Consider the following 72,089-nt stretch of genomic DNA (forward strand, 5'->3'; position numbering starts at 1 on the left):
TTCATTTCCTTTTCAAATTTATTTTCATTAACCATGTGAATTCTCATAGTAGTACACTTAACCTCATTTCAGCTTTCAATAAAAGGTAACAATATTTTCTTTTTCCCATTCACCCAAAGAGTATATTGATTCAATCTTTTATCATGTGTAGCATATCTATCATATTGCCAAGGTATACCTAGAAAAATATGACAACTATCTAAAGGCATAATGTCACATAACACTTCATCAAAATAATGTCCAATCTTAAATTTCATAATACATTGTTCACTTACCAATATCTTATGCTCACCTTTGATCCATGAAACATGATAAGGTTTAGGATGCTCCAACCTCTACAAATGCAACTTTGCAACCAACTCTTCTGATGCAAATTTTTAGAACTTCCACTATGAATGATCACCTTGCAACATTTTCCATCCATCTTACATTTAGTTTCAAAAAGACTTCTCCTTAGGATTGGTTCCTCATCACTTCCCTTATTACATAAGGTTCTTCTCACAATTAGATTTTCTCCTACCTTAGGTCCACTAGGTGAATCCTTGGTATCTCCTTGAACCACAATATTTCTATTACCTTTCCCACTTTCAGAAGATCTACTTTCAAAAGATCTATGCCATTGTTTACTACATCTTAAATAATTACCACAAAAATCACCTCTAGAATAAGAATTACCTCTTCCTAGGTAAGAATTAGTACCTCCTCTATAAGAATCACCACCTTTCCACTCGATCTTGTCTTTATCATCATTATTTAATTCATATTTTCCCTTATCTTGCACATAACTATCAAATCTTCCACCTTCTCCATGAGATATACCTCTGCCTCTTTGGAATCTACCACCTCTATCTCTTTGTCTTTGTTCATGTTTCTTTGTCAAGATCTTCTCATCTTTCATGGCATATTGGTATGCTTCCTCCACATTTTTCCATTTCACAAAACCTATCTCATCTTTAATTCCAAATCTCAATCCAATTATGTATCTTACAATTTTCTCAACAACATCATCCACATGTCTAGATTTGATATCTAACCTATACAATTCCTCAATATACTCTTTCATAGTCATGTCTCTTTATCTCAAATTTTGCATCTTTCTCAAAAATTTGACTTCATAATCAGTAGGAAGGAACTTGTTCCTCACCTTGTTCCTCACCTTCTTCACCATCTTTTCCCAAGTCTTGATCTTCTCATTTCCTCTCCTTTGTCTATCAATTTTCAAATTCTTCCCCAATCATGAAGCATGTCCTTTCAACCTTGTAACTGCAATCTTCACCATCCTATTATTAGGAGTGTTTTCATACTCAAAGAACTTCTTCATTTCAAAGATCCAATCTAGTACAAAATTAGTATCTAATTTTCCATCATAAGGAACAACATCAATAGTAGACTTTGAATTTTTCCTAGACAATACTCTCAACAACCTTGCTTCATCCTAATCTTCTTTATTTTCTAGATTAGGGTTTGGTGCTGCTACTTCATCATCACTCACATTGTCTACATGCATTTCTCTTCTCTTGGCTATCTCTACAACATCTAATCTAGATGCAATCTATCTCAATGTATCCAATATGAAATTATCAACATTTCCTCTACCTCAAACCATCTTTACAATTAGGATCTTGGAAGATTGTAACCCTTTGCAAGTTATAGGTCAAATTTGCATATTTGCAACCCTACAACCAAATTCACTTAGGTTTCTATACAATCCAATCTCTATAAGGACAAACCTCATGCTCTAATACCACCTGATGCAAGGAGAGATGAGATAACTAGGGCCAAAGGTACATCTAGCTATTTAACCACCTAGGAGAGTAAACACAATGAAAAGATGCACCAAATAACAACAAACTTGGGAGAAAGGGGAACAAATGATTTCATATACTCATAAAATGACCAAATACATTTCTAGTTGTAAGGAATTTTGTGTTAAATCCACATTACAATCAATTTCAAATTTCAATGATCAAACTTTCTAACTTATCTTGCTCCTACACCTCCTATGCTTCTACCTCCTAAAATATGTCCTAAATCTCTACCAAAGGATTCTTCTTTAGATATATGCACAAACACAAGTCTGCCTGTTGCAAATAAAACCAAAATAAAATCTCATATTAAATGCTACGATAAGACATAAGTTGGCTCATAACATATATCTATCACTAAATTAAATACAAATCTCAGGCTCAAAAGGAAACTAAACATAGAAAAATTGGAAAAGAAATAATACAACAAATGATGTAACTCAAAGAACTCAACAATGCTCCACAACTAAAGGAGCTTGATAGTGCTTGGAAACAAAAGAAAGTCAGCAATGCTTGGAAACAAAAGGATGACTCAAAAACCAAAGAAAGCTTAGCAACCAAAGAATAACTTAGGAAGCAACTATGAACCCAATAACAACTAAGAAAATTGGAAATAGAAGACATTGCAACTTGATAGAAATAAGATAGAAGGAAGATGTGTAGGATAGAAATGCAACCCAAGATGCTCCTAAATCAAGTCCTTTCATTTTCTTCAAAGCAGTCTTCCACTCATCACCTTCTCTTATACGAATCTAATGGTACCAACTTTTTAGATCTATATTTGTGAAATACTCAGCCCCACTCAAATAGTCCATAATATCATCCATCCTTGGAAATGGAAACCTACATTTGATTTTGATCTTATTGATAGTGCGGGAGTCTATGAATATCCTTCATTCTCCATTCTTCTTTGGTTCTAATATGACTAGTACAACACATAGACTCAAACTATCTCAAATCAACCCCTTCTACAACAACTCATGAGCCTGTTTGTTCAACTATTCACTTTCCATTGGTGCTATTCTATGTTTTTTCTTGTTTGGAAAATTGCTCCTAGAATCAAATCCATTTGGTGAGAGGTCTTCCTCCCTAGGGGTAATCCATTAGGTACATTATCTGACACAATATTAGAAAATTCTCCCAACATATCTATAACTTCTATAGGTACCTTCTCTACTTCTTCTTTACTATCTTTTGGAATTATAGAAAAACACATATGCTTACACTTCATACCCTTGTGAAACTCACTTCCATCAAAAAAACATATTTTGGGAGCACTACATACCTTTTTTTTTTTCTCCTTCAATGTCTTCAACTTATGTTTCACTTCATCTTTGGTTAGAGTGTAGATATTTTCTTGCCCATCATGTACAACATGACTGTCAAACTACCATGGCTTACCCAACAAAATATGACATATTTCCATGGGTATGATATGACACAGTACCTCATCTTGGTAGCCTCTGATCTTGAACTTCATTGAGAATTACTCATTGACCATGACCTTATGACCATCTTGCACCCAAAAAATATGATATTAATGAGGGTGTTTTTGCCTCTTCAACTTCAACTTTGTGACCATATTTCCTAACACTAGATTGTCTGTGCTTCCACCATCAATTATCATATCAAAACACCTATCTTCACATTTGAACCTAGTCTAAAACAAACTCCTCCATTGATTAGGTTCCTTCTCACCACTCTGTAGGACTCTTTTGTTGACTAGGACTTCTCATCTTTTAGCATCTTTAGAATGTGATGATCTAGCATCTTTGTGAACATTTGAAACTATGGCCTAGCCTTTGATTCCTTGATTTATCCTTCCTTGGTGTTGGGAACATTCTAATTCCCTATGCCCTTCTTCTCTACCATGAAAACATTTCCCACATAAGCCTCCATTTCTAGATCCTTATCCTCTACCTCTTCCTCTCTAATCTCTATTATTTTGATCATGGAATTATTGTAATTATTTCCCCTTTGGTTCTGACTACTACTTCTAGCCTCATCCTTATTCTTTTGATCATCATTTTGGCTACCATAAGATCATCCACCAAATCTTCCACCATGACCTCTTCTACTATTCTTGTTGTCAAATTTTTTTCTCAATTTCTCCTCAACTCTTAAGAAAAACCTGTATGCCTCCTAATTACTAGTTATTCAAACTAGACTTAACTTGTCTTGAATACTTAGCCTTAACCCATTAACATAACAAGCTACATTCTCCTTATCAGCTTCTACATGGCTAGTTCTAATCAGAACTTAGTAGAACTCTTCAATATACTATTGAATAAAGTATCCTACTTGCTTCAACTCTTCTATTTTCTTTAATACATCAAGCTCGTAATCCACGAGATGAATTTTCATTTCAGTTTGGCTATCATCTGATCCCATTTGGTGATTTTTTCCTTTCCTTTTCTATTTTACTCCAACTAAATCTCCTACCCCTAGATCTTTGCATGTCCCTTCAGTTTTTCCTTTGTAAAGTTGACCCTATCAAGATCCTCAATATCTTCATACTCAAAGTACTCATCCAATTCATTGATCCAATTGATTAGCTCTTCCTGGGTTGAAATTTTTGAAATGTGGGGACCTCAAACTTAGGTCTTTTTACAATCTTGTAGATGGCCTTAAAAAGCCTCTCTTCCTTTGGTTTTAGAACTGCCTCTACTTCATCATTGTCTTCTTCTTTGTCCTCATCTTTGCTTTCATCTCTTATGGAAATATTTATTCCTCTGCATATTTATCCTTTCAATTTTGCATTTTTATTTGGAGGTCTCTAAAACCCTCAGGTGTAACACCTAAAACACTTCTACCATGCTATCTTTGTGGAGGCATTTTTGCGCATTTTGTAAAACCCTAGTGCAAACTACCTCATAATCAATGATCTGTCTACATGCTCAATCTAAACCATGGTCCTCATATAAACTATCTCAGAGTCAACAATCTATACACACACTCAATAACTGTAGCTCTAATACCACTTGATGAAGGGTTCTCCCCTTAATACCACAAACACATTAAAAAAAAAGAAACAATAATAATTCTAAGAACAAAATAGGGGCTTCTTATTATCACCACAAATGTGGAACAAAAGCATTCACAATTATAATATGATAACTCACATGGGTGGCTTCATTATAGTAATTGGCAAGACAAATTTGTTAACTATCACCTAGATTTGTCCTAGATAATGTTCAAGCCTTTCTTAAATAGACAACTTTCTTCCACCCAAGAAGGTTTGACACATTCAAACATAATGCCTAGGGCTGATAGTCCCTACCAATACATATAGAATCGGCCAAATAAACCTTTGACATTTATTTGTAGAGTTAGCTCCTAATCTATAGGCTCAGATCTATGCAAGCACCCATCCATTGAGTTTTTAGACCTCATTCAAGGCATCTAAGGTCTTCAAAACTAAGTTCAAAGATTTTTCTCAAAAAAATTCTAGCAAAAATTTGTGATAATTTGATGCAAGAGAATCCTAGGTGTGAGGGCAATCTTCCATCACCCAAAAATATTTTTATTTTCAGTCTTTACTATTTTCATTAGGACTAGTAGAAAAAGGGGTTACTACTTACTATTTTTAGTAATTTTTTCATACGAGGTCAAAATGTTCTAATTTTCTACATGAAGGTTCATTTTAGAATTATAAAACTACCATAAAAATCTCAATGCTCTAACTTAAGTATTAGAGAAGTTATTGCATTTTTTGGTGGAAAATTTTGGAGAAAAATCTCTGAACTTAGTTTTGAAGGCCTTAGAGGCCCTGGATGAGGTTTGAAAACTCAATGTAAGGGTACTTGTGTTGGTTTGATCCTATAGATCAAGAGCTAACATTTTTGAAAAGTGGTTATAATAGCCAATCAGAGCAATGATTTGAGAGTTATGGCCTTCCAAAGTTGGGCTACCCAAAATTTCTAAAAATAAATATCAAAGGTGTATTTGGCTAGCTCTATATGTATTGCTAGGGACTACTGGACCTAGGTACTAAGTTTGAATGTGTCGAGAACATTCTTGGGTGGCATAAAATTTCCTATTTAAGAAAGGCCTTAACATTGTCTAGGACAACTCTAGGTGATAGTTCATAGCTTTGTAATGAAGGTGCCCATCCGGGTTAGCATACTGTAACTGTGAATTATTTAATACTATATTTGTGGTGACAATAAGAAGTTTTTCTCACAATTGTTGTTAGTTCTTTGTTTATGTTATGTGTTTATGGTATTAAGCAAAGCACCCTTCATCAAGTGGTATCAAAGCTAGAGTTATTGAGTGTGTGGATAGATCATTGACTATGAGGTAGTTCACACTAGGACTATAGTTTGGGCTAACCTTGTAGATAGATCACTAATTATGAGGTAGTTTGCACTAGGGTTTCAGGGAAAGTGTGATAATTTCTCCATGAAAAGAGAGTGGCAGACAAGTTGTAATTGTTACACCTAAAGGTTTTAGAGCCCTAAAATAAAAATGAAAGAATTAGAAGAACAAATGCATAGAGGAATAAATCTTGTAGTAAGAGATGAAAGTGAGGATGATGATGAAGAAGAAAATGCTGAAGTAGAGGTAGTTCTAAACTTGGAGGAAGAGAGGATTTTTAAGGCCATCTCCAAGATTGGAAAAGGACATAAGTTTTACGTTTTGACATTTTTGAGAAATCTTAACTTAGAGGAGATGATCCATTAGATCAATAAATTGGAGGAGTATTTTTGAGTATGAAGATATTGAGTATCCTAATAGGATCAAGTTTGTGAAGGTAAAACTGATTTAACATGCAATGATCCAGTGGAAGGAGATTTAGTTGTAGTGAAATAGAAGAGGAAAGGAAAAAATTATGAGATGGGATTAGATGATTACGAAACTGAAGTGGCAATTCATTTCCATAGATTATGAGCTTTATCTATTGAAGAAAATACTTTAGGGTTGTAGCAAGTAGAAAAATTTGTTCAAGAGTATATTGAGATCTCATTAGACCTAGCCATGCAGAAGCTGATAAGGAGAAATTGCCTCATTACCTTAATGGGTTAAGGCCAAGTATTCAGGATGAGCTAAGTTTGGTTCGAATGAACAGTATTAAGGAGGCATACTAGTTTTCCCTAAGAGCTAATGAGAAACTGAGCAAAAATTTTGACAATAAGAATAGTGGAAGAAATTAGGGTGGAAGATCTAGCAGATGGTCTTATGGAAATCAAAATGATGATTGAAAGAACAAGGATGAGGTTGGAAGTAGCAGTCAAAATTAAAGGGGAAACAATTCTAATCATTTCCATGATTAGAAAAATAGAGATCAAAGAGGAAGAGATAGAGGAAAAGAATGTGGAAGATGAGGCTTCCATGGGAAATGTTTTCACTACAGAGAAGAAGGGCATATAGCATTTGAATGTTCCTAGCACCAAGGAAGGATAGATCAAAGAATTGAAGGCCAAGCTAAAGTTGCACATGTTGACAAAGATGCTAGATCATCACATTCTAAAGATGTTTAAAGAGGAGAAGTCCTCATCAATAGAAGAGTCCTACTGAGTGTTGAGAATGAACTTAACTAATGGAGGAGTTTGTCTACACTAGGTGCAAATGTGAAGATAAGTATTGTGATGAGATCATTGGTGGTGGAAGCACTAAAAATTTGGTGTCAAAAAAAAAAATGGTCACAAAATTGAAGCTAAAGAGGTAGAAACACCTTCGTTGATATTGTATTGTTTGGGTACAAGATGGCCATAAGTTCATGGTCAGTGAAAAATGCTTAATGAAGTTCAAAATTGGAAGATACCAAGATGAGGTATTGTGTGATATCATACATATTGACATATGTCATATGTTGTTAGGTAGGTCATGGTAGTTTGACAAGCATGTTGTACATGATGGGAGAGAAAATACCTACACTCTAACCAAGGATGGAGTGAAACATAAGTTGAAGCCATTGATGGAGAAAGAAGAAAAGGTATGTAGTGCTACTAGAATTTGTTTTTTTGATGGAAAAGGGTTTCTCAAGGATATGAAGCATAAGCATATGTGTTTTTCTATAATTCTAAAAGATAGTAAAGAAGAAGTAGAGAAGGTACCTATAGAAGTTGTAGATATGTTGTGAGAATTTTTTGATATTGTGTCAAATTATGTACTTGATGGATTACCCAAGGATGAAGATCAATCACTAGATGGATTTGATTTCAAGATTAGTTTTGCAAACAAGGTTGCACTTATAATAGCACCACTAGAAATTGAATAGTTGAATAGACAAGTTCATGAGTTGTTTTAGAAGGGGTTGATTTCAGAGAGTCTGAGTCCATGTGTTGTACCAGTCATATTAGAACCAAAGAAGAATGATGAGTGGAGGATGTGCTGAGATTCTCATGCTATCAACAAGATCACAATCAAGTATAGATTTCCATTGCCACGGATGGATGATATTATGGACTTTTTGAGTGGATTGAATATTTCACAAAGATAGATCTAAAGAGTAGCTACCATCAGATTCATATCAAAGAAGGTGATGAGTGGAAGATTACTTTGAAGACAAGGGAAGGACTACATGATTGGTCAGTCATGCCTTTTGGGCTAACCAATGCACCAAGCACTTTCATAAGGCTCATGAATGAGGTACTAAAAGAGTTTCTGGGTAAGTTTTTCATTGTTTACCTAGATGATATTTTGATCATTGGTAAGACATTGGAGGATCATTTGATTCATATTTAAAAGTTGTTTAATAAGTTGATGGAAGAAAAGTTGTTGATAAACCTAAAGAAGTGTAGTTTTGCAAATAAGTAGTTAGTGTACCTAGGGATTTTAGTCTAACTAGAAGGTCTAAAAATGGACCCAAAGAAAGTGAAGGATATCATTGAATGACCTACTCCAAGGATTGCAAAGAGGTAAGATCTTTTCATGGACTAGCTAGTTTTTTCAAAAAAATTATAAGAGGCTTTAGCAATATTTGTGGACCCTTGATTGAAATAGTGAGAGGGGATAGGAAAGAATTTAAGTGGACTATAGGAGTAGAGAAGTGTTTTAATATGTTGAAATAGAAAGTTACTGAGCAACTTGTTTTAGCACTTCCTAATTTTAAAATGATGTTTCAAGTAGATTGTGATGCTAGTGGTACTATAATAGGAGTTGTTTTGAGCCAAGAAGATAGACCTATTGCTCATTTGAGTGAGAAGTTCAATGATGTAAAAAGAAATATTATGTTTATGATTAGGAATTTTATGCTATAGTTCAAACATTGAAGCAATGGAGACACTATCTTATTCCAAGAATCTTGTTTTTTATATTGACCATCAAGCTTTGCAATATTTGAATAATCAAGTAACATTAAACCAAAGGCAATTGAAGTGGGTTTAGATTTTGTAAAGTTACACATTTTTTTTGAAACATGGGAGTGGGAAGTCTAACAAAGTTGTAGATGCTCTTAGTATAAGACAAATTTTTTGGATGGAAATGTAGATAGAGGTGATTGGGTTCAAGGTGATCAATACTTCATATCCAGATGATCTTGATTTTTCAAAAGCTTGGAAGGCTTGTACATAACCTATTAAACTTGATAGGACAAGGAGGTTGGGTTTCACGATCCAAGATAGTATGTTGTTCAATGGAAGCCAGTTGTACATTCCTAGACATTTAATGGGAGAGAATCTCATCAAGGAGAAGTATAGTGGAGGATTGGTTGGACATTTTGCTAGAGGTAAAACCATAGCTTTGGCTATTGAGAATTATTACTAGTCACAGTTGTAGCAAGATGTGAAGAAGTTTGTATAGATTTGTAGAGTATGTTAGATGGAAAAATGAGTGAAGCATAATACATAGTTGTATTAGTCATTACCTATACCAGAGAAGCCATGGGAGGATGTTAGCATGGATTTTGTTCTTGGATTATTAAGGACTCATCAATGGCATGATTTTATTTTTGTGGTGGTTGATAGGTTTTCAAAGATGAAAAAATTTATTACTTGCAGGAAGACTAGTGATGTTGTTCATGTGGTAGAGTTATTTTTCAAAGAAGTGGTGAGACTACATGGTTTGCCAAAGAGTATAGTTTTAAATTGAGATACTAAATTTGTATGGTATTTTTGGCACACATTATGCAAGAAGTTGAAGATAGATTTGAAGTTCAATTCATCACATCATCTACAGACTGATGGAGAAATAGAAATGGTGAATAGGAGTTTCGAAAATTTACTAAGATGTTTGTTTGGAGACAAGCCAAAGGACTAGGATTTGATTTTACCATAAGCAGAATTTGCATATAATAATTCTTTCAAATGGAGTACTAGTAAATCACCATTCTAGATTGTTTACAGGAGTAGTCTAAGAAATGCTTCTGAATTGTAGTAGTTGGATAAAGGAGAGATAAGTAGTCTTGAAGTAAAAGAATTTGTTGAACATTCATGAGGAGGTGAGGAAGCACATCATAAAGATGAGTACATAGTACATGGCTAAGGAAGATGTAAAAAGGAGGTATAAGGAATTTCAAATTGGAGATGAAGTCATGGTATATTTTGTTAGTATAGTTTTTTTAAATTTCCTAGTGGGTTATTTAATTTTCCCTATATTGCTAGGTTTTTCTTACACTTTTTAATAATCTCACTTAGGTTAATAAAGCATGTCTTATTAGGTGAGTGGTTGTGAAGTGTCACTTTCCTACATGTAAGCATCCATTTGCTATCTTGGAAAGATATTTTGCTATCTTTAGTTTTATAGATGGTTGCTCCTCATTGGTCGGTGTTACCACCTCCTCCCTCTTCCTATTCTATATAAGCATGGTACCTGGCTTGTATTTGTACTCAATTTCTTCTACATCATCTTAATGCTATTTTGATTCTAGCATTTGCATTACTCTTTTGGAGATTAACTCTATGTTGCTATTTTAATTTTGTATCATTTGCATTCATAGTTTAGATATCTATTCTTTACATTAGTTTTCTTGGTTATTAATCTTTTTAGATTCTAACATGGTATTAGAGCTTTTCTATGTACAAGAGTAGATTTTAGTTTTCTTATTTGAGAGATCTAGGGGAGCTAATAAATCTTATTATAGGTTTTTGAAAAACCTAGTATGCTCTTCTCTTGCATCTTTAGATGATCTTTAGAATCAAAAAAGGTTGAAAAAAATGCTTTTAATCTTTGGGGTTTTAGTCTCAAATATGACAACCAACTTGCATGTTTGGTGTTTTTAATCATTATTGCAAGTTCTAACATACCATTGATTGACTTAGGTAGCTAATTCAACATTTGCATATCATCTTTTGGTTGTTGGGGCTATTTTTTATTGTTAAAGGCATCTAATTTACACTACAACTACATCTTTTGTACATCAACAAGAAAAATGATTCCTAGGTTTTGTTTGCAACACCAAAAAAAATCTGGGTATCTTTTAGTTTTTGCATGCAATCTATATATTTTGCAGAATTGAGCAGGAAAGTTATAGCCATACCCCTCTCCATTGGAAGTCTCAAATTTGAATGCAATTTTCAAATGCCTCATTCTTGCTCATACGGACTCCAATTTTGACAATTCTTGTTATGATCTTGGTTATTTTATTGTGCTCTATCCACTAGTGAAGTGGTTTTTTGATTTCCATATGTAAATATTTTAGAAATTGTAGATTCTCAGTTATGACTTTAAAAAGTTCTCATTTTAGAAATTTGAAGGATCATAACTTTCTCATATGACCTCATATTGAGGCATTTTTTTTTGAAAGTGTATGATTTTTTAAGTAGAACACAATGGTGCTATTTGTTTCCTTGAGTATTGTGCCAAGTTTCACTTTCAACATATGCTCTTTGTGAGGATTTTGTAATGTATTGAAATCAAGATCACTTAGTATTTCCTACTAGTGGTAGTTGTAAACATACTAAAATAAAATGCCAAATCATATTTCTTTGGGTGGGGTTCTTTGATTAAGTAAAAGGGTGGGCATTGTCATGGTTGGGTTCTCTTCTTTTTTTGGCATATCTTTTCTACATTTCTTCATCATGGATCAAATAGATATGCCCATTCTAACTCCGTACAATTACTTTTAGTGGATATCACATAGGACAATTCACTTAAGGAAAGCTAAATTAAATAGGATAACTATAGGATTTGAAACTAAACCTGATGAAGATAAGCCTAAGTGGCTTAACAAAAGTGATGAGGCATATGAAACATTGTGTTTGTCTATTTCTCTTGACTTGTTATTTCACATTGAGTCTAAAAGAAAGATGAACAATTGATTCTTAGTATTCTCTCTAACCCAAGTTTAGAATATTACGTGTTTGTCTCTACCTTCTATGCTACTATGGGTGCACTTGGTACTTAATTCATTATGCCATCTTTAGATGATTTTTCTATCAATCTCACTCGAGAATAGGACAAGCTAATCCATATGGGAACTCTTAAGTCCTCTAAGTCACATGCCTTAGTTGCCAACCAAGAAAAGAAAGTATAAAAAGGAAAAAGTAGTAACAACAATAGTAAGGATAAGAAATAACAGATAAGCAAGGAAAAGAAGGATCAGATATTAGTTGCATCAAAATCAACTATTGATACCCCATCTTCCAAGGGCAATAAGCCTAAGAAAGAAAAGGTCCAATGTGCCTATTGTAAAAGACCTGATCACGATGAACATAAATGTTTGAAGAAATAAATTTATCACTTGATACACATTCTTGAGAAGAATAATATCAATGTTCTTGAGTCTATCAAACAAAGTTCTAATGAAGGTTCTAACAAGGTAAAAGAAAATAACAAGGGGAAAGGAAAGGGAAAGGCCCTTTTTGTATTTTTTGACTCACCACCCACTTAGGTTCTTGATTTAGGTGCCTCACACCACATGTCTTCATCTAAGGAAGAACTTGCATCCTTGGAGCAATGTACTACACCTTTTATTTTGATGGGTGATGACACACCTGTTGACTTGTATGTGAGTGGATTTTTTGATATGGTGGATGGCACATTCCATGATGTTTTTTATGTACCCTATTATGAACTAATCTCCTATCAGTATACCAGATGACTCACACAAGCTTAGGCTATAGGTGGAGATACGTGAGTTGCATAGTGATTCTATAGTTGCAATTGGGAGAGCAGATCATCAATCATGACTCTATCTATTTTCTCACTTTGTACCTGATCCTCCTTTGACTATTTTTCTAACTCACTCTAATGATATTAGTAAATTATGACATGAGGAGTTTAGCCATCTTAACTTTTGTAACTTGCATCAACTTAACTAGTAGAGAATGGTCATAGGGTTGCCTTCAATTTAGTTCTTAGGCATTTTTTTCCAAGGTTGCATTCTTGGTAAGCATCCTAAGGAAAAATTTGACAAAAGTAAGTTATGGAGAGCTTCACAGATACTAGAGTTAGTTCATAGTGATTTGGTTAGCCCATTTCAACATCCTTCTTTTAGCAGGGCTAGATATGTCCTCACATTCATTGATGAATTTTCTCAATATAGTTGGGTGTACTTTCTCAAATAGAAGTCAAAGGTATTTGATCATTTTTAGGACTTCAAAACTTTTATAGAGAAACAATCCGAAAAAGCCATCAACGTTTTGCACATAGACAATGGTGGTGAGTATGTCAACCATTGAATTGAAAGATTTTGCACTTTAGAGGGGACTGATTTAGAGCATTTAGTTCCATAAAATCCTTAGTAGAATGGTGTTTTTGAATGGAAGAATAGATCCTTGAAGGCAATAATGAACTATATGATTCACTCTAGATCTCTTCCACCATATTACTGGGCAGAGTCCATTAACTATGCTTGTTATATCTAGAACTATGTTCCTTAGCGAACCTTGAAGAGAGTTACTCCTTTTGAAGCTTGGAGTAGTTGAAAACCATTATTTAAGCACTTTCAAGTTTTTGGCTCTCCTACATGGGCCCACATTCTTGTAGAGAAATGAAAGGCATTGGATCTATAGAGAAAACCTTGCATATTTGTAGGTTATCTTGATGGTGTGAAGGGTTATCAGTTGCTCCAACCTACTAAACATGAGTTATTCATTGAGAGGAGTGTTCAACTTGAAGAGGGATCTTCAAGTTCACTTTCTATCACTTCTCCAACTCCTTCTACTTTGACATTGGAGTCACTTGGAATACATGATAGATCTTCTGATGAGTCAAATTCACCTAAGTAGTCTTCTACCTCCACTTCTATTGCTGAGAGTGATTTAGAGGACTCACCTCTTTCCTCTCCTAGTCATCATTCAAAGGTTTATGATTCCCCTTTAGATTTTCCCTCTTCTAGTCCACTTTGGGCTAGATAGACCTTGCATTCTATAGGTGATTAGGTTGGGGATCCATTAGACACTAGGAAGACTTGTTCATAGTTCTAGGATGCTCAACATGTGTTCACTGCTACTGCCTTAGATCCACATTCCTTTCATGAGGCTTTTGGTATTTGTAAGTGGGATACAACTATGCAGGAAGAATATAATTCCGCGATGAGGAGCCATACTTGGGATCTTGTCCCTCTTCCTAAGGGAAGAAAAAATGTTCAATTTAAGTGGATCTATTGGACAATTTTTTTAGTAAATGGGTTAGATGACAAGCACAAGGCTTGCTTGGTCATAAAGGATACTCCTAGGTTCTTGGGATTGACTAATCTGAGACTTTTGCACTAGTTGCCTAAATGAATTCCATTCGACCTATTTTTCTATTTCTATATCTAATTATTAGGAAGTAAATGAAGAGTGCTTTTCTTCATGGTGACCTTCTTGTGGAGATCTATATGGAGTAGCCACAGGGCTTCCTTAAGGATTATTCACTTGTGTACCATCCTCAGAAGTCTTTATATGGCCTCAAACAAGCTCCTTAGGCCTAGTATGCCAAGATGGACTCCTTCCATCTATCAATTGGGTTCACTTGGTGCCATTATGATCCTAATGTCTACATTCTACAATAGGATGATTCACTTTTATTTTTGGTTTTGTATGTTGATGACTTCTTGATCATAGGAAGTTCTTCACCCACCATTAAGGCTATCAAAGTTGCCCTTTAGTATAATTTTTTAATGACTTACTTAGGCTTGTTGCATTAATTTCTTAGGATTGAGATCTTTCAATCTTCTTCTAGGATCACCATCACATAGTCCAAATATGCTCTAGATTTACTCTCAAGGTTTCATATGGCTAACTATAAGACTACTCTGACTCCCTTCCCTTTTGGAGTCAAACTTGAGGCTCAGTGTACTTCTCCACTTATTGATGGCACTTTGTACCACCAACTTGTTGGGAGTCTCATTTATCTAAAACGAGACCCAAAATATCATATGCTATACGCATGGTCTCTTGATTCATGCAGGAGCCTCATGAGTTACACTAGAAAGTAGCCAAGTGGATCCTTCACTACATTTGGGGTTCTCACAATTGTGGGATTCACTATGCAACAAGTATTTAGCTTGATTTGGTGGGCTACATAGATTTAGATTGGGTAGGTGATTCTTAGGATTTTATGTATACTTTAGGTTACAACTGCTCACTTGGTATAGGTCATGTTTGTTGGTTGTGTAGAAATAAGTCTTCTATTGATCTATCTTCTATCAAGCTTGGGTATTGAGGTGCATTGAATGCCGCTACTAAGGCCATTTGGCTCCAACATCTTCTCACTAAGTTTGGTATCTAGATCTAATGACCATCAGTCATATTTTGTAACAACTAGAGTGTCATTTAGATCTTATAGAATTTGGTCCATCATTAGTGGATGACGTAGGAAAAGAGGTGAATAACTAGGGTCAAAGGCTCACCCAGCTATCCAAACCACCCTGCAAGAGTTAACATAATGGAAGCAAACATAAAGAACAACAACCAAAGGAGGAAGAAGGGTGAAATATTTTTATTGATTCATCAAAATATCTTCATATCTGCCCAACTGTAAGGCCTTTTGGGTTATGGTAAAATAAAAATAAATCCACATTCAAAGATCCAACAGAAAATTCACACTTTTAGTTCTACTCTATAATCTACTTCCCAAAAACTTCTTCTTCTTTCAACTCTAAGCCTAAAACACTCTACATACTTTCCAAAATGGCTTATAGATCATTCTAGAACATTACATAAGAGGAAGGCCGACCCAACAATGGTCTGGACACATCCCAAGAAAAGATCTTAACATAAATGTCATGATCAAAATAAATCCCACAAGTTAGCTTGCAAAAATTATATCCAAATATTGACACTTGGCACATGAAGGATCACTCGACACACACTAGGTAACTTGGTACATGAAGAGTCACTTGACATACATTGGGTAACTTGGCACATGAAGGAATTGCTATAATAACTTGGCACATGAAGGAATTGCTACACTAACTTGGCACATGAAGAAATTGCTATACTCTGCACCAACTAAGTGCTACAGTATCTTGGCACTAAGTGAGTGCTATAGTAACTTGGCTCTACTATGCAAAATGAAAAAAAGTGAGTAGGATAACAAGGAAACCCAAGATGCTCCTGCATCAAATAACTGGGATTGAAAGAAATGATTCTCCTGAATTATTGAGATGTCACAACTTGAGCTAAATGCAACTCAAATTGAGAAATCTATGAAGCATCTTTATTAGGTCTATTCTTCCACTTCACCAAATATTCATAGTAATTTTTTCCTCTTGTGCTCTTTCCAACTCTCTAATCTAATATCTATTTGACCTCTTCAATCTACTTCTTAGGATAATCATCTAATACAACAACTTCATCATCTGACTCAGGAAACTTATACAAATTAGCAATACTAAATATAGGAGATGTATCCATGTCATTGGGTAACTCAACTTCATAAGCATTACCACTGTCAAACTTTTTCAAGATCTTGCAACGTCCAAATTTCTTCATCTTTACTTTGTTGTATGTTCTAATTGGGAATCTTCCTTTTTTTAAATGAATCATCACCTCATCACCAACTTGAAAATCATGGTGTCTTCTAGACTAATCAACATTCTTCTTATACTTTTGATTACTTTGTTCTAACCTCAACTTCACTTCCTTATAAAAAGGCTCCATAAAATCAGAAAATTACTTTTTTGCAGAGCTTCTCTTTTCTTCACTAGCAACATCTCTCAAATTTGATATTCCTCTAATCTTCATTCTAGTAACAATCTCAAAAGGTGTCTTCCCTGTACTCCTCTTCAAAAAATTACTATATGCAAATTTAGCTTGTGCCAATACCATCTTCCAATTACTTGGCTTATTCCCAACTAAACATCTCAGCAAATTACCTAAGCTTCTATTCACAATCTCTATTTGTCCATCTATTTGTGGATGGAATATAGAACTAAACTTTAATTTAGTACCCACCTTCTTCTACAAAGGCTTCCAAAAATAACCAAAAAACTTACTATCTATGTCAGAAATAATGCTTCTTGGTAATCCATGCAATCTCACAATCTCTTTAAAGAAAAGTGTAGCAACATGTTTAGCATTTGATGTCTTCTTACGTGGTATAAAATGAGCCATCTTAGAAAATCTATCCACTACAACAAATATAGAATCATACCTCTTCACTATCTTAGGCAATCCAAGAACAAAATCCATATTGATATCACTCCAAGGTTTCTTAAGAATAGTAATAGGTGTATACAAACCATTATTTTGACTAGCTCCTTTTGCAATTTGAAAAACTCCACAACTCTTTACAAATTTCTAAACATCCTTGTACATTTATGGCCAATAATATTTCTCTTTCAATAAACTCAATGTCTTATCAATTCCAAAAATGTCCAACCAATCCACCATTATGCTTTTCCTTAATCAGATTCAACATCATAGAACTCCTAGGAATACACAAATTAATACCTTTGAACAACATACCTTTTTGAATGAGATACTCATCATACTTACTTATGTGATCTGTCAGATTTGGTGCTCTGCACTCTCTCCATGCTTTAGAAAAATTAGGATCAGCATCATACAAATCTTTTATTTCATCAAAACCAAGAACTTCAACCTTAATTTTAGTCAACAAAGAACATCTTCTACTCAATGCATTAACAACTCTATTAGTAACTCCACTCTTATGCTTGATCACAAACGTAAAACTCTGCAAATTATCAACCCACTTCATATGTCTTTGACTCAATTTATGTTGACTTCCCAAGTATTGTAAAGCTTTATGATAATTATACAGTACAAATGCTTTAGGATCAAATAATGTCTCCACTTCTTCAATTCTTGATCATACATAGAATACTTCCTTTTGGCACCATTCAACTATTCACTAAAGAAAGCAATGGGCTTACCTTCTTGACTTAATACAAATCCTATTGCATTACCACTTGCATCACATTCAACTTGAAATACTTTATTGAAATCAGGTAAAGCCAAAATAGGTAATTTAACAACCTTTTGTTTCAAAGTCTTAAAACTCTTATCAGCTCCATGTGTCCACTTGAATTTATTTTTATCTCCCCTCATTGTCTCAGTTATAGCATTACAAACATCACTAAAATTCCTTATAAACTTTCTATAAAAACTAGCCAAACCATGAAATGATCTTACCTCACCCACATTCTCAGGTGTAGGCCACTCCAAAATTACTTTAACCTTCTTAGGATTCATCTTCAAACCATCAACTAAAATCACAAATCCAAAATACACAATCTCCTCTTGCATAAGAGAGCACTTTTTCAGATTAATCAACAATTTTTCCTCTTTCAACCCCAACAATACTTGTCTAGTATGCTCAAGATGTTCACCCTTAGTCTTACTAAATATTATAATATCATCCAAATAAAAAATCACAAACCTACCTAAGAATATTTTTAGAACTTCATTCATCAACCTCATGAAAGTACTAGGTGCATTAGTCAAACCAAAAGGCATAACCAACCATTCATACAAACCATCTTCTATCTTGAAAGCAGTCTTCCATTCATCACCTTCCTTAATTTTGATTTGATGATAGCCACTCTTCAAATCAATCTTAGTAAACTACTTTACTCCACTCAAACAATCCTTCATGTCATCCATCCTTGTCATAGGAAACCTATATTTCACTATGATTTTTCTAATAGCTCAAGAATCAGTACATGTTCTTATTCTCCATTCCTTTTAGGTGCTAATATAGTAGGTATATCACATGGACTCAAGCTTTCTCTAATCAAACCTTTCTGCAACAACTCATGCACTTGTCTGTTAAGTTTTTTCATTCTCTATAGGTGTCAATCTATATGGTGCTTTGTTTGAAACACTAGCTCTAGGAATTAGATCCATTCAATAATTTATACTTCTTATTGGAGGTAAACCATTAGGAATATCATCAAATACAATATCCTTATACTCATTAGGAAATTCTACAATTTCTACTAGTACTTGATTATCACTATCTATTGTCACTCAGTCATTACAAGCTTTTGCTACTCAGTCATTACTACCAACACTTAGTCCTCTAGGAACTATGGAAAAATAGACTTGGTTCTTCTTCACTTCCTTTTCAAATTGCTTTCCATTAACCATGCAAACTTTTATTGCACTACAACTAACCTTATCTAGACTTTCAATCAAAGGCAATGATGTTTGTTTCTTCCCATTTACCCAAAGAGTATATTGATTCAATATTCCATCATGTACAACATATCTATCATATTTCCAAGGTCTACCCAACAAAACATGAAAACAATCAATGGGCATAATATCACACAAAACGTCATTAAAGTAATGTCCAATTTTGAATTTCACAAGGCATTGCTCATGTACCTATATCTTATGCTCACCTTTGATCCATGAAACATGATAAGGTTTGGGATGCTTCAACCTCTACAATTGCAACTTTGTAACTAGCTCTTCTAATGCCAAATTTGTAGAACTTCCACTATCAATGATCACTTTGCAACATTTTCCAACCATCTTAAATCTTTTCTTGAAAATACTTCTCCTTAAAATAGGTTCCTCATCACTTCCCTTATTACATAAGGTTCTTCTCACCATCAAATTTTCTCTAGCCTTAGGTCTACTTGGTGAACCCTCATCATCTCTTTGAATTACAAAATTTATATTACCCTACCCACTTTTAGAGGATCCACATTCAAAATATCTATGTCCCTCTTTACCACATCTAAAACAATTATCATGAAATCCACCTATAGAATAAGAATTACCTCTTCCTTGGTAAGAATTAGTGCCTCCTTGGTAAGAATTACTACTTTTCCATTCGTTCTTGCCTTTTTCATCATTCTTCAATCAGATTTTCTTTTATCTTGCACAAAATTGTCAAATATGCCACCTTCACCATAAGATATACCTCTACTTCTCTAAAATTTACGACTTCAAAATCTTTGTCTTTGTTCATGCTTCTTTGTCAACATCTCCTTAGCTTTTAATGCATATTGATATGCTTCTTCTTCACTTTCCAACTTCAAAAAACTTATTTCATCTTGTATTCTAGATCTCACTTCATCAATGTACCTTGCAATTTTCTCAACATCATCATCCACATGCCTAGATCTGATATCTAGTCTATAGAATTCCTAAGTATATCCTTTCATAGTCATGTCCTCTTGTTTCAAATTTTCCATCTTTCTCAACAAGCTAACTTGGTAATCAATAGGAAGGAATTTTTTATTTACCTTATTCACCATCTTTGGTCAAGTTTTGATCTTCTCCTTTCCTTTCCTTTGTCTATTAGTTTGCAAGTGCTCCCACCATAGTGATGCATTATCCTTCAAGCTAGTGACTGCAATCTTCAACTTTCTATTATCAGAAGTGTTTTCATACTCAAAGAACTTATCCATATGTAAGATCCAATCAAACACAACATTTGTATCCAATTTTCCATCATAATGAACAACTTCTATAGTAGACTTTGAATTTTCCCTAGACAACACTCACAATAATCTTTCCTCATCTTGATCTTCTTCAAATTTTGGATTATGGTTTAGTGCTACTACTTCATCATCAATTACATCATCAAGATGTGCTTCTCTCCTTTGGGTTGTGTCAACAACATCTAATCTGGCTACAATTTGTCTCAACTGATCCAATATAGTATCACTGACATTTCTTCTACCACAAACCATCTTTACAAATCAGGTTCCTACAAGATTGTAACTCTTTACAAGTTATAGGTCAAGTCTGCAGATCTAAAACCCTACAACCAAATCTAAATTAGTGTTATACACAATCTAATCTCCACAAAGATGAACCTCAAGCTCTGATACCACTTGACATAGGCAAGAGGGTGAAATACTTGGGCCAAAGGCTCACCTAGCTATCCAAACCACCTTGTAAGAGTTAACACAATGAATAACAACCAAAGGAGTAAAAAGAGTGAAATACTTTTATACTTTTATTGATTCATCAAAATATCTTCGTACATGCCTAGCTATAAGGCTTTCTAAGTTATGGCTAAATACAAATACATTCACATTCAAAGATCCAACAACAAATTTGCACTTTCAGTTCTACTCTACAATCTACTTCCCAAGAACATTACATAAGAGGAAGGCTGACCCAATAATGATCTAGACACATCCCAAGAAAAGATCTTAACATAAATGTCACGATTGAAATAAATCCTACATGTTGGCTCACAAAAATCACATTCAAATACTGACACTCAACACATGAAGGGTCTCTCAGCATACACTAGGTAACTCGGCACATGAAGAGTCACTTGGCATACACTAGGTAACTTGGCACATGAAGGAATTGCTACAGTAACTCAATTCCAAATAAGTGCTATAGTAACTCAGCACCAATTAAGTGCTACAATAACTCAGCTCCAATATGCAAAATGAACAATAATGAGCAAGATAACAAGGCAACCTAGGATGCTCCTGCATTAGTGGATCAAACATATAGAGATCTACATGCACTACATCTAGAAGCTCATCCATAGTCACATCATCAACCTTCTCTATTGCCCAACTTCTAAGTAGGTTGTTGATATCTTCACCAAACCCTTTATAGACAACAAGTTCCTTCATTTGAGAGCTTTTTTGGGGGTGCAGGATGCTCATCTTTTGGGGGGCCTCTCCCTTTCACTCAGAGTCCTAACTTTTTTTTTTTTTGGGGGGGGGGGGTCTCTCTTTTCTCTCTTTTGGGGGAATTTTATGTACATGGATACCTCATTAGGCTTGATTTTTCAAAACCCATTTCTACATTCACCTAAGTTTCACTTTTTTTTGGGGGGGGGGGGGGGGGGTGTTAGTGTAGTCCTTTTTATTTTCTAGTGGGTTATTTATTTTCTCCTATATTGCTAGGTTTTTCCTACACTTTTTAATAAGTTTACTTAGGTTAATAAAGCATGTCTTATTAGGTGAGTGGTTGCGAGGTGTCACCTTTCTACATGTGAGCATCCATTTGCTATCTTGGAAGATACTTTTCTATCTTTGGTCTGATAGATGGTTGCTCCTCATTAGTCAGATTTGCCACCTCCTCCCTCTTCATAGTCTATATAACCATGCTACCTGGTTTATATTTGTACTCAATTTCTTTTTCATCCTCTTAATGCTATTTTTATTCTAGTATTTGCATTACTCTCTTGGAGATTAACTCTATGCTGCTATTTTGATTTTGTATCATTTGCATTCATAGTTTAGATATCTATTCTCTACACTAGTTTTCTAGGTTATTAATCTTTTCATATTCTCACACATTTGAGAAAGGGGCATTTTCCAATGGATACATATAATAAGTTGAAGATGAAAAAGTTTGGACCATGCAAGATAATGAAAAGGCATGATTCTGGAAATGCCTATGAAGTGGAGTTTCCTACATAATTGAATAGTTCACCAATATTTAATATTTAGTATTCTAGTAGGTAGTTTGGTTATATAAAGGAGATTGAGTAGATACTAGATAGTCATATTGGAAAAAGTATAAGGAAAAAAACTTATGAAGAATACCCTATCAAATGGAAAAGAAGGCCAGTAGAGGATTCATCATGGCTAGCAAGGTAGGAGGTTAACAATCTTTGTTTCCCTCTAAACACCTAAGATGTGATGGAGTCACTTCTGAAATTACTCTAGATGTTTGATGCAGGAGCATCCTGAGTGTGGCAACAATCTTCCATCACCCAAAAATATTTTTATTTTGTCTTTTCTATTTTCATTAGCATTAGTAGATAGGGGGGTTAGTATTTCTAGGAGCTTACTAATTTTAGTAGGTTTTACATAAAAGCTTAGAATGTTCTCATTTTCTACACAAAGGTTCATTTCAGAATTATATGCCTCCTTAAAAAATTTCATTGCTCCAATTTAATTACTAGAGAAGTGATTGCAAATTTTTGGTGAAAAACTTTGGAAAAAAATCTTAGAACTCAGTTTTGAAGGACTTAGAGGCCTTAGATGAGGTTTGAAAAGTCAATGAAAGGGTGCTTGCACAATTTTGAGCTTGTAGATCAAGAGCTGGCATTTCTAAAAAGTGGTTATAATAGCCAATCAAAGAAATAGTTCGAGATTTATGGCCTTCCAAAGTTTGGCTACACAAAATTGCTAAAATATATGTCAAAGATATATTTAGCTAACTCAATATGTATTATTAGGGTATGTTAGCCCTAGGTATTAAGTTCAATTGTCTAGAACCTTCCTAGGTAGAATAAAATTGCCTATTTAGAAAAGGCCCAAACATTGTCTAGAATAGCTTCATGTGATAGTTCATAGGATTTTCTTGTAGATTATTTTAATGAAGGTGCCCATGTGGATTAGCATATTTTAATTCTGAATTTTGTAATTTTTCATATAAAATGATAATAAGAAGCCCCTATTTTGTTCTCGCAATTATTGTTGTTTCTTTGTTTATGTTCTGTGTTTATGGTATATAGAGGAGCACCCTTCATTATAACTTCTTTGATACTTAAGATGGAGCAATGTGATTTTTATGGTAGGCTTATAATAATGAAATGAGCCTTCATTTAGAAAATTAAAACATTCAAAGCTTGCATGACAAACTTACAAAAAATAGTAAGATCCCAAAAATAGTAACCCCCCTATCAACTAGTCTTGATTAAAATAGAAAAGACCAAAAATAAAAGAATTTTTGGGTGACACAAGATTTCCCTCACATTGAGGATACTCCTATATCATACATACATACATCTACATCCTTTGCATGGTTCAGAGGTGATGTCATTCTGGTAGAGACTTTTGCAAGGGAATGAGCCTCTCTTTATTATTGCATTTACACAAAACAAATGAGGAATTATTAATGTCATGTTTTCTTTTCTTTTTATTATATTTTATGTAGTCCTCCATATGGCCTATGGTAATATATGTAGTGTATCTACATTTTCTTTTCCATTGGAACAATATTAGTAGATACATGGGATCCTCACAGGAAGAGCATTCCAATACATGCATGCTTACATCCTTCGCTTCCTTTGTTTGGCTACCGTATAGAGCCTCTATATCTAATGTAGGATCATCTTGTGTTTCCTTGTAATCTTGATCTTTTTCTTTCATTCTACTAGTTTCTATTGAGTTCCAGTTACTATCGAGTGCTAGTTGTTGTCAAGTTCTAGTTACTATCAAATGGCAATTGTTGTCGAGTTCTAGTTACTATCAAGTGCTAGTGGATGTTTAGTTCTAGTTACTACAAAGTGCTAGTTGTTACTAAGTTCTAGTTATTGTTGAGTGCCAGTTTTTGTCGAGTTCCAATTACTATCAAGTGCCAGTTGCTTTTGAGTTCCAATTATTCTCGAGTTCCATCTTTTAATTGTTATTGGGTTACAGTTGCTATCTAGTTTTAATTGTTGTTGAGTTACCCAATGTATGCCTAGTGACTCTTCATGTGATGAGTTACCTAGTGTATGGTGAGTGACCCTTCATGTGCTGAATTTTACTATTTATGCCAAGTGTCAGCATTTGGATGTGATTTTTGTGAGCCGACTTGTGGGATTTATTTCGATTGTGATATTTATGTTAAGATATTTTCTTGGGATTTTTCTAGACCATTATTGAGTATAATTGTATGTTGTCTTTAATGTTACAAAAATGTCATATTAGTTTCTAGTATGTGCTTACCAAGTTCACTTGGTTAGCAAGACAATTTTTCTTGTCTACCAAGCATTCCTAGAGATTACTCTACGAAGGCAGTGTCCACCAAGCTCACTCAAGCATCAAAGAAAATTATGGCAGAAAGAAGTGTTAATTTAGTCCTCTTTGTTAACAAAGGAAAGTTGGTCAGAGTTAGAGTTAACCAAGTTCACTCAATTGCCAAAATATTTTGTAAGTTTGCAGTGTTAACCAAGCTTCTATTGTTCAACATAGGGAATCATGTTAGGACCAATGTTTACCAAGCTAGGTCAGCTATCAAAGAATTTTGTTGATTTGGATATGAAGTTTAATTATTTCAAGTATTATTTTCTAGCTAACTATAGTAATGATTATTGGTCATTGTAAATTGTAATTGAGCCGACTTGATAATTTGAATGATATAAATATAAGGTCAAGTTGAGATTCTAGTGTATGAGTATGCAAGTGTATTGATTGATTGAGAAGGAAAGTGTGTGAGAAAACTTGAAGGATGGTCAGATATACTTATGGAGTAGCAAAGTAATATTCAATCAAGAAGGATCTAGCATGAAGTAAAATAGAGATCTATAATCAAAAATTCAGTTGCATCTCAATCAGGTCATTTCATTGTTACTTTCTTACCATTGTAGCAGTGATCTAAAATCTCTCAACAAAGTTGGTTTAATAGCCAATTGTAAATCCTCTAACAAGGTGATAGTTCCATTGAATTGTTTTAAAACCTCTTGCATGGCCACTCCTAAAAGAGTGTTTAAATCCTCTAACAAGGTAACTCCTAATAGTGTGTTTTGTGACCTTTAACCAAGTTGGCTCTTAACAGGGCTCACTTCAAAAAAGTGAAAAATAGTAACTAGTTACATTGGTTGTTTTTTCCATATTCAGTTTCTATGTTAAATCCTAGTGTCTCATGTGTTCATGTTATTTCTTTTATTCTTGCAAGTTAATCACTGTGAATGTTTAAGATTAGTTGAAAGTAAATCAAAATACTTTTACCGATTTACAAATTTTTTTGTGTGTTTATCGAATAATAACAACAATCAATTTTATTGTTAACATCGAAGGGATCTAAAATATTTTTGTGGTAACTAATTCACCCCCCACCCCCCTCAATTACTCCATCTATATTCCCAAAAATGGGTATCAGAGCTTTTGGTGCTTGCAGAAAAGGTTTCAAGGAACTAAGCTAAAGATCAAGATGTCTTACAAGAAAGAAATTCGAAAGCTTAATAGAGACAACTCTTCAGCATGGAAAGGACTCATGAGAATTCATCTAGCTCCAATTAGTGATTCAAGATTGAAATACCTTGATGAAGAATACACAACTCCTACTAGTACATTGTTTGTTGGAAATATTGCTAAGAAAAAGAACCATAACACCATGATTATAGATTTTTTTTTTTGCTCTTAGCTATGAGGAATTTGATGATATCAAGGACTGAAAAACTACTTTTAAAATGTGGAATAAGATAAAGGACATCTATGTTGGTGATGACAATGTGAGGAGAGACAAAGCAAAAAGTCTTAGAGGACAATTTGATTAGATGAGAATGAGAGAAGATGAAAATATTGCCAAATATGTTGAAAGAATCAAAGCAAGTGTCAGTGCAATCAAAGCTTCTAGAGCAGATATCAAAGAAGAAACTATTGTAAGTAAAGTTGTTAGAACATTGCTTCCTATCCATGCAATTAGAGTATCTGCTATTCGAGAAAGGAGGTGTGAAACAAATCATAAGATAACTTTGAATACCTTATTAGGAAGATTGACAATCTTTGAGCTAGATAACTTTGACAATTATGTTCTAGCTTCCAAGAATATTGAATCTACATTTGAGGCCAAGCTTTCACTTAAGGAGAAAGGCATGAAAATAAAGGAAATTCAGTCAGAAAGTGAAGAAGAATTAGAGGAAAGTTCTAATAGTGATCTTGAAGTTATTAAAGTTTTAGTTGAAAGGAAATATTCTAAAGGTAGAAGAAAATACAAAGGAAAATTTTCCCTAGTCTACTTTTAATATGAAGAAATTGGTCATATTGCTACCAGGTGCCCAAACAAAGAAAGTAAGGATGAGAAGAAAAGTCACAAGTGCAATGGCAAGAAGGATTTCAAAAATCACAAATCATTCAAGGATAAAGGTAAGAAGCTTGTTTTGTAGCTAAAGATTCAAACAATAGTGAAGATGAAATAGTTTACATTGCTGTAAAATATGAATTTGATGATGCAAAAGATAAGATGACACTTATCTCTCATGTGATAAAAAATGATACATGGATCATAGATAGTGGATGTTCACATCATATGACTGGTGATAAAATAAAGTTTGAACACTTTGAAGACTATGATGGTGGTAGTGTAAGGTTTGGAAACAATGAACCTTGATGCATTAAAGGGAGAGACCAAATCTCATTAACCAAAGAACTTTTATATAGCAATGCCTACTGGGTTAAAGGACTAAAACATAATTTTCTGAGTATGGAATAGCTAATCAACATTGGATTCAAGGTGGAATTGATAAATGGCAAGGCAAGACTATTGGATGACAAAGGAAAACTGATTGGATCAGGCAAACAAATAGAAGGTAACCTATTTTATCTTGATCTTAGTGATTGCTCATGTTTTATTGCTCAATTTGAAAAAAATTGGTTATGGAACAAAAGGTTATGTCATGTAAATTTTGATAACATGGTGAAAATAAGAAAATTCAGGAAAGTAAGAAGAATTCCTAGTTTGAAGAAACCAGATGTTGGTTTATGCTAAAATTGTTAAATTGGAAAAGTGGGAAAGACTAGTTTTAAAAGTAAAAACTATCAATCTGAAGATATCTTTAAAATAGTGCATACTAGTCTATGTTGACCCATTGGAATAGAAAGCTATAGTGGAGAAAAAATATTTATTCTTTTTGTTGATGACTATTCAAAAAATGATGACTATTATGTATTTAAGAGAAAAGTTAGAAGCATTTGAGAAATTCAAATGGTATTTTGTAAGAATAGAGAAAGAAATAGGGAAAAGATTGAAATGCTTAAAATTAGACAGAGGTGGTGAATTCATCTCCAATGAATTCAACAACTTTTGCATTGAAATAGGAATCAAAAGACAGGTATCAGCCTCTGAAACTCCCGAGCAAAATGGTATAGCTAAAAGAAGAAATAGATCCATCATAGATTGTGCAAGGACTCTAATGATTGAAAATAATGTTGTAATCAAATATTGGAAGATAGCTATACGCACTGTAGTTCATACCTTAAATTGAGTACAGTTGAAGAAAGACTCGTATAAAACTTCCTACGAACTATGGTATAGCTACAAACCTAATGTAAGCTACCTAAAAGTATTTGGAAGTAAATTTTATATCTTGAAAGAATCTAGAAAAGACAAGTTTGATATGAAAGGTGATGAAGGTATATTCTTAGGATATTCTTGCAAAAGTAAGTCATATAGGTGTTTGAATTTGTCTACTCATAAAATCATCGAAAGTGCACATGTGAGAATTGATGAATTTGTAGAAATGACTGAAGAAGAAAGAAAAAAGGAACAAAATATTACAAGAGATTTATTTACATCAAGCCTAATACATTTCCAAAGACATCTGTTAATAAGAAGACCTCTACTCTTGAGTCTTCCTTAGTCACTGAGTTGCAAGAATTTCAAACTAAGTCATAAGGACTTGAGTCACATTGTGAAGCTACCAAGCCAATGCCTACCGAGTTTTAGCAGCCAGAACCAAAAGTTGAATTTCAAGAAGAAGACAATGCAATTCATACAAAAGGCAAGAAACATATATTAGACAAGTATGTCAGAAGGCATCATGTACCAGATTAGATTATTAGAGATAAATCAAAAGGTACTTGGTTACTTATTGAATTTGAACCAAGAAATGTTATAGATGCATTAGAAAATGAAAGTTGGATTGAGGCTATGAATGAACAAATAGAAAAAATAGAGAAGAACAAAACCTGGACTCTTGTACCTAGGCCTAAAGATAAAAATGTGATTGGAACAAAATGGGTATTTAGGAATAAGTTGAATGAAGATGGTAAGGTATCAAGAAACAAAGCTAGATTGGTATATAATGACCACTCTCAAGAAGGCATTGATTATGGTGAAACTTTTTCTCCTGTTGCAATATTGGAAGGTGTCAAGACCTTACTTGCATATGCAACACATAAAGGATTTAAAGTATATTAGATTGATGTTAAATCTACATTTCTTAATAGTATTCTTGATGAAGAAGTCTACATTGAACAACTAGAAGGTTTTGTTAATCCAGATGAAAGGGACATCATTTGCAAGCTACACAAAGCTTTGTATGGTTTGAAACAAGCCCCAAGAGAATTGTATGAAAGATTACATAACTAAATTATACAAATTTATTTCCAAAGAACTAATGATAACAGTAGTTTGTACATCAAGGAAGGACTAAATAACAACATTGTATTGGTAGAACTTTTTGTGTATGATACTTTATTTATAGGGAATGATGATCTATGCAAATAATTTTTAGAGCAAATGAATAAAGAATTTGAAATATCTATGTTTGGTGAGAATAAGTTCTTCATTGGATTTTAGATGCAGTAGAGCAGGAATGGTATCTACATCACTCAGTCTAAGTATACCAAGGAGATACTCAAGAAATTTGGTATGGAAGATTCAAAACTGGTTGGAACCCCCATGTGTACTAGATTAAAGCTTACCAAAGATGATGATTCAAAAGAGGTATATCAGAACTTATATAGATCAATGATTGCAAAATTACAATATGTATTTCATACAAGGCCTGATATTGCTTTAGAAGTTGGTATAGTGGCAACATTCTTAAAAAAACCTAGAGAAAATCATATGATGGCAATAAAAAGAATCTTGAGATATTTGAAAGGTACTAAAGACTATGACTTATGGTATAAACTTGGAGAAATTTTGGACTTAAAAGTGTTTACTAATGTTGATTGGGCAGGAAACATTGATATAGAAAAAACACAAGTGGTGGAGCATTCTTTCTTGGTAAAAGGTTGGTATCTTGGACAAGTAAAAAGCAAAATTGCACATCCCAATCTACATCAGAAGCATAATATGTTGTAGTGGTAGTAAATTGTTCTAATATTGTTTGGTTTAAATAGTTGTTGGAAGGCATTAAGTTTGGGATCAAAGAACTAGTTGTCATGTTTTGTGATAATACAAGTGCAATTAACATATCTAAGAATCCAATGATGCATTTCCAAACCAAGAATATTGCTATAAAATATTATTTTGTCAGAGAATTAGTGCAGGAAAAAGATATCAAATTGGAATATGTGCATACAAAAGAACAGATTGTAGAAATATTTACCAAGCCATTACCTAAGGATGCATTCTTGTATCTAAGTGGTAAGTTAGGGATCATTCCCCAGTTTCAAGCTCACTAAATAAAATTTTAGTGATGTATCCACAGGAACCTAGTTGAAGATTGATTACTTGATACAACATAGTCAAGAGAATATTGCATATAAATTAGTACTCAAGGTACATTGATACTTATTTGGTATGTGTTGTCTTTGGCATGTGTTGTCAAAGAGGGAGAGTTTATTGTCATATCTTTTTGAAATTTATTGTGAGAAGAAGCTATGTAATTCCTTCACCAAGGGAGATTTTTGGAGAAAAGAGAAGTTTGTGGTATAAAATCTAAGATGGAGAAACTTTCTATCATAGAAAGTCTTGTTTTCAAATTTTATTGTGCTATGACATGTTTTGTTTCCATTAATGCCAAAGAGTTAGATTGTTGGATACAATTGTATAATTGTTTGTTGTCTTTGATGTTACACAAATGTCATATCAGTTGTTAGTCTATGCTTACCAAGCTCACTTAGTTAGCAAGATAGTTTTTCTTCTTTATTGAGCATTCCTAGAGATTACTCTGCAAAGGCAGTGTCTATTGAGCTCAATCAAGCATCAAAGGAATTATGGCAGAAAGAATTGTTAACTAAGTCCTCTTGGTTAACAAAGGAAAGTTGGTCAAAGTTAGAATTAACTAAATTCACTCAATATCCAAAGGATTTTGCAAGTTTTTAGTGTTAACCAAGCATCTATTGGTTAACATAATAATCATGTCAGGACCAATGTTTACTGAGCTAGGTCAACTATCAAAGAATTTTTTTGATTTGGATATGAAGTTTAATTATTTCAAGTATTGTTTTCTAGCCAACTATAGTAATGATTATTGGTCATTGTAATTTGTAATTGAGCCAACTTGATAATATGAATGATATAAATGTAAGGTCAAGTTGAGATTCTAGTGTTTGAGTATGCAAGTGTATTGATTGATTGAGAAGGAAAGTGTGTGAACAAACTTGAAGGATGGTTAGATATCCTTGTGGAGTAGCAAAGTAATATTCAATCAAGAATGATTTAGCATGAAGTAGAATAGAGATCTATAATCAGTAATTCAGATGCATCTCAATTAGGTCATTTCATTGTTACTTTCTTACCATTGTAGTAGTGATCTAAAATCTCTCAATATAGTTGGTTTAACAGCCAGTTGTAAATCCTCTAACAAGGTGATAGTTCCATTGAATTGTTTTAAGACCTCTTTCAAGGCCACTCCTAATAGGGTGATTAAATCCTCTAACAAGGTCACACCTAATAGTGTGTTTTGTAACTTTTAACCAGGTTGGCTCCTAACATGGTTCACTTGAGAAGAGTGAAAAAATATTAACAAGTTACATTGGTAGTTTTTTCCATATCGGGTTTCCACATTAAATCTTGGTGTCTCATGTGTTCATGTTATTTCTTTTATGCTTGTAAGTTAATCACTCTGAATCTTTAAGATTAGTTAAAAGTAAATTACACTATTTTTATTGAGTTAAAACATTTTCTATGTGTTTACCAAACAACAGTAGCAATTAATTTTATTGTTAACATCCAAGGGATCTGAAATATTTTTTTGGTAACTGATTCATGCTCCCCCCCCTCAATTACTCCATTTATACTTCCAACAATTAGATGTTGTGGAGATAACCTTGAGGATAGGAGCACATCTTGATGATGTAAGTGATGATGAAGTGGCAGCACCAAACCATAATCCAAAAATTGAAGAAGATAAAGATGAGGAAATATTGTTGCAAGTATTGTCTAGGGAAAATTTAAAGACTATTAAATAGAAGTTGTTCCTTATGATGAAAATTTGGATACCAATGCTATGTTGGATTGGATCTTAGATATGGAGAAGTTCTTTGATTATGAAAACAATCTTGTTAATAGAAAGGTGAAGATTGTAGTCACTAGGTTGCATCACTATGGTGGGAACATTTGCAAACTAATTGACGAAGGAGAGAAAAGAATAAGATCAAAACTTGGCTAGAGATGGTGAACAAGGTAAAGAAAAAATTCCTTCCTATTGATTACTAAATTAGCTTGTTGAGAAAGATGCAAAATTTGAAACAAAAGGACATGACTAGGAAAGAGTATACCAAGGAATTTTATAGATTGGACATTAGATCTAGACATGTGGATGATGATATGCCTTAAAAGCTGAGGAGATCTTAGCAAAGAAGCATGAAAAAAGACAAAGAAGTAGAGGTGGTAGATTAAAAAGAGGGATGATGACGGGCCAAAACCACCCGTACCAACTCACAACCAAAAATGCAACAAGATGGAGATAGAGAGATGACAAAAAAAATGCTTCATAAAGCATCCATTAATACTTGAAATCCACTAGAAGAGATTACATTTGAAGAGCTTACAATTCAAGAACTTCTATTAGAAGAGCTTCCATTTCTCAAACTTGATTACAAATGATAATAGGCCTTTCTTAAATAGGCACTTCTAACACAAGACATTACAAACACAACCAATGTGGGATAAAAGGTAAATACAACTACCTTTAAATAAATATTAAATTCCCACCCAAATACAACTAAGCACCCAACAAATATTAAATACATGATTTAAGGATCTTTCCACAAACTTCTAAACCTATACACCTTGATTAATGGAATGACAACTATTTTTATTATTTTTCTTTTTACGCCACCTATGCGCCTCGAAAATAGAAATCTCCTTTTCCTTTCTTTTCTCCTTTTTATTTTTTTATTATTTCTCCTCTAATTTTCGTCACTTTCTCTCTCCTCCAAAAATTATTATTATTATTATTATTATTATTTTTTCTAATAATTTAATTTTCCCATGTAAGATGCTCCTGCATCAGACTCCCTTGGTAGATAGAAAAGTGTGTCCCACACTTTGATGTCAAAAGAAAGATAAAGAACCATTTTCATCTTCACCACAAGCTTCCACCTCAATAGGGACAAGAAAACCAACATGCCAATCTTCCACATTTTTTTTTGCTGATGCATGATGCTCCTGCATCCGACTCCCATGGTAGGAAAAATTTTGTGAATATGGATTCACAAAATGAAGTAGTCACTGTTGACAGATTTTTTTCCTCTTCCTCCAACACATAGCTGGAACAAGTATCCGATGCCGGTATATTTCCTTCTTTCTTCTTTTCCAACACCTAGCTGGAACAACTGTTTGGTGCTGAAATCTCTCTTCTACAATGAACTCTATCCAAGTATAACTCTCATCCTCATCCAATCTTATTGAATTAATCACACCTGTAATAAACCTAGCAACACCATACCAATCTTCCTTTGCATACCACACATGACTAACAAGATCCTCATGCAAACCATCATCAATATCTTTTAAACTCATATCAAAGACAACATCCCATGATTCATAAAAATTTACCTGTTTGACATCTTCATTTTCGCTTGCCTCTTTTATGTCGTCAACAATGCACGTAACTACTCCACCTGCTTGATCTCCAACGAAGGCACTATATTCTTCCTCCATTGTTGCAATCTTCAAATCATCTTGATCTACTTCAGGTTCGTAAGTCTTGTCATCTTTATGCTCTTCCACTTCTCGTTCATCTTCTTCAACTTTAGGTTCACAAATGATTTTTTCTTCATCTGCTTGCTCTTCCACTGGATCATCTTTCTTTTCCACATCCAATGAATTATCAACATCCCTTTTCTGGTGACATGCTCTTTGTTTCTGCAACTCAGCTTCTAATTCATTCACTTGCTTCTGCAAATCAACTAGCAATGATTGTTGATTTCTTGCTCTAAATTTCTCAAGTCGAGGAATCCTCAGAATCCATCCAATCACAAAAGTCATCTTCGTCTGTCTCTTCTCCATAATCAAGTCTTCAGAAGACAAATCTTGTCCAAAACAAGAACCTCGTGCAAACTACCTCACAGTCGGCACTCTGTCTACACAATCAAGAACTTCTTCACAAACTTCACCCAACTCAAGGTCCTGGTGCAAACTGCCTCACGTTCGGCGATCTGTCTGCACACTCAGGAACTCCTGCTCTGATACCACTGATGACGGGCCAAAACCACCCGTACCAACTCACAACCAAAAATGCAACAAGATGGAGATAGAGAGATGACAAAAAAAATGCTTCATAAAGCATCCATTAATACTTGAAATCCACTAGAAGAGATTACATTTGAAGAGCTTACAATTCAAGAACTTCTATTAGAAGAGCTTCCATTTCTCGAACTTGATTACAAATGATAATAGGCCTTTCTTAAATAGGCACTTCTAACACAAGACATTACAAACACAACCAATGTGGGATAAAAGGTAAATACAACTACCTTTAAATAAATATTAAATTCCCACCCAAATACAACTAAGCACCCAACAAATATTAAATACATGATTTAAGGATCTTTCCACAAACTTCTAAACCTATACACCTTGATTAATGGAATGACAACTATTTTTATTATTTTTCTTTTTACGCCACCTATGCACCTCGAAAATAGAAATCTCCTTTTCCTTTCTTTTCTCCTTTTTATTTTTTTATTATTTCTCCTCTAATTTTCGTCACTTTCTCTCTCCTCCAAAAATTTTATTATTATTATTATTTTTTAAAAAAAAAAATTCCCTTTTTTTTTATTTTTTTATTATTTTTATTTTTTTATTTTTTTTCTAATAATTTAATTTTCCCATGTAAGATGCTCCTGCATCAGAGCATCAAGGGAGAGGAAGATCTTATGGTGAAGGTGGTAGATCTAACAAGTTTGTGCAAGATAAAGGCAACACCATATGGAAAAGTGATAATTCTTACCAAGGAGGTAGTAATTCTTATTGAGGAAGAGGTAATTCTTATTCTAGAGGTGGATTTCATGGTAATTGTTTAATATGTGGTAAATAAGGGCATAGATCCTTTAAATGTAGATCATCTAAAAGTGGACAAGGTAACATAAATGATGTGATTCAAGGAGATATTGAGGGTCCTCCAAGTGGACTTGAGGCTAGAGAAAATCTAATGGTGAGAAGAACCTTATGTAATAAGGGAAGTGATGAGGAACTTGTTTTAAGGAGAAGTCTTTTAAGGACAAGATGTAAGGTGGATGGAAAATGGTGCAAGGTAATCATTGACAAATGGAAGTTCTACAAATTTGGCATCAGAAGAGCTAGTTACAAAGTTGTAATTGCAAAAGTTGAAGCATTCTAAACCCTATCATGTTTCATGGATCAAAGATGAGTAGAAGATATTGGTAAGTGAACATTGCCTTGTGAAGTTCAAAATTGGACATTGCTTTGATCAAGTTTTGTGTGATATTATGCCCATGGATTTTTTTCATATTTCATTGGGTAGACCTTGAAAATATGATAGATATGTTGTACATGATAGATCTGATTCCTGGTAAGAAGCATAAGTCATTATATGGATCTGATTTCTAGAGCTAGTTTGCCAAACAAGGCACCATATAGATTGACACCTACAGAGAATGAAAAACTTAATAGATAGGTGCATGAGTTGTTGCAAAAAGGTTTGATTAGAGAAATCTTGAGTCCATGTGTTGTACCTACTATATTGGCACTTAAAAATAATGGAGAATGGAGAATGTGTACTAATTCTAGAGCTATTAATAAGATAACAGTGAAATATAGGTTTCCTATGCCAAGGATGGATGACACAATGGATTGTTTGAGTGGAACAAAGTATTTTATCAAGATTGATTTGATGAGTGGCTATCATCAAATTATAATTAGAGAATGTGATGAATGGAATACTACTTTTAAGACAAAAGATGGTTTGTATGAATGGTTGATTATGTCTTTTGGTTTGACTAATGCACCTAGTACTTTCATGAGGTTGATGAATGAAGTTATAAAAAGATTTTTAGGTAAGTTTGTGATTGTTTATTTGGATGATATTTTGATATTTAGTAAGACTAAGGAAGAACATCTTGAGCATACTAGACAAGTATTGTAGAGGTTGAAAGAGAAAAAGTTGTTGATTAATCTGAAAAAATGTTCTTTTATGGAAGAGAAGACTGTGTATTTGAGATTGGTGATTTCAGCTATTGGATTGATGATGGATCCTGAGAAGGTTAAAGCAATTCTGGAATGGCCTACACCTAAGAATGTGGATGAGGTAAGATCATTTCATGGTTTGGCTAATTTTTACAAGAATTTTATAAGGAATTTTATTTTTGTTTGTAATGTTATGACTGAGACAATGAGAGAAAATAAAAATGAATTCAAGTAGGTACATAGAGCTAATAAGAGTTTTGAGAATTTGAAACAAAATGATGTTGAATTACCTATATTGTTTTTATTTGATTTCAACAAAATATTTCAACTTGAATGTGATGCAAATTGTTATGCAATAGGAGCTATATTAAGTTAACAATGTAAGCCTATTATTTTCTTAGTGGAAAGTTGAATGATGCTAAAATGAAGTAGTCTATGTATGATCAAGGGTTTTATGCTATTGTTCAAGAATTAAAGAAGTGGACCCATTCTTTCATTCCTAAGAATTTTATGTTGTATACTAATCATAAAGCCTTATAATACTTGGGAAGTCAACATAAATTAAATCATAGACATATGAAGTGGGTTGAGTATTTGAAAAATTTTACATTTTTCATTAAGCAGAAGAGTGGAGTTACTAATAGGGTTGTTGATGCACTAAGTAGATGATATTCTCTATTGACTGAAATGAAAGTTGAAGTTCTTGGTTTTGATGAAATGAAAGAGTTGCGTGATGCTAATCCTAATTTTTTTGAAGCATGGAGAGAGTGCAAAGAACCAAATCTGATATCACATAATTAAGTATTATGAGTATTTCATTCAAGAAGGTGTGTTGTCAAAAGTCATTCAATTGTGTATTCCTAGAAGTTCTATGAGGCTGAATCTAATTAAGAAAAAACATAGTGGTGGATTAGCTGGACATTTTGGAATTGATAAGATATTGAGATTGCTGAAAGAGAAGTATTATTGACCATAAATGTATAAGGATGTTCAGAAATTTGTAAAGAGTTGTGAAGTTTTTCAAATTGCAAAAGGAGTATGTCAAAATACTAGTTTGTATAGACCTATTACTACTCTTAAGAAACCTTGGAGTGACATTAGTATGGATTTTTTTCTTGGATTACCTAAGACAATGAAGGGGTATGATTCTATATTTGTTGTAGTGGACAGATTTTCTAAGATGGCTCATTTCATACCATTTAAGAAGGCATTAGATGTTGAGCATGTTGCTGAACTTTTCTTTAAAGACATTGTGAGATTGCATGGGTTACCAAGAAGTATTATTTCTGATAGAGATAGTAAGTTTGATGGTTATTTTTGGAAGACTTTGTGGAAGAAGATGGGTACTTAATTGAAGTGTAGCTTACATTCCATCCATAGACAGATGGAGAGAGAAAGGTTGTGAATAGAAGCTTGGATAATTTGTTGAGATGTTTAGCTGGAGATAAGCCAAGTAATTGGGAGATGGTATTCATATAAGTTGAATTTTTATATAAAAATTATGTAAATAAAAGTACTTGGAAAACACCTTATGAGATTGTCATTGGAATGTAGCCCAGAGGTATATCAGATTTGAGAAATATTGCTGGTGAAGAAAAGAGAAGCTTTGTAGGAGAAGAATTTGCTGATTTCATGGAGTCTTTGCATAAGGAAGTAAAGTTGAGGTTGGAATAAAGTAATCAAAAGTATAAGGAGAGTGCTGATAAGTACAGAAGACATCATCATTTTGAAGTTAGTGATGAGGTAATGGCTCATTTAAAGAAAGGAATATTTCCTATTGGAACATATAGTAAGCTAAAGATGAAGAAATTTGGACCTTGTAAGATCTTGAAGAAGTTTGACAGTGGCAATGCTTATGAAGTTGAGTTACCTAATGACATTAATATATCTCCTATATTCAATGTTGTTGATTTATATAAGTATCATGAGTCAGATGATGAAGTTGTTGTATTAGATGATTATCCTAAGAAGCAGATTGAGGAAGTTTAACAGATATTGGATTAGAGATTTGGCAAGAGTACAAGAGGAAAATATTGATATGGATATTTGGTAAAGTGGAAGAATAAACCTATTGAGGATGCTTCATGAATTTCTCAATCTGATTTGGATTCAACTCAAGTTGTGACATCTCAATGATTCAAGAGAATCATTTCTTCCAACCCTAGTTGTCTAATGTAGGAGCATCCTAGGTTTCTTTGTAATCCTGTCATTTTTAGTTTATTCTACTAGTGCTAGTTTTGCTATTGATTTTTAGTTATTGCTAAGTGCTAGTTGTTGTTGAGTTCTAGTTGCTATCGAGTGCAAGTTTCTATTGAGTTCTAGTTACTACTAAGTGCTAGTTGTTGTCAAGTTCTAGTTACTATTGAGTGCTAGGTGTTGTGAAGTTCTAGTTACTATCAAATGTTAGTTGTTGCTAAGTTCTAGTTATTATTGAGTGCTAGTTGTTGCTGAGTTCTAGTTATTGCCAATTGCTAGTTGTTGCCAAGTTCTAGTTATTGCCAATTCTAGTTTCCAGTTGTTACCAAGTTCTAGTTGTTGTCGAGTTCTAGTTGTTGCCAAGTTACCTAGTGTATGCCTAGTGACTCTTCATGTGTCAAGTTACCCAGTGTATGACGAGTGCCCCTTCATGTGCCAAGGTTTCCTATTTATGCTAAGTGTTAGCATTTGTACATGATTTATGTGAACTATGCTGAGTGTCAGCATTTGTACATGATTTATGTGAACTAACTTATGAGATTTACATTGATTGCAATATTTATGTTAAGATATTTTATTGGAATGTATCTAGACCATTTTTGGGTTAGTCTTCCTTGTATGTAATGTTCTAGAAGGATTTGTAAGCTATTTTGGCAAGTATACAAAGGGTGTTTAGGCTTAGAGTTAAGTAGTTCTAGGGTAGAAGACTGCAGAGTAGAACTAGAAAGTGCAAATTTTCTTATGGATCTTTGAATGTGAAAGTATTTATATTTTTCCATAACCTAGAAGGCGTTATAACTGGATATGTATGAAGATATTTTGATGAATCAATAAAAGTATTTCAATCTTCTTCCTCCTTTGGTTGTCATTCTTTGGGTTGTGTTTCCATTGTGTTAACTCTTGTAGGTTGGTTTGGATAGCTGGATGAGCATTTGGCCCTAGTTATTCCATACTTCCCTAGGTCAATACCAAACCATTTGTTATAAATTAAGGAATGTGCTTCATGTCTAGTGTTTAAGTGATGCATCTGCATATGCACTTTTATCACCTTGGAAAACTACATTTGATCCTACTACTTATAAACAACTGATTGCTGATTTTATTGTACCTAATCTAATGAAATCTCTATAGGAATTTCTAATCAACCCAGTTAATCAACAACTAGACCCATTTGAATGGTTTATGGCTTGTATATATATATATATATATATATATATATATATATATATATATATATATATATATATATATATATATATATATATATATATATATATATATATATATATATATATATATATATATATATATATATATATATATGTATATACATAGATACATACATACATAGATACATGTATACCTAATAGTAATATATGTATTGCATCTACATTTTCTTTGTCATTGCTTATAAGAGTGTTCCAAGGTTGGTAACCACTTCAACATCCTTTGAGTTGTTTAGAGGTAATTTTATTGTAGAAGAGGCTCCCACAAGGGAATGAGCCTCATGATTATGACATTTATACAAAAGCAAAAATTGCTTCTTCAACTCCTTACACTCAACTCTTCAGTGAAGTTATTCTTCTAGTAGTGAGAATAGTTGCTACAAATTCATGGGAGTCAAGGGACCCTGAACTAATGATATGGTTTCTAGAGACATGGGAGGAGTTTTCATAACATTCTGGATCATATAGTAATGACCAAATTAATAGCAACAGTAGATACTTGGGATCCTCCCAAGGACAGTGTGCCAATACATGCATGGTTATGCCTAACATTCAAGTGATACATATGAAATTTTATCACCTTGGAAAATTGTATTTGATCTTCCTATTTGGGAACAACAAATTGTTAATTTTATTGTACCTAATCTGATGATTGATCTACAAGAATTTGTAATCAACCTAGCTAATCAACAACTAGATCCATTTTACTAGGTTATGGCTTGTATATATACATACATACATACATATATACACACATATATGCACACACACATACATACATATATGTTAAAGTAGGGTTGTCATTGCACCAAAATACTGATTTGTCAATGCCCAATACAAATTAACTTATAGTACACAAGAGGTGGTTAAGCCCTTGTTTGAATCCCTAGGGGAGCGCTAAATTTTTTTATAACAATCTCCCCCTTAGCATTACCCAAGAATCTGAGGGTTCAAACTTGTGACCAAGCTCTAATGCCATTTGTTAGAGTGGGGTTGTCATTGCACTAAAAGACCAATTTTTCAATACTAGATACAACCACTCAACTTATAGTACATAGGAGGTGGTTAAGCCCTTACCATGAATCCTAAGGGGAGTGCTGAAATTTTTTCTAACAATACATACATACACATATGTAAATAATAGTAAAATATGTATTGCATCTACATTTTCTTTGCCATTTTTTATAAGAGTGTTTGAAGATTGAGAACAACTTCAACATCCTTTCCATGGTTTAGAGGCAATGTTACTATGGCAAAGGCTTTTGCAAGGGAAAAAGCCTCATGATTTAACATATAATGTCTTAAAATAGTTAAGTGCTACCTAACTATGTCCAAGGCATCTACACACTGGAGGCATACTTCGCCTACCAGGCTTCCTATACCCATATCCACAGGATCAAGACCCTTGAATTGGTCACTTCAGTGAATATGTAGTTCTAATTTCTAATTGATACAATGTAGCTATATTCCTATAACCACTAGTGAGATTTACTCACCTAAAATTTCTCTTTTCTGTCATACACCCACTCAAGAAAATCAAGTATTTTCCTATAATTACAATACTATAATACCTTGGTTCAACCTTTGTGTTGTATTTTATAGTTAATGTAAGTTTAACATATATATGTCCTAACCCACTCCTAATATAGTTATGTTTAGAAGCTTGTGACAATAATAAATGGGTCTAAATGGACTAGTCAAGTTAATGGTGAAACTCAAAATTTAGCCTTCTATTTTCAAAAGCTAGGTAGACTAGGTTGCATCTGCTAAAATATCTTAAGATAAACTATGAGTAAATATTCTTCATTTTAGAAGGGGACCCTTTATTCAAATGTAAAATTGGTTGACCATATAACTTCAGTGAAGAGTTGAGTGTAAGGAGTTACTACCCTAAACCTATGCTACAAATTCATGGGAGCCAAGGGAGCATAAACCTATTTTAGATTTTTTTGGAGAAATGGGAGAAGTTACTACTGGCTTTAGTACTTCAAAACATTCTAGATCATATAGTGATACCCAAATTAATAGTAGCAATAGATACTTGTGATCCTCATAGGGAGATAATGTCAATACATGCATGGTTACATCATTGGTTTCTATTATTGGGACACACATATGGTGGTCTTCAGGTTTACAATTTTGGAACTCTCAGTATCTATCTAGATTCTATAAAATAACAAGTTCTTGCATATTCTAGAGAAAGATGGGTGACTACATCATTGGAGCAACTAGTTGTGATGCATTATTTTTGAACTGGAGGAAATCATTGATAAACCAAACATATAATGAAGAGGAAACTTGAAAACATGAATGCTAAAATGCTAAAATGAAAGCTATCAAGGATCAAACACCTAAGCAATGTTACAACACAATTTGATGTTGATTTTAAACATGAAAAAAAGTAAAAAAATATGACATGAATCATTCCCCATTTATTTTGATTATGAAGAGTTGTGTACAAAATAGGGTGGAGAGTTCCAAATGAGGGTCAAGAGCTCTAAACATTGGTGGAGAGCTTTGAGTTCAAAATGTTGGTGTATATTTCATTTCTGTGCCCTTATGATTGCTACATTTCATTTCCATGCCCTTGTGATCTTTGAATTTTTTTCTTTTGTCCTTGGTGGAGATTAATGGAGATCTACGATTTCTTTGTTGTGCCCTTGTAATCACTATATTTCATTGTCATGCCCTTATGATCTCTACATTTTGTTGTCATTCCCTTGGGATCTCCATAGCCTTTCTTTATTATTATGTTTCCATGTCATGCACTTTTGATCTTTGTGACCTTTTCACTACAACATTTGGGGTAAAATTGCAATGGTGATGAAATTTGTGGTGATTTTCATGTTTCTTTTTAGCAATTTGTGGTGTAATTTGGGCCCAAATATAGTAGTGCTTACTTTGTGATTTTCTTCAAGTGGAGAAGAGGTACCTCTATAAATGTTCTTTTTTTGTCCTTCTAAATATGTATCTCTTTATATTTCCCCTGCAAGTGATTAGAGAAGCTTCTCTTAATGTATATGTATTTGTATATATACATACATATACACATATGTGTATGTCTATGTGTGTATGTATATATACATACATACATGCATGGATACTTATACATAGATCACAAGGGCATGACAATGACATGTAGAAATCACGAGAGCATGGCAATGAAATGTAGAGATACAAATATATATATATATACAAACATACATACAAACAAACATACCTACATACATACATTTGCATATGCAATTTTATCACCTTAGAAAACAATGTTTGATATTTACTTAATCACTAAGAGATAATTAAGCCAAGAGGCTTTCTATAATGGAAGCATTCATGAATGTAAACTTTTTAGAATATTAAAAAAAGTTAACAATCATATTAGTATCATGTATATTAAAATTCAAGATAAATCATATTAATAATATTAAACATTAACATAATTTGATTTAATTAATTTGGTAACTAAAACAAGAACTAGTAATTTTTATCATTGTTGTTAGCTAGTATTGTGTTCCTAATTACCAAAAGCTGATCCAAAAAATCATATTGAATATTTGAAATATTTCATAAAAAAGTTGTTATTAGAAAGAAAGAATCATAGTTGAAATAGATTTAATAACAATACACATGTTACAATACAACTCTTATTTTATAATATTTTTGGAGGAAAAATAGACCAAAGAAGCTTTATTGAATTAGCGATTATTGAGTCTAACATTTGCACAAACTATTACAAGCTAGGTAGTTGTGTGTGAAAGGAATTGAAGCACCTCCACAATTGTAATTCAAGGGACATGTTGGCACTCAAAATTGCAGCCCTGATTTTGAGCACCATAGAGAAAGTTAAGCCCTATAAATGCTTTTTAAATGCATATGTACCCAGCTATACCTTTGAGGCCCCTAAGGGGTTTAATGTTTCTAACACCTTTCATTAAGTGTGTCCATATGTTCCATGAAGTTAAATTGACATTCCTAGATATTTTGTGAAGTCCTATTTTGAGCATTTGTCAAATCTGCATTTTTCACCTAAGTGTCAAACAGTGTCAAGAGTCCATGTTTGCATCTAAATATCTTGTACCCAGAAATGTTTTTTGATTTTCCTCTTTGGAAATGTCTAATATCCATATCTAAAAGCCTATGTTTCAGATTTTGAGTCATTTCAAGTACGTTTGACTAGGTTTTGAATCCCTCAAAGTTGCTTAGTTATTGTTTTCATGCTGATGCAATTTGCACATAATTCTCGGAATCCTTGTTTCATGAGTTATACCTTTGACCGAATTTACCAAAATGCTAAATTTCCTTTTGCATTGCATTGTAGATATCAAAAAAAATTTATGTTTCAAGTTTCAGCTTATGACGAAGCCGTTTGATCAGTTTTCAAACGTGATTCCAAACACAATTTCTATCTTTTTACTAGTGTCAGCATTTGCAAATTGTTTGGTACCCCTGTTTGAGAAATTATAACTTGAGATCTGTGATTGGTGAGATTGAATGGATTGCACCACTATGTAGTCTTCTAAAAATACTTTAAGTGTGCTAATTTTTAGGTCATGATGAATCCGTATGCACACTTTTACAGGTCATTTCCATTTGCAAAATCCAGGTAGCCCACTTTGACTGATCGCCATTTGTGCCCTATTATTCGTCATGATCCCAAATCACAGATCCATACTCTCCTCATGACAGTGAACCAATGCTAGAATTTTTGTCTTCCCAAGTGTTAGTTTACCCAGTTTTCTAAGCCAAATCCAAATGCAATTTAGTGTTTTTAGACATGTTTTCTTGCAGGCAGTTCTAAGAGGTCAACTTTGACGGTCAATATCTTTTGACTAAGAATTCATCATGGGACAAGATTCGATAGGGTAAGAGAATGCAAAATATAGAATTAGTGTGTCTGAATTCAGAGCTTGATCAGTTATTCAGTGGTCAAATTTTTTTTCAAATCAATGCTAGAAGGTGAATAAGTTAGTTTTGTAGTTCAAGTGTTTGAAAATGAAAGTTTTTTTAGTCGGACCCACTTTAGGGCCTGACTAGTTCTGCCTGATTAATATGACATTTGGATTTTGAAATGCTTAAAAGGAAAAGAAGTCATAATGGTTTTTAAAATCATTTCAAAGATGACATGGATCCAAGATATAAGTGGGCTACATCAAACAAAACGAAAAGTGATGGTGTTGTTGATGGTCAAAGGCGCAAAACTGAGAAGTTATTCAACATAGCTTGTGATAAAGATGCAAAACTACTTTTGAAGAACAAAAGAGCATTAAACACTTTTAAGCACAGTGTATGATGAACCTGTACATTCTGGAGTGTCTTTGTATCCACATGATTTGAATCTTCATCTGGGTTTGAAAATGGGGACTTTTCAAAACCTACCAAGGGTTCCTCCTATTTAGTAGGCCAACCAAATTCAAATGCTCCTACTTAAACTATAGGTGATGTAGCTCCAAATGGTTTTCATGAAGAAATGCTTCTTTCAAGGAACAAAGATGTTGCTATTGCTAAAGCAAGGAGGTAGCAAATAGAGTTCACCAGAGTCAAATATACACAGACACATTAAGTTTTTTGTCTTGTTCAGTGAGTCTAGAGTTTTGTAGATTGGAATTAGCATCTATTAGATGTAAAAGATAGTGGAGAATTTTCTTAAACTTAACATTGTGAACAAGCAGAGCAACCCATGTAGTGAAATCAATTAGAGCCTCATGCTAAGCAGGGAGATGCCCATGAAAAGGGTCTCTTTGGTAACATGCATTAGGGTATGAAGTAAGCTATGGGGGGGGGTATTTGAGATGCCAAGAGACTTAAAAGTCACAGATGAACAAGAGGAGAAGCCGCAGCTGATTTAAAGACACACTAAGAAAGAAGAAACCTACTACCTTTCTAACAAATGGCCGAAAGATCACAAGAGGCAAGAGATCCAAAAAGACGATGAAGATATCCATGTAGGAGTCCATGTTTTATAGAGAGCCTATGCTGAAATAGGGAGTCCATGCATAAAAAAGAAAGCAACAGTCAAAAAAGAACCCACGACACTTGAATCTGAGAGCAAGTTACGCTGATTAGCAGATTCAATGCAATATAAAAAGGGGGAATCTACCAATTAATAGGGGTAGGGCTCCACACAAAAGTAGGGGAGATCTACCATTTAAAAGGATTAACTTCTAGCCAAGGAAGGTGAATTTTGATGTTGTAGAACAAGGAAGATCCACACTATGAGTTTGACGATCAGCAGAGAGTGGTTAGGTCTACAAAAGACATGAGGTTTGAGGAGATGAGTCTTATTGTTGATTAGGTAAAAAATGCCATGAAGATGAATGACTGGGATCTAGCTCTGTCATGGTTATTAGCGCTCAAAACCTTAAAAGCTGCTTATATGCACATGGAGGCCCATGGTTGTGGGAGAGTTTTCAAAACCTATTATCCCACATTTTTTGTGTGGAGGGAATTCTATGTTTTTAAATACTTTTAGACTCCTTATGTATTGTGTCTTAAAGAAGTAAGCTTTTGGAAGCCAAGCACATGTCCTGTGGGGTCCGTTGTGGCCAGCCAGCTAGGTGCTCAAACAAATAAATTTTGACTAAATGTAGATATGAAGTACAGATGTGGAAGGTGCCAAAAAGATGAAAATTTGGCTAGTTGCTATGTTGCTAGCTAGAAAATCCAAGGATTTTTGGCTAGCGACATAGTGACCTATAGGAAAACCATGGAAATCTGGTGAGATGCTTGTGGGTCCTGCCTGCCTATCCAATGACAAAACAAAATTTGACATGTGGCAAGTACATGGCAATCAAAGGCGATGTAGTGCTCCTAACCAACTACAAGGTGCCATGTGGCATGAATTCTGAGGATGGCAATGATGTGGCAAGTAGATCTAGGAGGTGCACTCGATCGTGCCACATGGTAGATCAGAAGGATATCGCTATGTCACTAACCAAAGTTGCTCACTGGTTAAGCATAGCGACATAACAAGTATGACATGGCATTTGGGTGGTGTGATGATGTAGCAATGACCAAGAAAAATGAGGTGATGCCACATGGCGCCAACTATATAGGTGCTAACTAATCAGAATGTGCCACATGTCCAGAATGGTCAAACTAGGTTTGACCCAGATAGAGAATGCTGGGAAATTTTGGAAATTTTCAATTTTAGTATTTTAACATTTTTTCTCAAAATCACATGCAAATCATTTAAATAAAATCTTAGAATTTTAATATAGTTCAAACTATGTAAGATGTTTTAAATTTTGCAAAAATGTTATGCAAACTTGCAAATGGGACCTAAACTTTGGAAGGGCATAAGTGGGGCAATTTTTAACCAAAATAGATGCTCCAATATACCACCAAAACTGGGAGAACCTAAATTTTCAAAATATGAAGTCAGTTTGTGCATAGGTCTTCACCAGTTCATTATGTAGGCCAATTTGTAAAATTTGGGGGCATTGGTAGTAGAATGAGAATATTTCAAAATTGGTCATCAGAATTGGTTAGAGGGGTAGTTATGAAGACTATTTGAAGCCAGAATGTGGAAAAAATGACTTTGAGAAGATTGTATTGCATTTTGGAGGCCTCTTAACTAATTTTTGGCTTAACCATGATTTAAAATCCGGCATAAAAATCAGTTATGATGATGAACCAAATATTTGAGATTCTTTATGCCTTGTAGAGCTAGAATGATGGGATTTGATTTTCAGTTATAGAGAGAAGGTAGAGAGAGGCTTTTTATACTTCTTGGGAAGGAATTCTGAAGGGACACTTGTCACCTCTTGATCAAATCTAGGATTTTCTTCTTCCTATATCTATCTTTTTATTTCTCATTGTACAGGTTCCAGTTTCTGGGAAGAAAAAGTTCACTGCTGTGATACCATTAGGGGTTCCAATTTTTTCACTGTGAGACCATTGGTTCTAGTATTTTGACATGCTTCCTTGACTGTGACACCATTCTCCAGAAAATTTATTTCATATGAACAGTAGTAGTGTAGATAATACAACAAGTTCTGATATGTTAGGTGTTTTCATGTTTTAATTTTATGCATCTGAATGTATAGTTTCAAGGAAATGAATATATATGAGCAATTATTTTACTAGTTTCATTCTAGTTCTTTTCTCCTATCTCAGTAATCTTTAAGTCTTATGTGATCTCAAAACAAAGATCTGAGATCCATTTGCATCCCTTTCAGGTTGTATGTTTGATGTATTTTTCTATTGGACCAAAGGGCCAAGTAAATGCTTGATATGTTTAACAAGGTTACTGTTTACTTGAGAAGGATATTTTGTGAGAATGAGATCTGAATGAACACTGATTTCTGAATCACAAGGTGATTAGATAGATCTAATGTCTTGGTATACGAAATATATCCCGATGTCACACATGTATGTATTGAATTCATGGAATTGTCTAATGGATTAGGCACTGATCAGTTATAGGATCACTTGTTATACTTCTGCATATTTGAGATTGTGTTGAATCAACATCATTTATCAAATATTTTCCCTTTCATGTTGAAAGTTATTTAAAGTTCAACCCACACTTAGCTTTCCAGTTTCATGAGTTTTATTCTTAGCTATTTCATGGTTGTGATTCCTAGTTAAGTATAGAAGATTTAGAGTTTTTTATCTACTTTATATTAGATTCTATGTATGATTTCATAACTAGTACCATATAAAGAATCTATAGGTCCACCATCCTAGGTTTTGTAGAGCCTAAAGTAGAAGAAGGGTCAAGCCTTATAGTTGGCTCGGTGTCTGAAATGGCATGTTGAAAATGGGAGTTATCTACCCCTAGATGTGTTTTGTTCCCATTAGGATAATTTAAAACCCTACAATGTTTTTAAACACCAATAGGACACATGCATGAAGATTCAATAGCCTACTTGACTTATATTATTTTATATTTCAAGGAAAATTTTGAAACATAAATGCAAACATGACCTAATAAAATCACATACCATAAATCTTGACTAGGCTTTCTATGTAATTTGTTTCGTAATTTAAATCATTCATGCATATGAAAATCCTACTAAAAAAGGTATTGTTTTCCTTTGTAATATTTAACTTAATTTGAAGATTTTCTTCAATTTTGTTCTAAATATGAGTATTTTAGAGTTTCATTGAAATAGAATTTTTACAGAAAGCATGTTAGTTTTTAATCATGTTGCTATGATAGACAAAAACTTCATTTGCATAACAATAGTGAAGGATTTTAAAAGTATACTATAATTAATTTTAGTTATGTATTTTACTCTTTGTATCTATCTTTGTCTCTTTACCCCTTTTGATTTGCTTTTGATTGAAATATGAATGTACTCTTTTTTCCCAAACATAATTTCCTAACATTGTGAAAAAATCAGCATTATTTCACTTTTTTTTTTCTAGATTTGTAAATCAACAATTTTTTATCAATACAAAAGTCAAATTCTAAGATTACTTTATTCGTGTGTGTGTGTGTGTGTGTGTGATATTTAAAAAAATGTAAACATGAATAGATTACTACATACTTAGTTTGATATGAATAGTTTTGATTGAATGTAAGGATAATTTCTTGTGTGAATTCAAGATATGAATGACTAGTTTAATTTAGCACAAGTATTATGCAAGTGTGTATATATGCATGTAAAGTAGTTCACACAGTGAACTATTACATACATACATACACATATGTATACAATTATCATAATAAATTATCCTTGAATCTTACCAAAGCTATTATATATGAACAAGAGATACATGTTTAGAAGAGAGAAAAAGAACATTTACATAGGTACCTCTTCTCCTCTTGAAAAAAAACATAGAGAAAGGGAACAAAGATCAAAATGGCATGATGAAACAAAAAAATGAACTAATTACAAGGAAACAATAACAAAATGCACTAATTACAAGGAAACAACAACAAAATCTTGATGTCCATTGATCTCCACCAATGTCCATATCTCTCCACCCTCTTTCGCACACAACTTTCCACAATCAATCAAAACAAATGGGGAATGTTTACTATTGTAATTTCTTTCCTTTTTTGTTTATAATCTATAATCCATAATCCACAAGTTCTCTTTGTATATATACATACATACATAGACATACATTTATACATATGCATATGCATATATATATATATATATATATATATATATATATATATATATATATATATATATACACACACACACACATACATACATACATACATACATACATACATACATACATACATACATACATAAATACATACATATGTTGAAAATATAAGAGGAGTAACTGAGAGGCAAGGGGTGAATCAGTTACCACTAAAATAAATCCTAGATCCCTTAGATGTCAGTAGATAACATAAACTTCACTAAAAATACTAATGCTCAGTAAACACATAGGCACTCAATTTACAATAGTAAAATGTTGTAACTAAGCAAGCACTAAAATAACAACTGTAAATCTTTAAGATACTATCTATGTTTAACCTTAATTATCTTAGTTACATACACATAAAATAAATAGCATGAACAAAAGTGACACCAAGATTTAACATGGAAACCCAATTTGGGAAAATCCACCAATTGCAAGTAGTTACTAATTTTCACTCTTCTAAAGTGAGCTTTGTTAGGAGCCAACCCTATTAAAGGTTACAAAACACATTTTTAGGTGTGACCCTAGTAGAGTATTTAATCACCCTATTAGGAGTGTCCTTGTTAGAGATCTTTAGACACTTCAACTTAGAAATGTCACCTTGTTAGAGTATTTATCAATATCTATTAAGCCAACTCTATTATGAGATTTAGATCACTACTACAATAGTTAGATAGTAACAATGAGATGACCTAATTTTTGATGCAACTGAATTGTTGATTATAGATCTCAATTTTGACTTATATACTTGATCCTTTCTAATCAAATGTATCTTTGTAGCTCCATAAGGATATTCTTCTTATCCTTCTAATTCTCTTGCTCTATGAATCTTCAAATTTTCTATTCCCTTACACACATTCAATCATCAAATTGACTATATATTTATATTATGGAAATTATCAAGTCAACTTGAATACAACTTAGAATACTTAATATTCATCTCCTTAATTAGCTAGAACTAGAAAACAAAACTATTCAACTCAATATGCCAAAATAAGAAAATCCTTCATTAGTCAACCCTGCTCAATAGACACTAACTCAAAAACAATGTTTGTGTTAACCAAGTGATCTTGGTTATCATTGAATTTTTACAACATTCCTTTGGTAACCGAGTGAGCTCAATTAACATTGGTTCCATCCAAATTTTCCTTCATTAACTGAGTGAGATCAGTTAACACTCAATTTCTACAAATTCTCTTTGTCGCATGAGTGAACTCAATAGACACTATCTTGAAAATATGGCAAACTCTGGAATGCTCGGAAGGCATAGAAAACTATCATCAATGCCTGAGTGAGCTTAGGATAAACTAACTAGTAAAGATATGACATTTTTCTTAACATCAAAGACAATACACAAGTAACCAATAGTTTTTAACAATCTCCCTCTTTGGCATGGATAGAGACACATGTCATAATACAATGAAATTTTAGAGAAAAAATAAAGTAAGGAACATATCTTTAGTTTCATTTTGATTCTCATCCATGAGAACTCCCTCTATTAGTGTGAACTCCCTTTGCCTTTAGTTTTCTCCCCCTATACAACAAACTCTATCTTCAACATCTTCTTTTCATAGCAAACTCTTCCTCTTTGATATCAAACCAAGTTCTTCCTTTTTGACATCTCTACAAATAATTATCCCTTGTCAAAAAACTATCCCTTTATAAAGTTTCTATGAATATGACAACAAACTCTCCCTCTTTGATATCTCATGCTAAAGACAATATCCAAAGAATATCAATGTACCTCATGTATTGATTCATTTGCAACGTGACCTTTTTAATACTACATCAACTAACTGATCTTCAACATTCTCTGGTTGATACATCACTAATATTCATTTAGTGAGCTTTAGATAGGGGAATCACCCCTAACTTACCTATTAGATACAAAAAAGAATTCTTTGGTAATGGCTTGGTGTTCATATGTCTATAATTTGTTCTTTAGTATTCAAATATTCCAATCTTACCTATTTATCTTACACCAATTCTCTCAAAAAATTATATTTTATAGAAATTTGCTTGGTTTTGGTATGCATCATAGGATTCTTTGATATATTAATTACACTAGTGTTATTGTAAAGATAACCATTGGATCCTTGCTTTCTATCTCCATACATGTCAATAGTTTCTTAACTCACAAAATATTGGAGCTCAATTAATTGTTGCTGCCACATACTTTGCTTCTACTGTAGACTAAGATATACTATTGTGCTTCTTACTTAAATCTAAGACACTAGTCTTTTACCAAGAAAGAATCCTTCACCACTAGTGCTCTTCCTATCATCAACACTTCATGTCCAATAAGCATATGTGAATGCTTTAAAATTCAAATTACCTCCTTTTTTGTGCCATAATCCATAGTCTTCAGTAATTTTTAGATACCTCATGATTCTCTTGATTTCCATCATATGGTTTTCTTTAAGATTTGATGAGAATGTTTCCACCATACCAATTGCTAATGCAATATCAGGCCTTATATGCACTACATATTGTAGTTCTCCAATCATTGATCTGTATGTGGTCTAATCTACTTCCTTGGAATCATCATTTTTGGAAATCTTATGTCTAGTAGACATAGGTTTTCCAACTAGTGTTGACTCTTCCAATCCAAACTTCTTTAGCATCCCCTTCATATATTTGGATTGAGTAATGTACATACCATATTCCATCTATTGAATCTAGAATCCAACAAAGAATTTTATTTCTCCAAACATAGACATCTCAAATTATTTACTCATTTCTTCTAAAAAATATTTTTATAAGTCATCATTTCAAGTAAATAATGTGTCATCGAAAAAGATTTTAGCAAACACAATATTCTTGTCTAGTCCTTCTTTGATATACAGGCTACTATTATCATTTGTTCTTTGAAAACCAATCTTTACCAAGTAGTTATGAATTCTTTCACACTAAGCTCTAGGAGCTTGTTTGATACCATACAATGCTTTGTGCCATATCCTTTTTTCTAGGATCCTCAAAATCTTTAGGTTTTTCTATGTAGACTTTCCCTTCAAGAATTCCATTTAAGAATGCAAATTTTAAATCCATTTACCATAAGAAATTAAAGCTCTAACACCTTCTAATCTTGCAATAGGAGCAAAAATTTCACCATAATCAATACATTCTTCTTGAGAATAGCCTTTACATACTAACCTAGCTTTGTTTCTAGAAACTTTTCGATCTTAATTCAACTTGTTCTTAAAAACCCACTTTGTGGCAATTACATTTTTATCCTTGGGTCTAGGAATAAGAGTCCAGGTCTTATTTATCTCTATATGTTCTATCTCTTCATTCATAGCTTTATTTCAAATTTTATTAGCCAACGTATCTTTCTTTGATCTAGGTTCAAATTCAATAAGCAAACATGTACCTTTCAATTTTTTTATTGTCATTATTCCATCTATCTTGTCTCTAATGATCTAATCAGGACCATGGTGCCTTCTAACATATCTTGCTAACAAAGGTACTTTGCATTTAGAACTTGTTCCACTAGCCTCACCACAGTCTTCTATATCAAGCTCAAGCCTCACTATCTATGACTTAGGTCCATTAGACTTAGTTTTATCCAGCAACAACTTGGTAGCTTTTGACTATGACTCGATTCCTTTAGACTATGACTCATGTTGCACTAGTTGCAATCTGGTAGCTCTTCAAGATTTTGAAGACTCACGAGGTGAAATTTGTTGACTTCCAATTGGATTTGGTAATGTATTAGGTTCATAGTGGATAAACTTTTTGTAATCCTCAGGTTCTTTGTTTCTCTCCTCTTTACTCTTTTATGCAAACACATCAATTCTTACATGTGCACTTTCTATGATCTTATGAGTTGATAAGTTCAAACATTTATATGCTTTACTTCTGTAGGAGTATCCTATGAATATTCCTTCATCACATTTGACATTAAATTTACTTTTCCTAGATTCCTTCAAGATGTAACATTTACTACCAAATACTTTCAAGTAACTTACATTAGGTTTGTAGCCATGCCATAGTTCATAAGGGGTTTGATTTGAGTCTTTCTTTAGCTATACTATGTTCACGGTATGTATTACTATATCAATCGCTTCCTTCTAGTATTTGATCGCAACACTCTTTTCTATCATCAAAGTTCTCAAGCATAGACCATGATGGATTTGTTTTTTCTTTCAGCTATACCATTTTGTTGTGGTGTACTAGGGGCTAATACTTGTCTCTTAATTCCTTTTTTTAAAGTATAATTCATTAAACTCATTAGAATTGAATTCACCACCTCTAGCTGACTTCAAACACTTTAGCCTCTTTCTAGTTCCGTTATCTACTCTTGCCAAAGACCACTTGAACTTTTGAAATGCTTCAAATTTATTTTTCAAATACATAATATTCATCATTCTAGAATAATCTATTAGAGATGTTTTAGAATAACTTGGGGGGGGGGGGGGGGGGGGGGTGTGTGATGTAAGAATAAGACATGAAAGATCAACACATAACACAGTGATTTATGTGGAAACAAAATTTGGGAAAACCACCAATAACATGCTACTCCTTTCTCACTCTTCTGAAGTGATGCCCTATGATAGGCTTTCCCTATTAAAGGCTACAAAATACACTATTAAATGTGACCTGGTTAAAGGATTTCAACCACCCTATTAGAAGTGGGCCTAGTTAAAAGACTTTAGAACTTTCAACTCAGAATGTCACCTTGTTAAAGAATTTACAAAATGGATGTTAAACCAATCTAAGTCTATAGGATTTTACCCTAACTAATACAATTATTAGAGAATAAAAATAAGGGTTTATTATCTAATATAACTCACAATATAACCTGTAGATTTTAGATGTTAATTTAGTTCATGAATTTTCCTAGCTTTTAGTCTCTGTAGCTTGGACAACTCGTCCTCCTTTCAAGCTTTGTCTCCTTGAGTCTCCATACTCATTGTGCCAATGCAATCTCCTTTATGGTCACTTATTGAAGTACAGTCTCTATGCTCTATTCCTCCCTTTCAATACCTTCTCCTTGACACCACACACTATCTTCAACCAACCACTCTTGCTTCTTGAAATATAAATCTTTAAATAGAAGTTTGGAGTACCTTTTTCAACTTTAATTTTCTTTCTCTTATCTTGGGTTCGAATGGATTAGGTATGATTCAATGTATCTTCCCCTAATCTTGTTTCTTCTAGAAACATCTTGTAGAATCCTCCTATATTCACCTAAAAATAGTTTACCTATAATTTTGTGCCACCATCTTATCATTCTTATACTCCATCTGGTTTGTAAAATTTAAGGTAAAAAACTTGTTGGCTCAAATCTAGCAAAATTTTGACTTCTCAAATAATATAGTAGCTTGACACTATTGACTTTTTGATGCTTAGTACATACTATGTTGCTCAACACCTACTATGGATTCACTCAACATCAACTAAGTTGCATCAATGCTCAAAACCTATTACATTATATTTATCTTAGCACCTAAACTTGCTTGGCACCTTCTGTTTCACTCAACACACACTAGATTTTGCATTTACTCAACATTTACTAATATTCTACTTGGCATGAACTAACTTTCTCAGTACCCACTAATGAATTTAGTCAAGCTTTGTAGATAACTTTGTTACAACTTATTCTTCTAGATTTTCTAAGTGTGACCAACCTCTATACCTTCAAGTGTATTATCAATACATCATTTTACCATTGTCTTAACTAATCCTTGTACTCCATTACAAAACCATAACTCAATCTTTACCTTGGGTGCTTTTGTTACGTCTTGCTGATTAAATTGTCTTCATCAATCAACTAAGTGATAGTACTTAGATCTTATAAGAAATTTTTATTCTAGAAAATAGTAGGTTTCACATCAGTAACAAAAAAATGATTGAAAACATTCTTTATCAATAATCTCCCTCTTTGTAAAAATCTCTCTTCTTCAATAATGATCTTTTCAATCAGATCTTCAACAATCAGATCTTCAACAATCTTCCTCTTTGACATTGATAGCAAACCAAATTGATCAACCAAGTTTTCAAAATGCTAAATAAGTTAAAACAATAAGTCAAATTTATTATGACACCCTCTGAATTATATAAGTAACTCCCTCTCTCAAAGTATTAGGGATATCTCTTTTGCTGATACACTATCTTCTCCTTTTTTGTTCAACTCCCTCTTTGATATTTTTTCCCTCTCTGATTTGTTATCCTAACTGATTCCTTTGTTTCTACTTCTCCCTCTTAACTATTTTCTCCTTTCTCCTTTGTTTCTACTATTTCTCCCTCTACACATTTAGTCCTGTAGTCTCTCTACATGTCTGATCAGTTTTTGCTATTTCTCCCTCTTTGACAACAATGCCAAAGACATATTATGTAAGCATATTATCATGCAAGTGTAGCATTTGTAGGAGCTCCAATTTCTCCCTCTGTCACCTTGCTTGTGACTTGTTTGAAATTTTAGTACTTTAATTAGTCCAGAAAAAACTTAAAGTAAGTATCCTCTGTATCAATTTATATCATTTCAGCAATCAACTCATTTGATGTAGGGAAATTTTGTTGTTCCTTCAACAACCTTGGATAGGGGTATCACCCCTAACTTACCTCTAAGATATTCAAATGCATCTTTAGGTAATGATTTTGTGAAGATGTTAGTAATTTGTTCCTTTGAGTTAACATATTCCATCTTCACTTGTTTGTCTTCCACCAATTCTCTTACATAGTGATACTTAATTGCAATGTGCTTAGTGTTAGCATGCATCAGAGGATTCTTTGATATGTTAATAACACATGTATAATCACAATAGAGTAGCACAAGTTCAGTTATCTCTTTCTTATACCTTTCAATAACTGTTTGATCCATAAAATATTGGTGCAGTTGATAGTAGAACATATTTAGCTTTAGTTAGACTGTGAGGTAAAAATTTTCTTTTTGCTAATCCAAGTGACTAATCCTCTACTTAAGAAGAGTACTCCTCCACTAGTGCTTTTTCTATCATTTATATTACCTCCCCAATCTATATTAGTGTGGGCATTCAACTCAAAAAAATTCATTAGTCTAATCCAAAGTCATCTATTCCTTTTAGGAACCTCATTTTTCTTTTTACCACCATAAGATGATTTTCTCATAGGTTTGTAAAAAATCTTGCCACTATTCCAATTGATAATGAAATGTCTAGTCTATTGTGTACAATATATTATAACTTTTCAATCATTGATTTGTACATTGTCTAATTTACTTTAGCTGACTTGTCATTCTTGGAAAACTTATGTCTTATTACAATTGGTGTACTAACTGATTTTGAATCTTCTAAGAAAAATGTTTTGAGTATCTCCTTGATATATTTTTATTGAGTTATAAACATGTCATGTTTCAGTTGATTTACTTGCAATCCAAAAAAGAAATTGATTTCCCCAAACATTGATATCTCAAACTCATGTTTCATCTTATCAAAAAAACATTTACATAGGGCATCTTTTCCTCCAAATGTTATCATCAACAAAGATTTTAAATATTAAAATGTCTTTACCTTTTTCTACCTTCATACATAGGTTGATGTTGTCATCTATTCTCTCAAATTCTATCTTCACTAGATATTTGTGAAGTCCCTCATGCCATGCTCTAGGTGCTTGTTTCAAACCATAGTTTGCTTTATGCAGTTTGCAAACCATATCCTTTTTTTTCTCATCAAAAAATCTCTTTGGTTGTTCTATGTAGACTTCCTCTTCTAGTATACTATTTAGAAATGAAGACTTCATATTAATTTGATAGACTTAAAAACCTTTGTAAGTCACATGTGCAAGTAGAGTTCTTACTCCTTCCATCCTTGCAACAGGGGCAAATATTTCCCCATAGTCCAGTCCTTCTTCTTGTGCATAACCTTTGCAAACTAGTCTAGCCTTATTTCTTGTGATCTCACCATTCTCATCTAGCTTGCTCCTAAATACCCACTTGGTACCAATCACATTGTTATCAGCTAGCTTTGGAACTAAAGTCCAAGTTTTGTTCTTCTCTATTTGATCAATCTCCTCTTACATAGCTTTGCAACAATTGTCATCCTGCAGTGCATCTTTCACTATTTTGGGTTCAATCATGCTCAAAAAACATGATTCATTTCTTAGTTTGTTCCTTCTCATAGGTCTGGCTTCCTTGTCACCAATGATTTTTTCTCCAGGGTGATATCTTCTCACATACTTGGATAGCCTTGGTTTTTTCCTTCTTTCCATCTTTTTTCTTTCAGCTTCAGAGTCACTATGCACATCTCTTTTGGGTAGCTTAGCATCTCTTTCATGTGTACTAATTTTAGAGTCAGAATGTGCATTATCTTCATTCTGCAACTTGTCTTTTGAATGCAACTTGACATTCACTAGTCGTGACTCAGCTAATACTGAAACTTTTTGTTGATTCCCAACTTGATTGTCAGCTTCTTCTTCAGTAGGCATTCCTTCATAGAAGCATAAAAAGGATTTTTACTCTTCTAGTTTCTTGGATTCATCACCTTGAATTTCTATATGGTCATCAAAATTTACATTTGCACTCTCCACAATTTTTTTAGTTTTAGTATTTAAACACTTATATGCTTTACTTTTAGTGGAGTATCCAAGGAATATGCCTTCATCACTCTTTGCATCAAACTTTTTATTTCTAGAATCTTTAAGAATATAGCATTTACAACCAAACACTAAAATATTTTACAATGGGTGAGTGAACATACCATAATTCAAAAGGTATTGCATTTGTACCTTTCTTGATTTGTACACGATTTAGGGTGTAGACAATTGTACTTAGAGCTTATCTCCAGTACATTAGAGAAATATTCTTTTCCATTATTAATGTTTTAGCATAGTCCATGACTGATCTATTCCTCTTCTCTACAATGCAATTCTATGTGAGAGTTCTAGGTGTTGATTTTTGTCTCTTAATTACTTCATCATTTCAAAATGTCTCAAATTCTTTTGATATCAACTCTACCCCTCTATCAAATCTTAGGCACTTTAGACTCTTCCCTATTTCCTTCTTAGCCCTAGCCAAATACCACTTAAACATTTGAAATGCATCAAATTTTTTCTTTAAGAATATGGGAGTCATCATCCTAGAGTAATCATTAACAAACAACATTTTATATCTATCTCCTTTGTAATTTTGCACTTCTATTGGGCCACATAAATTAGTATGGACTAACTCTAGTACTTCTTTGGAAGTATGGGTTTTTCTTTTGAAGCTTGACTTGGTCATCTTGCCTAGCTAACACAGTTTGCACGTTGTATTGTCAAGATTTTTTAGTTAGGCAATCCTTTGACTTTCTTCATTTTTCTATTTCTTATTAGATTATCAAAGTTGACATGACATAGCTTTTTATGCCATAGCTACACATCATAAAATCTTACAATGGGATAGGAAAAATCCTCCATATCTAGGTAAAATAGATTACTCCTAGTTTGATCTCCTTTTCCTATCAATTTTTTGTTAGTGTCATAGATTTTGATAGTTTTGTTTCCAAATTCTACTTTGCATCCTACATTGCTTAACTGTGACACACTTAGTAGATTGTATTTCAATCCTTGAACATAATATGTATTATCACATGAGATTTTCTCTATAAGCTTAATGGATCCTTTTCCTTTGATTAGACATGAAGCATCATTTCAAAATCTAACACTATTTCCATCATACTGAGTTAAGGTAACAAACTTACTTTTATCTCCTATCATGTGATGTGAGCATCCATTGTCTATGATCCACCTATAATTTTGTTTACACAAGTTACTAGTTTTGTTGCCTCATCTTCATCTAACTCATTCTTCATGGCTGCATAGACTACCTCATCATCATTTTCATCGGAATCCTCTTCTTCAACAATGTAGCACTTCTTGCCTTTGTCTTTGTAATCTCTATTATCATCTTCCCTTTTGTTCTTGTACTTGTTGCCTTCTCTATAGTTCTTTTTTTGTGTGCATCTTGTAGCAAGATGTCATACTTCATTGCAATTAAAACAAATCATAGGTAGCTTACCTTTGAATTTACCTTTGCCTCTGTGAAATTTTCTGGCCAACAATGTTTCTAATTGTTCCATATCTTCTTCATTTGTGCTACTATCACTAGATGCATATTTTTTGATAACTCAAATGCACTAAATCTTCCCACTATACCTTAAAGAGTTAGCTTGTTTCCTAGTACACATCTTAACTCATGGATGACTGATACTCTAATAGCATACATGACAAGAAAGGTTCTTAATAATTTTCTATTGATAGTTTCATCATCTAAATGACCAACCAAACTTCTTATTTCACTTACTACTTTGTTTATTCTAGAGGCTTATTGAGTAATGTTCTCACCTTCCTCCATTCTCATGTCATCAAAATTTCCTCTAAGGCTTTCTCTTTTTTCTCTTTGGACATTCTAATCTCCTACATAAGTATCTAACAAGGCTTTCAAAATTTTGAATGCAAAGTTACATCCCCTGATGTCATCAAATTCAGCATCGTTGAGGGTAGAGGCAATCTGCAACATTGCCTAATTGTGCTCTTTCTTTTTCTTCATATCTTCTATAGTAGGGTCACCAATTGGATCTACAAATTTCACTTCAATTAAGGTTTGTGCATGATCACCTATTGATCCTAGTTGCAACTTTATTAAGCCTGACAATGTAGTGAAGTTCTCTCTGTTAAACTTTAGAACTTCTCTCTTAGACATCTTGATTTTTTCTGCTTCTAGTACCTTTAAACCAAATAAGTATATGGCTCTAATACCAATTGCTAGAGATGCTTTAAAATAAATAGGAGTGGGGGTGAATTAGTTAATCAAGGTACAAATGTCCTAATAATTTTTTTTTACTAAGTATAGTGTACCCATTTAAAATAACCATGCATCCAAGCCAAACATACACTTTAGCAAGTTACTAAAAAATCAACATGCAAGAATAAGACATGAAAGATCAACACATAACACAATGATTTATGTGAAAACCCAATTTGGGAAAAACCACCAGTAACATGCTACTCCTTTCTCACTCTTCTAAAGTGATGTTCTATTAAAGGCTACAAAACACACTGTTAAATGTGACTTTGTTAAAGGATTTCAACCACCCTATTAGAAGTGGGCTTGTTAAAAAACTTTAGAGCATTCAACTTGGAATGTCACCATATTAAAGAATTTACAAAATGAATGTTAAACCAACCTAAATCCATAGGATTTTATCCTAACTGATACAATTATTAGAGAGTAACAATAAAGGCTTTTGATCTTATATAACTTGCAACATAACTTGCAGATTTCAGATCTCAATTTAGTTCACAATTTTTCCTAGATTCAAGTCTCTATGACTCTGACAACTTGTCCTCCTTTCAAGCTTTGTCTCTTTGAGTCTTCATGCTCGTTGTACTAATGCAATCTCCTTTATGGCCACTTATTGAAGTAGAGTCTTTGTGCTCTATTGCTCCTTTTCGATGCCTTCTCCTTGACACCACAAACTATCTCCAACCAACCACTCTTGCTTCTTGATTTGTAACTCCTTAAATAGAAGTTTCAAGTACCTTTTTTGCTCTAATTTTCTCACTCTTATTTTGGGTTCAAATGGATTAGGTAAGATTCAATATTCCCCTAATCTTGTTTCTTCTAGAAATATCTTGTAGAATCCTCCTATATTTTTCTAAAAATGGTTTACCTAGAATTCTATGCCATGAGCTCATTATTCTTATCCTCCATCTTTTTTGCAAAATTCAAGGTAATAAACTGGTGAGTCGAGATCTAGTGAATTTTTGACTTTTCAAATAATGTAGTACCTTGGAACTATTGACTTTGTGATGCTTAGCACATACTATGTTTCTCGGCACCCACTGTGGATTCACTTAGCATAAATTGAGTTTTATTGATGCTCAGACCTATTACATTTTATCTAGCTCAGCACTAGAACTTGCTTGGCACCTTCTGTTTCACTTGATACACACTAGATTTTGCATTTTCTCGGCACTTACTAATAATCTACTTGGCACCCACTAATGAATTTAGTGAAGCTTTATAGACATCTTTGTTACAACTTATTCTTCTAGAGTTTCTAAGTGTGACCAACCTCTATACCTTCAAGTGTATTATCAATACATCATTTAACCATTGTCTTAACTGATCTTTGTACTCCATTACAAAACCATAACTCAACCTTTCCCGTAGGTGCTTTTGTTACATCTTATCAATTAAATCATCTTCATCAATCAACTAAGTGATAGTACTTGGATATTATAATCAATTTTCATTCCAACAAAGAGAAAGTTTGACATCAGTGACAAAACAATGATTGAAAACATTCTTTATCAACAACCTCCTTCTTTTCAACAATCTCTCTTCTTCAATAATGATCTTGTCAATCATATCTTCAACAATCTCCCTCTTTGGCATTAATGGCAAACCAAACTGATCAACCAAGTTATCAAAAGGCTAACTAGGTTAAAATAGTGAGTCAAATTTCTTATGACTCCCTCCAAATTCTATAAATAACTGCCTCTCTCAAAGTATTAGGGATATCTCTTTTGCTGATACACTATCTTTTCCTTTTTTGTTTTGCTCCCTCTCTAATTTGTTATCCTAACCGATTCCTTTTCTTCTACTTCTCCATCTTAACTGTTGTTTCCTTTCTCCTTCCTTTCTACTATTTTTCTACTATTTCTCCCTCTAAACATTTGATCTTGTAGTCTCTGTACATGTCTGATCAGTTTCTACTATTTCTCCCTCTTTACCAACAATGTCAAAGACATATTATGTTAGGATCTTATCATGTAAATGTAGCATTTTTAGGAACTCCAATTTCTCCCTCTGTCCCCTTGCTTGTGACTTGTTTGGAATTTTAGTACTTTAATTATGTCAAGAAAAACCTAAAGTAAGTATCCTTTGCATCAATTTATATCATTTCAGCAATCAACTCATTTGATGCAGGGCAATTTTGTTGTTACTTAAGTAGCCTTGGATAGGGGTATCACCCCTAACTCACCTCTAAGATATTCAAATGCATCTTTAGGTAATACTTTTGTGAAGATGTCAGCAGTTTATTCATTTGAGTTGACATATTCCATCTTTAGTTGTTTGTCTTCCACCAATTCTCTTACACAATGATAATTATAATGTACTTTGTGTTAGCATGCATTACAGGATTCTTTGATATGTTCATGGCACTTGTATTATCACAATAAAGTATCATAGGTTTAGTTATCTCTTTCTTCATACTTTTCAATAGGTGCTTGATCCATACAATATTGGTGCAGTTGATAGCAGCAACAACATTCTCAACTTTATCTATGGACTGTGAGGTACAACTTTATTTTTTGCTAGTCCAAGTGACTAATCTTCTACCTAAGAAGAGGGCTCTTCTAATGGTGCTTTTTCTTTCATCTATATTACCTCTTGGATCTCCATCAGTGTAGGCATTCAACTCAAACATTTCAATCCTCTTGTAGTATAATCCAAAGTCATCTATACCTTTTAGGTACCTCATTATTCCTTTTACTTCCATAAGATGATTTTCTCTTAGGTTTGTAGAAAATCTTGCCACTATTCCAATAGATAATGCAATGTCTAGTCTACTATATACAACATATTGTAACTTTCTAATCATTGATCTATACATTGTCTAATTTACTTTAGCTGACTCATCATTCTTGGACAACTTATGTCCTATTACCATTGGTGTACTGACTAGTTTCAAATCTTCTAAGCCAAATTTTTTGAGTATCTCCTTGATATATTTTGATTGAGTTACAAATATGCCATATTTTAGTTGATGTACTTGCAATCCAACAGAGAATTTGATTTCCCCAAACATTGACATCTCAAACTTAGGTTTCATCTAATTAGAAAAATCTTTCCATAGGGCATCCTTTCCTCCAAATATTATATTATCAACAAAGATTTTAGATATTAAATTGTCATTACCTTTTTTTGCCTTGATATACAGGTTGTTGCTATCATCTGTTCTCTAAAATCCTATCTTCACTAAATATTTGTGAAGTCTCTCATACCATGCTCTAGGAACCCGTTTCAAACCATAGAGTGCTTTATGCAATTTACAAACCATATCCTTATTTTTTTCATCAACAAATCCCTCTAGTTGTTCTTTGTAGACTTCCTCTTCCAAAATATCATTTAGAAATGCAGACTTTACATTTGATAGGCTTTAAAGCCTTTGTAATAAGCATATGCAAGTAGATTTCTTACTCTTTCCATCCTTGCAACAAGGGAAAATATTTTCCCACAGTCTACTCCTTCTTCTTGTGCATAACCTTTACAAAATAGTCTGGCCTTATTTCTTGTGATCTCACCATTCTCATCTAGCTTTTTTTTAAATATCTAGTTGGTACCAATCACATTCTTATTAGCTGGTCTTGGAACTAAAGTCTGGTTTTTATTCTTCTCTATCTAATCAATCTCCTCTTCCATAACTTTACACAAATTGTCATCCTATAGTGCATCTTTAACTATTTTGGGTTCAATCTTACTTAGCAGACATGATTCATTTCTTAGTTTGTTCCTTGTCATAGGTCTAGCTTCCTTTTCACCAATGATTTTTTCTATAGGGTGATGTCTTCTCACATACTTGGATAGCTTTGGTTCTATCATTGTTTCCATGTTTGGTCTTTCAACTTTAGAGTCACTGTGCACATCACTTTCAGATAGCTCAACATCTCTTTCATCTATACTGACTTTAGAGTTTGAATGTGCATTATCTTCATTCTAAAACTCAACTTCTTAATGCAACTTGACATTCACTAGTTGTGACCTGGCTAATACTAAAACTTGTTGTTGATTCCCAACTAGATTGGCAGCTTCTTCTCCAACAAGCATTCCTTCATAGAAGTATACAAAGGATCTATACTCTTTTGGTTTCTTGTATTCATCAACTTGAACTTCTATATCCTCATCAAATTTTACATTTTCACTCTCTACAATTTTGTTAGTGTTAGTATTTAAACACTTATATGCTTTACTTCTAGTGGAGTATCCAAAGAATATGCCTTCATCACTCTTTGTATCAAACATCTCATTTCTAGAATCTTTAAGAATATAGCATTTACAATGAAACACTTTAAAATGTTTTACATTGGGTGAGTGACTATACCATAATTCAAAAGGTGTTGCATTTGTACCTTTCTTGATTTGTACTCAATTCAGGGCATAGACAATTGTACTTACAACTTCTCTCTAGTACTTTAGAGAAACATTCTCTTCCATCATTAATGTTCTAGCATAGTCCATCACTTATCTATTCCTCCTCTCTACAATGTCATTCTATGTGGGGGTTCTAGGTGTTGATGCATGTCTCTTAATTCCTTTGTCATTGCAAAATGTCTCAAATTATTTTGATGTGAACTCTCCTCCTTTATCAAATCTTAGGCACTTTAGACTCTTCCTTGTTTTCTTCCTAACCCTTGTCAAATACCACTTAAATATTTGAAATACATCAAATTTTTTTCTATCGAAACTATTAAGGACACTTTTCTTCCATTTACTTAGTTTCGATCGAAACTAGGGTACAAATTACTTTCGATAAAAACTATATGGGTACTTTCTATCGAAAGTTTATGGGCAAAAAAATCATCTTTCGCAATTTTGGAGGAATTTCTTCCTCCACAAAAGTGTAACCCACTATTGTGGGTTCACCCAGTCATCATCCTAGAGTAGTCGCCAACAAACAACATTATATTTCTATCTCCTTTGTAACTTTGGACTTCTATTGGGACACATAAATCAGTATGGACTAACTCTAGTGCCTCTTTGGAAGTATAGGTTTTGCTTTAGAAACTTGACTTGGTCATCTTTCCTAGCTGACATTGTTTGCACATTGTATTGTCAGGCTTCTTTAGTTTAGGCAATCCTCTAACTTTCTTCATTTCATTGATGCTTATTAGATTATCAAAGTTGACATGACATAGTTATTTATGTCATAGCCACACATCATCAAATCTTACAATGATACAATTAGCGTCCTCCATATCTAGGTAAAAAGATTACTCCTAGTTTGATCTCCTTTTCCTATCAAATTTTCATTTTTGTCATAGATTTTGGCAGTTTTGTTTCCAAATTCTACTTTACATCCTACATTTCTTAACTATGAGACACTCAATAGATTTTAGTTCAATCCTTCAACATAATATGCATTGTCACATGAATTTTTTTTTGGTAATCTTAATGAGACATTTTATTTTGATTAGACATGGAGCATCATTTCCAAATCTAACACTATTTTTATCATATTGATTAAAGGTAACAAACATACTTTTGTCTCCTGCTATGTGATGTGAGCATGCACTATCTATAATCTGCCTATCATTATTGTTTATACAGGTTACTAGTGTTGTTTCCTTATCTTCATCTGATCCATCCTTCATGGCTACATAGACTACCTCATCATCATTTTCATCAGAATGCTCTTCTTCAACAATGTAGCACATTTTTTTTCATCTTAATCTCTGCTATCATCTTCTCTTTTGTTCTTGTAATTTTTTCCTTCTCTGTAGTTCATTTTCTATGTGCATCTTGTAATGATATGTCCTACTTCATTGCAATTAAAAAAAATGATAGGTAGCTTACCTTTGAATTTACCTTTGCCTCTACAAAATCTTCTAGCAAGCAATGCTTCCAATTGTTCCACATCTTCTTCATCTATGTTGCTATCACTAGATGAATATTTTTTCTTTCTCTTCTTCTTCTTTGGCTTCACCTCCTCAATGTCTTTCAATAACAACTTGGCCTTGAAAGTAGATTTAAGATCCTTAGGTTTGTAGTTATCATAGTTGGATAACTCAAATGTAGTAAGTCTTCCCACTATATCTTCAAGAGTTTTCTTGTTTCCTAGTATGCATCTTAACTCTTGAACGGTTGATACTCTAATAACATAGGTGGGGAGCAAAGTTCTTAAGAATTTTCTATTTATAGTTTCATCATCTAAATGACCATCCAAACTTCTTATTGCACTTACTACTTCCTTTATTTTAGAGGCATATTGAGCAATGTTCTCACCTTCCTTCATCCTCATGTCATCAAAATTTCCTCTAAGGATTTCTCTTTTTTCTCTTTGGACATTATGATCTCCTCCATAAATATCTAACAAGGCTTTCCATATCTTGAATACAAAATTACATCCCTTAATTTCATCAAATTTAGTATAGTTGAGGGTAGAGGAAATCTCTAGCATTGCATGATTGTGCTCTTTCCTTTTATTCATAACTTCTATAGTAGGGACACCAAATGGATCTACATATTCCACTTCAATTGAGGTTTGTGCATAATCACCTATTGATTCTAGGTGCATCTTCATTAAACATTGCCATGCAATGAAGTTATCTCTATTAAGCTTGGGAACTTCTATCTTAGACATCTTGTTCTTATCTTCTTCTAGTACCTTTAAACCAAATCAATAAATGGGTCTAATACCAATTGTTAGAGATGCTTTAGAATAAATAAGAGGGGAGGTGAATCAGTTATTCAAGGTCCAAATGTCTTGATAAAACATTTTCACTAAGTATAGTGTGCCCATTTAAACTAACCATGCATCCAAGCTAAACATTCATTTTAGCAAGTTACTAAAAAATCAACATGCAAGAATAAGACATAAAAGATCAACACATAACACAGTGATTTAGGTGAAAACCCAATTTGGGAAAAACCATCAGTAACATGCTAATCCTTTCTCACTCTTCTGAAGTGATGCCCTATGAAAGACCTACCCTATTAAAGGCTACAAAACATAATGTTGAATGTGGGTTTGGTTAAAGGACTTTAGAACATTCAACTCAGAATGTCATCTTGTTAAAGGATTTACGAAATGGTTGTTAAACCAACCTAATTCCATAGGATTTTACTCTAACTAATACAATTATTAGAAAGTAACAATAAGGGATTTTGATCTGATATAACTCACAACATAACTTGCAGATTTTAGATCTCAATTTAGTTCATAAATTTTCTTGGCTTTCCATCTCTTCAGCTCTAACAACTTTTCCTCCTTTCAATCTTTTTCTCCTTGAGTCTCCATGCTCATCGTGCCAATGCAATCTCCTTTATGGCCACTTATCAAAGCAAAGTCTCTATTCTCTATTTCTCCCTTTTGATGCCTTCTCCTTCACACCACACACTATCTCCAACCAACCACTCTTGCTTCTTAACCTGTAACTCTTTAAATAGAAGTTTGGAGTACCTTTTTGACTCTAATTTTTCCACTCTTATTTTGGGTTCGAATGGATTAGGTAAGATTCAATGTATCTTCCCCTAGCCCTATTTCTTCTGGAAACATCTTGTAGAATCCTTGTATATTCACCTAAAAATAGTTTACCTAGAATTCTATGCTATTATCTCATCATTCTTATCCTCCATCTAGTTCACAAAATTTAAGGTAACAAACTTGTCAGCTCAAATCTAGCAAATTTTTGTCTTTTCAAATAATGTAGTAACTCGACACTATTGACTTTCTGATGTTGGGCACATATTGTGTTGCTTGACATCTACTATGAATTCACTTGGCATCAACTATATTTTATTGATGCTTGACACCTATTACATTCTATCTAGCTTAGCACCTAAACTTGCTTGGCACCTTTTGTTTAACTTAAGCACACACTAGATTTTGCATTTGCTCAGTAGTTACATATAATCTTCTTAGCATGAACTAACTTGCTCAACACCCACTAATGAATTTAGTCAAGCTTTATAGAAAACTTTGTTACAACTTATTCTTCTAGAGTTTCTAACTGTGACCAACCTATGTACCTTCAAGTGTATTATCAAAACATCATTTTACCATTGTCTTAACTAATCCTTATACTCCATTACAAAACCATAACTCAACCTTTCTCTTAGGTTCTTTTGTTACATCTTATTTATTAAATCCTCTTCATCAATCAACTAAGTGATAGTACTTGGATCTTATAAGAAATTTTCATTCTAGAAAATAGCAAGTTTGACATCAGTAACAAAATAATGATTAAAAACATTCTTTATCAACAATCTCCCTCTTTCCAAAAATCTCCCTTCTTCAATAATGATCTTTTCAATCAGATATTTAACATAATCATCAACAAAAAGAATAAAAAACTTATCTTCACTATAGCTTTTAATTCCAATAGGTCCACATAAGTCTATATGAACTAGCTCTAATATTTCTTTAGAATGATAGTTCTTGCTTTTGAAACTTGTCTTTCCCATCTTACAAATTTGACAATTTTTTGCACAGGCTCATATTAGGTTTCTTCAAACTAGGAATACCTCTAACTCTTATGTTCTTGCTTATCTTCATCAAATTATCAAAGTTCACATGACATAGCCTTTAATTCCATAACCATCTTTCTTCTACTTAACCAATAAAATATGAACTTTCATAGAGATCTAGGTCGAATAGGTTACCTTTTGTTTGTTTATGAGACCCAACTAGATTTCCTTTTTCATCCAATAGCTTGGCCTTCCCATTCATGAATTATTGCTCGAATCTAATTTTATTCAACTATGCCACACATAGTAGATTATTCTTTACTCCTTCAATTGAACAAGCATTATCACATCTAAGTTCATTGGTTCATGAGATACAACCCTTTCCCTTTATGCAACATGGTTCATTGTTTCCAAATCTCACACTTCCACCTTCATAATGTTTGATATGTTCAAAAAAATAAATTTTACTAGTCATATGATGTGAGAAACCACTATGAATAATCCATGTATCATTTTTGCTAACATGAGAGATAAATGTCATTTTTTCTCCATCATTAGATTCATCTTTTATAGCAATATAAACCGTTTCATCTTCTTCACTACTATCTAAATCTTTAGCCATAAAACAAGATTTCTTAACTTTACCCTTGTAGTGCTTGAAGTTTTTGAAATCCTTCTTTCATTTGTACTTGTTGTTCTTCTTTTCATCTTTGGCTTCTATGTTTAGGCATCTTGTAGCAATATGTCCAACTTCTTCACAAGTGAAACAGATTAAAGGAATTTTACCTTTATACTTTGCTTTGTCTTTGGAATATCTTCTTGCAAGTAATGCTTCAATGGCTTCAAGATCACTATCAGAATTGTCTTTCTCTTCACTTTTAGATTTTTTTCTTTTAGACTTTTAATCTTTCTTCTTGAGTGATACCTTGGCTTCAAATGCAAACTCAAGATTGCTAGAAATAGGAGTATAATTATCATAGTTATCTAGTTCAAATGTAGTCAATCTTCCAACTAGAGCATCAAAAGTTATCTTGTTATTTGGATCACATCTCATTTCTTGAATACAAGATACTCTCATTACATAGATAACAAGGGTTCTAAGTGTATACAAGGATTAGTAAATCAAAGAATACTAAATATCAAATCAAAAGTCTTCACAAAACTAAATAAAAATAACTTTAAGATAGACTAAGATGAGCTCTCAATTGAGAATATGAGCCATTAATGGGCTCTCTCAATGAGAAGTTCTCTTTTTGAGTAGCTTTGTCTAATTAGATAGGATGTATGCTCGATTCTCCAAAGGCTTCAATGGTGTTCTTGATGGATTTTGGCTTGGGTGAATGGATTTTATGTAAAATGGCTTTTCTAAAATGGCATTATGGCTTTACTTCATGATCAAAATGGCATTACTTTGTTACTATGGATGATTGTGTTAAAATGGCTTGGGAGAGGATTCCTTAAATAAGCAAAGGGTTTGAGGGATTAAGGGCTAGGATGCAAAGATGGGAGAAAGTTTATGAAAATTTTATATTGAATGAGAGGAGAGCACATGGATTGTGCTTCCTTATAGCCAATCAGAGAGTAACACATGTCACAGGATCATTGGTTAGAGCAAGAGAGATTGAGGGGTCAACAAAGGAGGCTCAAAGCTCATAAAGACCCTCATAATGGCTTGTAAGAGAAATGAATGGGCTTGTAAGAATCATTTATGACTTTGTGGGCTTCATAAAGTTTTATAGTTGGAATATTTGTGAGAGAGTTGAGATATTTTGGCTTGGGTTGGATTAAGAAAGTCTTAAGCTTGACTTAGGAATGTGCAAATGATTAAGACTTGGATTAGGCTTGTTAGAGATGGGCAAGTGGATGGCATTTAATGAGGGTGGGTGAAGGAGGAGATATTTGTTGGCTTTGGCTTGGGTTAGCAAGTCTTAACCCATGTTTAGGGAATGTGACAAGATTTAGGGGGGGATTAGGATTAGGGTCAAAGATAAGGATTGACATCTTCTATAAGCGTCTAGGCTTTGGATGAGGATGAAGACTTTCTAGAAGAGTCTAGAACTTCCTAGGATGAGGATAAAAAAAGTTTGTTAAAAAATAAATAAAGTTTTATTTACTTCAAGGGTTTGGGTTGAGGAGATATTTATTAAAACATTTTTAATAAACATGAGGATTAATATTTAATCTTAATTAAATATTTTGAGTTGGGATTAGGGGTAGAAAATGATGGGATTAGCCTTTAATCAAAATTAAAGAAGGATTAAAAGATTTTGGAAGAGGTTAGTGGTCTTAAGGAAATTGGCCAAGTTTTGGGCAAAAAATAAATAAATAATTTATTTTGGGAATTTTGGTCAATTTATTAATTAAATAATTAATAAATAAGAAAATAATGTTTAAATAAGATTTAAACATTTTTTGGAGGGATTCGTTAGTTAAATATTTTTAACTAAGATAAAGTGATTTAATGGCATAAAAATAAATAAATTAATTAAATAATTAATTAATTAATAAATGAGCCAATAGTGGCATGTCGTGATGGCTAAGTTGTTGAGTTGTTATCCTTGCCATCAAGGTTCAAATCTAATGGGGATGAGGTCCCCCGTTTGTGGCCTCACTGGTTCATAGCTCCAGGTCAAAGCGTTTACCCCTCTTTTTAAAAAAATAAATTTAATAAATAAATAATAATAATAATTAATTAATTAATTAATTAATGATGATGTCATCAGGGAATTTTTTCAAAAAATAAAAATATTTTATTTTCTAAAGGATTTTTAGGTGTCTCCACTAAGACCCTTACTTACCATTGTTACATCTTCAATTTTTCATTTAGAGGCTTTGATAGCACTAACACTAGCTTTGATTCTCTCAACATATTTTGCAAAGTTTTTATCCTCTCCCATTTTCATTTGATCAAACTGAACTCTCGAGATTTCTACCTTGGCTCTTTTTATGTTATCATCACCTCCATAGATATCCTTTAGTTTGTTCAATATTTCATGAGTAGTAGCACATCCTTTTACCTCATCAAAATAAGTATAGTTAAGAGTTGATGCAATGTCAATCAATGTGATATTATGATTTTTCTTTTCGAAAATCTCTTCCATAGTCAATGTTCCAATAGGAGACTTGCGAGAATTTTCCAAGTATTTCAAACTTGAATCACTGATGGTTCTCAAGTGCAACTTCATAAGTCATTTCCATGCTTGGAATTCATCTTTTTTTAGCTTGGGAATCTCTCTTATAAGACATCCTGATCTTTAGCTTAGGTCTTAGAAACCTTTCTCTACAAGAACCAAGAATCTCTGATGCCAAATTTTGAAAATATAAGAGGAGTAGCTAAGAGGGGAGGGGTGAATCA

Source organism: Cupressus sempervirens, chromosome 10, assembly GCF_028749045.1.
Source record: "Cupressus sempervirens isolate cs-2001-9-10 chromosome 10, ASM2874904v1, whole genome shotgun sequence".
Taxonomy (NCBI): Eukaryota; Viridiplantae; Streptophyta; class Pinopsida; order Cupressales; family Cupressaceae; genus Cupressus; species Cupressus sempervirens.